Source organism: Chanos chanos, chromosome 7, assembly GCF_902362185.1.
Source record: "Chanos chanos chromosome 7, fChaCha1.1, whole genome shotgun sequence".
Classification (NCBI taxonomy): domain Eukaryota; kingdom Metazoa; phylum Chordata; class Actinopteri; order Gonorynchiformes; family Chanidae; genus Chanos; species Chanos chanos.
In genome coordinates, this window is record NC_044501.1 from 38,799,105 (window position 1) to 38,871,193 (window position 72,089).

At 40.8% G+C, this 72,089-nt stretch overlaps 2 protein-coding genes and 7 non-coding genes across 10 annotated transcripts in view; 5 read left to right on the forward strand and 4 right to left on the reverse strand.

Moving 5' to 3' along the window:
- The first annotated feature begins 5,920 nt into the window (after positions 1-5,920).
- trnan-guu (transfer RNA asparagine (anticodon GUU)) lies at positions 5,921-5,994 on the forward strand. Its single transcript has one exon. It is a non-coding gene; the product is annotated as a tRNA-Asn (tRNA).
- Positions 5,995-13,191: 7,197 nt separating this feature from the next.
- On the forward strand, positions 13,192-13,265 carry trnan-guu (transfer RNA asparagine (anticodon GUU)). The gene has a single exon. It is a non-coding gene; the product is annotated as a tRNA-Asn (tRNA).
- A 664-nt stretch (positions 13,266-13,929) lies between these two features.
- Positions 13,930-14,003, reverse strand: trnan-guu (transfer RNA asparagine (anticodon GUU)). Its single transcript has one exon. It is a non-coding gene; the product is annotated as a tRNA-Asn (tRNA).
- Positions 14,004-14,136: 133 nt separating this feature from the next.
- On the forward strand, positions 14,137-14,209 carry trnak-cuu (transfer RNA lysine (anticodon CUU)). Its single transcript has one exon. It is a non-coding gene; the product is annotated as a tRNA-Lys (tRNA).
- Positions 14,210-20,368: 6,159 nt separating this feature from the next.
- trnan-guu (transfer RNA asparagine (anticodon GUU)) lies at positions 20,369-20,442 on the reverse strand. Its single transcript has one exon. It is a non-coding gene; the product is annotated as a tRNA-Asn (tRNA).
- Positions 20,443-21,321: 879 nt separating this feature from the next.
- trnak-cuu (transfer RNA lysine (anticodon CUU)) lies at positions 21,322-21,394 on the reverse strand. The gene has a single exon. It is a non-coding gene; the product is annotated as a tRNA-Lys (tRNA).
- A 9,818-nt stretch (positions 21,395-31,212) lies between these two features.
- Positions 31,213-31,285, reverse strand: trnak-cuu (transfer RNA lysine (anticodon CUU)). The gene has a single exon. It is a non-coding gene; the product is annotated as a tRNA-Lys (tRNA).
- Positions 31,286-31,743: 458 nt separating this feature from the next.
- adisspb (adipose secreted signaling protein b) lies at positions 31,744-49,048 on the forward strand. 2 transcript variants are annotated; one of them, XM_030780746.1, is made up of 6 exons: positions 31,744-31,885; positions 37,819-37,921; positions 44,376-44,506; positions 46,530-46,668; positions 47,784-47,909; positions 48,742-49,048. In XM_030780746.1, exons 2-6 carry the CDS (start codon positions 37,903-37,905, stop codon positions 48,840-48,842), a joined length of 516 nt encoding a protein of 171 aa, XP_030636606.1. In that variant the 5' UTR covers positions 31,744-31,885; positions 37,819-37,902; the 3' UTR covers positions 48,843-49,048. The 2 variants fall into 2 exon arrangements, with proteins under 2 accessions (XP_030636606.1, XP_030636607.1); XM_030780747.1 differs by lacking the exon at positions 31,744-31,885 and adding an exon at positions 41,643-41,647 and having other exon boundaries at positions 37,903-37,925.
- Positions 49,049-57,129: 8,081 nt separating this feature from the next.
- Positions 57,130-72,089, forward strand: part of vax2 (ventral anterior homeobox 2) — a 22,682-nt gene continuing 7,722 nt past the window's right edge. Inside the window, exons 1-2 of the mRNA XM_030780911.1 lie at positions 57,130-57,379; positions 61,530-61,717. Of these exons, the coding sequence (XP_030636771.1) occupies positions 57,130-57,379; positions 61,530-61,717 (438 nt within the window). The remainder of the gene's footprint in view (positions 57,380-61,529; positions 61,718-72,089) is intronic.

A 72,089-nucleotide genomic window follows, 5' to 3' on the forward strand; every position in this document is an offset into this window, starting at 1 on the left:
GTTAAATTGAAAATCGTTTTTGTAAATTGTAAATGAGTGACAATTTTACTCTTACTTAGGTTCAGGAAGGATATTTTAACTCTACTCCGAGTAATTTTTTTAGCAAGAGTACTTCTACTTTTACTGTATACACCCCTGGTTAGGCCTATTTAAGATTTTAGTTCTACCTTCTCGTTAGTTCACTTAACCAGCGCACAAGTTTAGAATTTACAGTGACACATTACAAATTCAGCACAAAATAAATGGAAAATAAAATACAATTGAATATGGAGTCATGACAAAACTCAAAATCAATACTCTGGTACCTTAGCTACTAGAATCTAACTTGTTTGATACCTGTTGTTTATGAATACTTCCAGTAGAGGGCACTCCAGCACAGTGTAGGGCAGAGTGCAGGTGCTGTAGAGGAAGAGAGAGCTTTAGTGTTACTGTACGTTCACACTGACTGTACGTTCACACTGAGAGCGGCGAGAGTGTCAAGAGTCGCCCAAACCTCCCTGCCAACGACGCTGTTGAACACTGTGGACGCTCTGCCGTTGATGAAATAGGCGGGTACAAGGTCCTTCGGAAAGCTTGGTTATGCAAATGTTTTTAAAGGGGCTATAAAGCAAACAAACAGGTCGAGCGGTATCTTTGTGCTGAATGACCACCAGTAGGCTATAAGTTAACCTTATGAGATATTTTAAATGTGAAGGTGCGAAATCGACCGATGGCAGAAATAAATAAACAATGCTAATTACATATTTCGTAACAAAATTAACTAATGAAAAACACTACTTAAAAGCTTTTTGTTGTTGTGTGTCTTTTGTGTTAATGATAGGCTAGGTCAAATTCCAGCATGGAGTTTATAGGACACGTTTACTAGCCTTGGTCTTTAATTAACACTAACGTTTGTGCATAACCTACATTACAGTACAACATGGGGAAACCCACCACCGATATAATCAGTTTCTCCTCCATTTTGCTTAGGACCAAAAGTTTTGTGGGAACAATAGTTTATACTGTTGTGTTCTCTACAATTCTCTAGAGCGGAGCACTTCCAAGTTTCTATTGGTTGCCGCCCAACCGCGTCATATCTCATTACCATAAAGTTAACCGAACTTCAACTGTATTTTGACGCCCAAACCACCCTCGCCACGACGCCCTTTGCCGCGACGCTCTTCGCCGCTTAAAGACGCTGGCTCTCATAGAAAATGAATGACTTCCGGTCACTTTGACGCTCTCGCCGCGCTCAGTGTGAACGTACAGTGAGAGCGGCGAGAGCGTCAAAGTGACCGGAAGTCATTCATTTTCTATGAGAGCCAGCGTCTTTAAGCGGCGAAGAGCGTCGCGGCGAGGGTGGTTTGAGCGTCAAAATACAGTTGAAGTTCGGTGAACTTTATGGTAATGAGATATGACGCGGTTTGGCGGCAACCAATAGGAATTTGGAAGTGCTCCGCTCTAGAGAATTGTAGAGAACACAACAGTATAAACTATTGTTCCCATAAAACTTTTGGTCGTAGTAGTGTTTTTCGTTAGTTTATTTTGTTATGAAATATGTAATTAGCATTGTTTATTTATTTCTGTCATCGGTCGATTTTGCACCTTCACTTATAAATTTATTTCATAAGGTTAACTTATAGCCTACTGGTGGTCAGTCAGCACAAAGATACCACTCGACCTGTTTGTTTGCTTTATGGCCCCTTTAAAAAACATTTGCATAACCAAGCTTTCCGAAGGAACTTGTACCCGCCTATTTCATCAACGTCAGAGCGTCCACAGTGTTCAACAGCGTTGTTACCAGGGAGGCTTTGGCGAATTTTGACGCTCTAGCCGCTCTCAGTGTGAACGTACAGTTAGACCAGTAGTGGTTGCTGGTGACAGAACAGCGAAATGAACGTGTTTATGCTGCAGTCTTGAAGTTCAGTAAAAGTTCCAAAATGGTGTGGACCTTCCGTTCTTTTAAAGATACAATAAATACGATCGATAAACTCAATTTTCTCAACTGGGTGTGTAATCAGCACATTTGTTAAGTCCTTTTTGAGTCTTGTTAAGTTCTACCATTATTCAGGTGTATGAATCGGTGTCCTTATCCTTGGAGTGTAGGTTGGTCTTACAGAAATAGATGCCTTATCAGTGTAGACAGATGTACGATAATTATCGTATTTGTACGATAATTTTGCCCTTGGTATGATCAATAATGCTAAAAGTCCCACAATGTACTTGAATTTGATCATTTTGTGACACCATGTAGATTACAAATAGGCTTCTTTCATTTTAATTCATTTCCCGACACGATCGGGATTGTAAAATATGGATCCTACGTCTGTGTTTACGCATCTCTTCTCATGTGACATCTTCCCAGCCAATCATGCTTGTTGTGATGATGAGCGTTACTCATGATTCACATTCATGATCACGATGTTGTTAACAAATTAGCAATCAAAAACTTTACAAATCAGAAATTGTATGTATTTTACATTAAATGTAGTACCTTAAGGGCCAGCACTATATTTACCCTGTGCAATCCAGTTATCATTGTAATATAAATTACATGTTAAATGATCAACGAGCGACAGGAGAACAACGCTGAAGAAAATTTGCAGAAGAGATAGCTGACTGCTAAATTTGTTCTCTTGGTTATGACTTGCGTACGATAATTCTCCTCAAAATACCACAATTTTAAGCCCAGTCTGGTACAATACTTCAACATTTCCCATCGCTGTGCCTAATCAATGCGATTTCTCATATGGGCTCACCATCTTGATTCTCCAGCTTCATGTGTGCAAACACCAAGCGATCCTCACAACTAAAAACCTGGCCACTTGTTCAACGGTACAACATGCAGCACACATACAAATATTTTAGTCTTATATATCTTGTAACAAAACGAAGTACTTAAGGACTAGCACCTAAATACAGGTTAATTGTTAATTCAGTCTGAACCGCACCCTAAAATGGCATTGTCCACCTCACTTTGCTAACAAGGCTAAACTTGACTGTGCCTGTTGCATGTAGCTTCTCAACTTGCTCAAACCCACAAAACATACATGCTTACAGGTAAATTTAATTTCCTTCTCAGTTAGCCTAGCATAGCTATCGTCAACCAGCTAATGTTAGCCAGCTAACGTTGCAGAAAAATATGGGATGGGTTTAGCTTGGGTATAGAAATTTGTTTCAACCATTTTCACCACAGTGCTCATAAGCTCATTTGTGTCTGCCACAGAAGTATGGTTGATAATGGTAACGATGGCTTAACTCATAAGTTAACATACAATACAAATTATGGATACTGGATCTTGAAAATATGGATCTTGCCATTTATAATGTTATGCGATACGATTGTATGGAGTCAGATCACTCCTGTTGCTATCTGCAGTCTGCTGTACTGTGTGCAATTTTCAGTCATTTTCCTTGTTTTTCATGACAGTGTGAACAGCACAAATCATATGGAATCTGATTGAAAATCGCCCTGATCTCTCTGATAGACTCTCATGTTAGAGCAATTTTTTCAAACTGCAGGCACTGCAATGCAATCTGTATGGGTTCCGGGAGGGCTTGCGTTAACGTGCTTTTGTCATACGTAACCTGATCGCCGGGGCAGCCAGCAAACTTCTCATATTCAAAGTCAACATGGCTAATGTTAGCTCAACTTAGAGCAACTCAGTCATATCATTAAGAGAAGTACGGTTTATTTTTTTATTTATGTGTGTAGAGCACGTTAGCAGTGTTGCTAGTTCACCGATGACGGAAAGCATTTCGCATGCTTAGTTAAAAACGAATTCTTTTAATTGTGGTGTTATGTTAATTTGGGGAGCAAAATTTATGTTCAAGCAGTACTACTTGCCAGTGTTGAAGCAACATTACAGTGTGTTGTGTTGTTTTTAGATTGGACCTCCTCAAAAAACAACTATGCCCCCCCCCCCCAAATTTTTTAGCACCAGCCACCACTGTTCGTATGAGGTTTGAAATCCGATTCAAATCGCATTTTTGCTAATCCGTATAGGTCTGACTGCTCTGATCTACTTTCAGGTGTTTTCTTTTAATGTTTGTGACTTTTGACACCACGTAAAGTTCACGTGTACAGGAAACATGCTAGTTTGGTGGTTGAGGGAGCCAATGAGTGGTTGTAGGTCATTGGACAGTGATACCGGCAGTGACAACTGCACGAAATAAAGCAGCAAGCCTCCTCCGTCTCTGATGCGGTCTCATTATTTTTATAAAACTTGCGCTGCGGCTCCACATTGTCATGTTGTAAATAAGCGAGCCCATTTCATTACCCTCCACTTTAGTTTGTTTACATCAACTACTTCTACTTTCGGGAGCAATGTCATTACTATAGCAACAAATGTGGATAAGACCGAATGTGAGGATATCCACCCGGACACACAGAGCAGATCTGATCACTTGCAATATATAATGCAAACAGTCAATCAGGAAGTTTGGATTCTGATCGAATATGCAAAAAAAACGGATTTGGACTGACAGTGTGAACCTAGCCTATGATATTCAGAGGCAGGACAAACTGTCTAGAACAGTCACAGCTAGCATAACACTGTGGTAGAATGTAACAGAAAAATGCCCTCTCTTTCCCACTTTTAAGCGGTGTGTCGCCCAATTGCCCAAAGGATCAAACTGCCCCTGCATACAAATGTGGTTTGAAACGGATTTGTAAAAATCAGATCTCATGTGATTTTTGGCTATTCAGACTTGCTATATATGAGTGGACTCCAATTGGATATGCACATAAATAGGATTTGGACTGACAGTGTGAACATAGCCAAAGTGGCCCAAATCAGAATCAGATTCCATGTGATTTGTGCTGTGCAATGTCATTACTATAGCAACCAATGTGGATAAGACTGAACATGAGGCCTGGACACACAGATCGGGTCTGATTACTTGCAATAGATAATGCAAAAAGTCAATCAGGAAGATCAGATTCTGACTGACAGTGTGAACCTAGCCTTTCATATGTGGTCCTAAATCGGATACAAGTGTGATTTTTTGCAATGCGACCACAGTCTGAACAGTCATATTGGATTCATGCGACTTTTACGTCACTCTAGATTGACATTCGTCACAATTCTGTGCTAGCAGGAGTCACTCAGTGAATACAAACACGGAGAACAGCTGCGATGGAGGTAGTCAGTGAGGTGTTAGACCTCATAAGTATTTGGGATGGCACTCGACAAAACTTGAGGGGTCGTATCATAACCGGTCTGTGTTTGAAAGCATATCAAAACAAATGGCCGAACACACACATCTCCATACAGAAGTAGGAGCCATTTCTCCACAAAAAGCAATAATTGAAAATTTGGTTGATGGTTTGACTCAGCAGTTAGTCTGAACGTCACTCACAACGTAATCTGATATGACCAACCGTAAATGCTGAATATCCAAATTCACTTCATTTGCATTGAAAAATGTTTTGAGATGTTTAAAGAGAAAAAAGAATGTTTGTGGAACTCGTGTCCATTTTTTAGTATAAGGTGCAATATTTTCAGGGTAATCCAGAAGTATTCAGATTAGGTTACTATTTTTGTAAGACAATGGATTACGTTACTAATTACAAAAGTTGCCATGTAATTTGTATTCAGTAACTGACTACATTTCAAAGTCATCTGACCCAGCCCTGGCAGTGCATCGCCTTCTTTTGCTGCTGTTGTTCCTCCGTGCATTTGTTATTTATAGCACATGGAACCACAACGTGGAAATAATGTCTACGTAATGCAGTCACATAGAATGGGTCCAAAAGCCACACCCAGATTAAGAGTCTCATGCTCTACCGACTGAGCTAGCCGGGCTGTGCAACACCTTAAAAGGCCCTCTATTGCAGCCACTGACAACTGAAAGGCATCTTCTGAAAGCCCTTGGATCACGGCATGTGGACAAGGGGTGGTAATTCGTGCTTTTCATCATTGCATGCCACTCAAGGGGTGTCTCTGTGGCGCAATCGGTTAGCGCGTTCGGCTGTTAACCGAAAGGTTGGTGGTTCAAGCCCACCCAGGGACGTCACTTTGTTTATGCTGAGCTATGTTAAGCACTAACAGATTTGGGAAAGACCACTGCAAGAACTCATATATGTCACTATTTACTAGCTAATTAGTTCACAAGTTGTACTGGAGGGGAAAAAAGACTACACTCAACAAGAAGTGTACACTTCTGTTCTCTTGGATTTACTGCTAAATTCTGCCGCTAAACTGGAGGCGGCTTATAGTAGCGAACAATTGTCCTGGGGGGGGTTTAAGGCATAATCCTTCATCACTAAAGTTTTCAAATGTTGATCTATATAATAAATCATTTTAAAAACCTTTAACCTGTTTTTATGTAGATTTATATGAGAGAACAGTTGATCCCATGGTTTCCAAGTCCCACTATTGCCAGAAAATGAGGTGTTCAGTATATACTGGAAAGTATTGATAATAAGGATATTCTGATTCTGAAGGTTTTTTGCCCCCGATCCCAGTCATTTAACATTGAGTATCTGCCGATACCGAGTCCTGACCCAATACTTATATTTTCCTAGATAATACAGTTGCACAGTGCACATTTCAAGTACATTAAAGGTATTAAAATCAATTCAGTGTGCATGCCTGACAACTGAATAGCAATGCGTTAAGAAAAAAAATGCCTGTATCCAAGCTGTTCCTTTTTTTTTTTTTTTTTTTACAAAATAACAAAGTAAACCTTGTTGTAAAGCTCTGGTAGGGCAGTGAACGCGTCTCCAAAAGCTCCAAAAAAAAAGACAGCGAAAACCTGAGGTCAGTTTGATTAGCAAAGAAAGGCAAACATTCGCGAACTATTTCAAACGGTTTTTCGTTTGGGAACACACACAAACGGTCTCAGGAGGTAGTTCTCGGCAGATAAACATGGATGCTGGACAAAGGGAGATGTGTGCCCAGATGGGAGTTATACCAGAAAATACACGTAGGTGTTCGATTTTATTTAGTCTTCTTACAGTAATCCAAGTGGTTAATTTGTCTAACTGTTAGTTTCGTTGATACTTTTCCTGAAAGCCTCTTTTTTGTATGCTATCGTTATCAATCCTTAGCGTTAGTTAAGCGACTTTATTGGTCTCTGTGGTTAGCTCAGGCTAAGTCGCATACATGACATAAAGCTAACACGTTAGGTGTTTCAATTCTGAAATGATACTGTTGGAAAATTATTACTCTCCTTTAAGCTAACCGTAGTAACCATGATAAACAATGTAACCACAATGTATTCATTATTATAGGGGTGAATCAATGTAATCATTTATATTAAAAGTTATAACTATACAATCTTTGGTATTACAAGAAATATCAAGTTCTCTGTGCTCAAAAAGAAGAGGTCAGTGAGGCCCTTAAGGACTGCCTGTGAGATAAGGAAGGAGCCTCTGCCAGAGTGGTGTTGTCATTAGCAACGCATGCAGATGGCTAAACGTTCAAGGTCTCATGGTACGTCATATACCACTAATGAACAGGGCAGCAACTATTGGTGACCACTTGTTTTAGGAGCAAAAGGAAAATAAGAAATAATGATGTGATGTCATACAGAGTTGAGAGGGAATCTGTGAGGCTGGGCCGGCAGAGGCGCCCCCCTACAAAGAGATGAGGTAATGTGTATCTTTTTTGGGGAATTGATATGAACAGGTATAAGAATCGGTGCTTTGTGAGAATACGTCAGTCACTCCCCGGGACCTGACTCAGTTTGTTGTATGCCTTTTGAACTATACAATAAACTTACACTGCATCTGACTCATTGTTAGACTCCTGTTGTTTTGTCACAGAACAGGTATCGTGTGGCGTTGGGTCTCAGTCTCATTTGGCCCAGGCTGAGAATTTCACCCACAATACCTTGGTTGTTGTTATTAGTCTTGATGATTAATGTCGTCGGAGTATGCTCACCAAAAAACATTCAAATTTAAAGTTTAAAGAAAACCCATTCGCCTGGAACGCTTGCCTCAGTTTGCCGAATTTGAAAACGCCTCTGTGAAATTTAGCTCCTTCCTTCTTGACAAAGGTTCACAGTCCCAGAGTGCAGAACAAAGTGGTATAAAAATAGCTTTGTTCCAACAGCCCTCACTCAAATTAACAAGTCATAACAACATCGCACAGATTATATGATATAGGCTAGAAGCCAGGTTTATTCATTTATTATTTTATTTTTCATTTTAGTGGTTTAGTAAGGATTGGACCTTGAGTACTTTTATGTTTGTAAATTGTCTGTGTTGTTTGTAAAGTGTGTCACAATGACTCATCTACTGCAAACCAAATCTACTTACTGGTACAAATAAAGTAAGCTGAACCTGAACCTATATTATGGATGTATTAAGAATTCTATAGTGAATATTTAAATTTAAGTTTATGTATTTTGCAGACACTTTTATCTACAACACACAAAAAACAACAGAGAGAAGCATACATTTTTGTTGTGACGAACTTTTATTTTCAATCAGCTATTATAGTAAGTGACTCCCCCCACTCATTCGTTCAACAGTAACTATAGACAATAATAAAAACATGTGCAGAACTATATACAGAAATAAAAGTGTCCAGTTTCCATGCCTCTGGGGGTAAAAGGGATATAGGGGCACTAGGCTAGTGTCCATGCCTCTGGGAGGGGGGGGTAAACAATCATTTTTTTTCTTAATCTCCTCCAACCACTGCTCCTTAGGAACAGTCTCTACAGAGAGGCAGTATGCAATGCCCTTGTAATGGCTGTGCCCTGTCTCTGCTGTTCTAAACTCCCCGCATTACTTGCATGTCTTGTGCAGTACTGTGCGGGTCGGTTTTTCGGACTGGAGCAGGAGCAGGAGGAGCAGAGGGGAGGCTGACACCCAGGGCCTGTGGGGCGGCAACCAGCACAGGCACCTGTGAGGCCAGTGGAGCCAGAAGCACCAGCCAAGGGCCCGAGGGTGGAGCAGGGAAGAGCTGTCACTGGGGACGCTGCTTCACAGCCACTGGTGTCGCAACCGTGGGCAAGGCCTTCCTCTTCACCTGTGCCTGTCCCACGGTGCTGCCGAGCAGGTGGTACTGGTGAGTTGGGCCTGGCTGGGGGGGGGGGGGGCACATTAGCAGGGGGGAGAGGGTCAGCTGCCACAGACAAGTGGCTGGACAGGTCCGGCCCCTGCATCACCACCGAGCTGTCTTGCCTCTTCACCCTTTTGTTATGCCACTGAACCAGGGTGGTGTGGCTCACATCCACCAGCGGCAGGGTGGTCAGCTGCATAACTGTCCCATTGGCCAGAATGCGCTGCCTGATCTTCCTGTAGTCCTCCAGGATGAGATCCCATCTGGACACTGTGCCAGTCCCTCTCTTCTTAGGACAGTGGTAGATGACCCAGAGCCTGACAAAGATGGTCTCAATCAGGCAGCAGCAATCTGGCCACTGGGCAAGTGGGGCAGCGGTCGTGAGTGTATGCCCCTTCACACTCTCCACCCCTGAAGTGAACTCCTGCCTCTTCTTAGGAGACCTGAACCTCCCTGTGTCCAGCCTTCTCTGGTGTCTGACAATAAACACCACCCTCTGCTTGTCGTAGTCCAGCAGGTTCTGCCACAGAGCAAGAATATTTCTCACCTAAGCAGAGAGAGAACACAACAAAACATGAGAAAACAGAAACATGTGCAAGTGTGAACATCTGTGACAGGGCACAGAGGGAAAATAGTAAGATCATAAATGTTCCTGACCTGCTGGTTGGTGAGGACCAGAGAGGGTTGGTGCCTCAGCTCCACCAGATGTTCTGCCAAGCTGTCAACTCTGTCCATCCCTGACATGCAGATACAGTGATTTTATTTCTTTACACGTGATTATGTATTTACATACCCTGAACTCGTCAGGGGATGATGAATCAAGCGCTGAGGAAACACCTGGCTGCGGCATGGCAGCAGCAGCCAAGGAGGAGGCAGGAGGTTGAGAGGGAGCAGCCTGGGAGGAGGGACAAGGCCGGGAGGAGACAGTGAAACTCAGGTCATCGAGGAGACTTGACACAACAAGATCAGTTGTTTGGTCTTCCTCGAAGCCCTCGTCCTCTCCTTCCTCCTACCCCCATCCACATCCCCCAGCATGTCCTCTGTCTCCTCTGAGTCAGGGTTCATGTTCAGGGGCTGTCCAGTCTGACTTAGCAGGTAGTCAACACCAAGCAGCTCTCCTATGAAAAAGAACAGAGAGACAGACAGACAGACACACACACACACACACATTATTAGTTGTATTCAAAGCATTGTATATAGATAATGTTTTATTTTTATATCAGAGTTCTGTATCTAAGCCATGTCATGAGTAATTCAGTGTATAGTTTGCTTAAGCAAGGGGAATAGTAAAAAAAAAAAAAGCCTTGTTGAAGTTAGGCTTTATTTTTTTAAAGCCTCGTTAGAGCTAAGTTAGAACACTGAAAACCCACAAAGCAAAAGTATTATATGGCCAGGTATCAGTTAGACATACCAGTGTATCTGGCAGGTGGTCTGAAGGTTGGCACAAACGCCCAGCCAAACAGGCTGTTCAGGCTGTTGGTGTTGACACAGCGGGCCACATCCCCGGCATAGGTGAGGAGAGATGACAACTTGCTGGTCACCACCACAGTCCCCTGGTCGTGGTTCCACCTGTACAGGCCTTCCAAGAGGTACAACTGGAAATTCAGTGTATTTGCACTGGTTCCTGGAAAAACAACAAAATATTTATGCCACGGAAAAAGGTCTTGCTTTTCAATCTGAATAATGCTTTCATCAAAAAAAACCCCCAAAATTATTTGAAATATCATACATGAGAGACACCAACCTGGAATGAACCTGTTCAGGTGGCAGTGAAAAGACTCCAGGGATGCAGACCCTCTGGCGCAGCGGTACTTGGTCGGGACGATGCCCCCCTTGATGGTGGTGCCTGCCTCTGTGTACAGCCTCACACCTGGCATGTCCTTGATGCCCCTGACATGGCATTTCTGCACGTGCCAGATGTGCTCCATGTGCACCTGGTCCAGCAGCGGCACCCCCATGAGGTCTCTCCCGTTTGGCCCCCCCAGTTCCTGCAGCAGCCGCTCAGTCAGGCTGATGATGGTCTGCTCGCTGCGCGTCCTCCTGCGGCAGAACTGGCTCAGCTCCTTCTTACTGATCCTTCTGTCCACCAGCCCGTGAAGGTGGGATAGAGGGGGTGAGCGTCGGTGGTGCAGCCGACGGCCAGCCTCCTCATGAAATGCCAGATATCCAGCCGTACGTGGAGATCTGGCCACCCAGCAAACCTGGCCTGTAGCTTGCTTGCCCCCTCATTCACGCAACAGCCACAGTCCACGTACAGAAGCACTGGGGATGGAACAGCTGCCTGGCGGTACCGCTCCACCACACCTGACACCATCCTGTCAAGTCCCGGCCCCTCTTGCACTGACAGGACGCTGGTCTGGATCTGGCCGACCTCATTACCAATGGAAGTCACCCAGAGAGCTGTCCCCCTGCCATGGCCAGCCAGCTTCTTTGTGATCTGGAATTTGACAAGTGATGTGTTAGATTACACATTTTTTATACATGATCTATGGCAGCAAGTGTATGTAGATTTATTACACGGCACACATTTATAATACCTGCGTATGTAATAGCACTATCTACAACGTCAGTGTGTACAGGAGAGTTTATATAACGAACGTGGAAATCTGTTACACAGTCATATTTCTTATTACCTTTTTGGTTGAATCTATCTGTCGAAGTGATGCTAGCCTTGATATGGTCCATGCGGGAGAGGATGTCCCTGCCGTACACGGGCTCATACCACGGCTTCAAATCTGGCCGCAGTCTGCTTGAGTGAAAGAGGGTGTTGGCGATCCACCTCTGGTCCTGCACAGGGATGGTCTTGCTCATCTCACCGCCAACCTGAATGAAGCTGCCTCCCCAGCAGTGGCTGACTGAGCTCCCTCAGGCTCATCCTGTTTGGAAGACACAACAAATAAGAGCCAGACCAATAAATAGATTTTGCTGTACTCACAGAGGCTACTGCCATGCTGGTGGTCACAGCAGGGCTAGGGGTCCTCACAGAGGATGGTGCAGGGCTGGGGGTCCTCACAGAGGATGGTGCAGGGCTGGGGCTCCTCACAGAGGATGGCGCAGGGCTAGGGCTCTTCACAGAGGATGGCGCAGGGCTGGGGCTCCTCACAGAGGATGGCGCAGGGCTGGGGCTCCTCACAGAGGATGGCGCAGGGCTGGGGGTCCTCACAGAGGATGGCGCAGGGCTGGGGGTCCTCACAGAGGATGGTGCAGGGCTGGGGCTCCTCACAGAGGATGGAGGAGGAGAAGGGCTGGGGGTCCTCCTAGCCACTAAACTGGGCTTCAGTGAGGCAGACTATGACCCACTAAAGCACGATTTCATGAACTGAAAGGAGAAACAAAGTTCATTTTTTGTTGCAACAAACACAAAATGATATATGCAAAACCTTAATTAATAAGAAAATATTCACCGTTGACAAACTGGGAGGGAGCCGCAGGAACGACTGCGGGGGCTGCAGCAGTCACACCAGGGGCCGAGTCTGAGGCCACAGACTGCAGGACTGCAGCAGGAGACTGAGTGGCAGGCTGCAAAAACAACAGCGTTGCGACATGTGTTGTAACAGCAACAGCATAACGGCACTGTAATGTAATCATAATGAGATGTCATTTTTAAACGCCACCTTAACAGCATGGAAACCACAGTTACAGGCCACGGACCCTCCAAAGAGTGTGGTCTGTCAACGGGCCTGCATGGGGCATTTCTCAATCTGAAACGATCAGAATTGTTAGTTAGCCTGGAGTGAGTTATGCAGTGTACAGTCCTTCATCTGACTGATATTATCTGCACCATTGCACCGCCCATTTTTCATCGAAGGACCTGTGTACTAATGATTGTAATAAGTAACAGATACTAATTTTGCTATACTTTACCTTCTGAAAGAGGTCATACCACTTCCGCTGCCTTGGGGCTGGTCTATCACCTGCTCCAGAGGGCCAAACCCCAGAAGTGGCAAATGCCCTCAGCCTCGCCATCCACTCACAGTCACCCATGGTCTTGTGACTCTTAGGCTTTGTGCTCATCTAAAGATAAATTCCATTATTGCCTGGAGGTACTTTACATCAGTGTCATTAACTAACCAATGGCGAGATTCTGGAGGTCTCCAGGCAGGCAAAGAAGCCCATCATCTGAAAGCCCTTGGGTCACAGCATGTTGACAACAGGGTGGTAATTCGGCCTCTTCATCATTGCATGGCATGCGAGGGGTGTCTCTGTGGTGCAATCGGTTAGCGCGTTCGGCTGTTAACCGAAAGGTTGGTGGTTCGAGCCCACCCAGGGACGTCAGTTTGTTTATGGTGAGCTATGTTAAGCACTAACAGATTTGCAAAAGACCACTGTGAGAATTCATGTATGTCAGTATTAACTAGCTAATTAGTTTACAAGTTGTGCTAGAGTGGAAAAAAAACTACACACAACAAAAATATAAACGCAACACTTTTGTTCACCGGCAACAGCTATGGTTGACATTCCTGCAGTTAGTGTGCTAATTGCACGCTCCCTCAAAACTGGTGACATCTGTGGGATTGTGTTGTATGATAAAACTGCACATTTTAGAGTGGCATGTTATTGTGACCAGTCCAGGCACACCTGTGCAATAATCATGCTGTTTAATCAGCATCTTGATATGCCACACCTGTTAGGTGGATGGATTATCTTAGCAGTGAAGTGCTCACTAACACGAATTTTAACAAATTTGAGAACAGAATCTGAGAGAGAGAAATAAGCCTTTTGTTTGCATGGAAGAAATCTTACATCTTTTACTTCAACTCATGAAAAATGGGAGCGAGAACAAAATTGCATTTATATTTTTGTTGTGTGTTGTTTTTTTTCCACTCTAGCACAACTTGTAAACTAATTAGCTAGTTAATACTGACATACATGAATTCTCACAGTGGTCTTTTGCAAATTTGTTAGTGCTTAACATAGCTCAGCATAAACAAACTGACGTCCCTGGGTGGGCTCGAACCACCAACCTTTCGGTTAACAGCCGAACGCGCTAACCGATTGCGCCACAGAGACACCCCTTGATGGGATGTAATGACTAAGAGCACGAATTACCACCCATTGTCATCATGCTGTGATCCAAGGGCTTTCAGACCATGGCTTTCAGTTGTCAGTGGCTGGAAAACAGGGCCTTTTCATGACTTACACAGCCCGGCTAGCTCAGTCGGTAGAGCATGAGACTCTTAATCTCAGGGTCGTGGGTTCGAGCCCCACGTTGGGCGTAGCTTTTGGACCCATTCTATGTGACTGCATTACATAGACATTATTTCCACATTGTGGTTCCATGTGTTATAAATAACCAACACACAGAAGTACAACAGCAGCAAAAGAAGGCAATGCACTGCCAGGGCTGGGTCAGATGACTTTGAAATGTAGTCAGTTACTGAATACAAATTACATGGCAACTTTTGTAATTAGTAACGTAATCCATTGTCTTACAAAAATAGTAATCTAATCTAAATACTTCTGGATTACTTCAAAATCAATCTCTGAAAAACTGCATCTTATACTAAAAAATGGACACAGCCACAAAGCTTGGAGTCCCACAAATATTCTTTTTTCTCTCTAAACATCTCAAAACATTTTCAATGCAAATTAAGTGCATCTTGCATATTCAGCATTTACAGTTGGTCATATCAAATTATGTTGTGAGTGACGTTCAGACTAACTGTTGAATCAAACCACCAGATGGTGTTAATATTGATAATGATACTGATAATGTTGTAGGGCTGTCAACAGTAGTATAAAATTGATTTTAAACTTATCTTTCTAAAAATTATATGAATGTGAATATACTCAAATATGCCGGATTTACCTAAATATGTACTATGCTGCACAAGGGGGTGAATTAAGCTATGTTCACACTGCAAGCCTTAGTGCTCAATTCGGATTTATCGCTAAGATCTGATTTTTTTGCTTGGCTGTTCACATTTTTTTTTTTAAATGTGGCCAGTATCAGATTCTAGTGTGAACTGGTCACTGTCCCGAACTGACCCGCACGTGCAAAAGAACAATAACAAAGATGGCACACGCAGCGCGCCGTCGTATAGAAGTAAACGTGGAGGCCACTGAAGTCAGCATTTACAGTTTCATTTATAAGCTGATGTGCAGTGGAAGCCAGTGAATTAGTGAGCAGATGATGACGAGGATCAGGAGAAAGGGAGCCAAATTTTTTTGTGGAGAAATGGCTGCTACCTCTGTACGGAGGTGTGTGTGTTCGGCCATTTGTTTTGATATGACCCCTCAAGTTTTGTCCAGTGTCATCCCAAATACTTATGAGGTCTAACACCTCACTGTCCCCCCACTGAATACCTCCATCGCAGCTGTTCTCCGTGTTTGTATTCACCGAGTGACTCCTGCTAGTGCAGAATTGTGACGAATGTCAATCTAGAATAACGTAAAAATCACATGAATTCCGATATGATTGTGGATTGCCGTCGCATTGCAAAAAAAAATCGGACAGATATATACCCAACAAACATAGTTCTTTCTGGATTTTTTTCTCCGAGTTTTTCCCACGGGACCTTTTGGCCGTTGATATTTTCATCTGCCTGAGAACTACACGCGATACCTGCTAAACGCTGGTAACGTAAACCTTTGAGGAGGTGGGGGGAGGGGCGGTGTTGAAGAGAGGCAGATCAGCCAATCTCCGGGTGACCAGAGACGCGGTTTATAACATGTAGACCCAGAGGAGTGTGGGGGAAAGTCGAATGAATATCGTCCCAACATCCACAACATATCACCTGTGTATTCTCTCGCATAAAAATACCCAACAAACATGTCTTTAGTTTGTCACAAACTGTATATGCTGTAACCACAGATTGTCGCACATCTTCTATTCTCTAGCTTGTTCAGCTTCAAACTGCCTGTAGGGTGAGTCAATCACAGTCCCAAGAAAGTACTATAACTGTAATTATACAGTTACTATAACTGTAAGTATTATATTCATTATCTTGTGAAAACAACATTGTAATCGTAACGAGATAATTAAGTTAAGATCTTGAGACAACAATTAATTGTCATGTCGTGATAACAAGACAATTAAGCTGAGATCGCGAGAAAACAACTGGTTGTTATGTTGTGATTACGTGAAATAATAAAAAAAAAGTTTTATGGTCACGTCCTCTCTCGGCTTTCATACCAGTCAACCAATTTGTTCATCATATGTTAAACTTTATACTTTAGTGTTCGCTTCCTAATAAATGCTGATTTCACTTTACAGTCTGACAATGTACAAATCATAAACATCAACTGAAACTGAAATGTGTGCTACTGTAACTAAACAACAGAAAAAAAATGAATCATAGTTTTATTTCATCATTAGAGGTTCAAAGATAGGAGATGGGGAGGAGGGTCAAAATTAAAATGATAGGGATGTCAGCCATTTTCATCATCTCATCCTGGGTAAACATCCAGGTAGTCTGGAAATGGCCCCCGAACGGGACTGATGCAAAGATGATGCGGAGTGCATGCAGCAGCTTTTATCTTCATATCTGGTGTTCTGTGTGTCTTGCTCACATTCTGGGTGTCTAAAAGATTGCTTAACAATTACTCTGTTGCTACTGATAATGGTGTTTTGATCTTTAGTTATAGTCATGGAATAGACACTGATGTACTGTCACCTCAAGATACAAAGGCCCAGACTGAGTGGAGGAGACCATATGAACAAGAGGACAATATGAGTCCATTACACTTCATATGGTCTCCAATATGAAATTTGATTGCACTGACCCTTTTTTAACAATCTGTGAACCCTGACAGTGGCTACTAACTAACCTCATACCATTTTCAGGTCTTCCATTGTTACACCATCACATAAAATCACACCTGGCCTTGTGGGATATAGAAGCTATCAACAGTCTCTCTAAGGCCCTGTTTACACTTTGCATTAAGATCGCAAGTGGACAGCTCTAAGTACGGCCGTTTACACCTGGCTTTAGAATCCGTGTCTCGAGCGATCACTTGAGATCGGTTCTCACTTCCCCACTATAAATGCAAATAAGCACGTAATCATTTCCGGCAATGCGTTACCTCTTTCACTGAATTTAAGTTTTGCTTTTTGATAGGAGATAGTGCTTATGACATTTGAGATGTCAGACAAATTTGGTGATCGCTGATCACTGTTTTGGGACGTTAAGACACGTTAAGCTGTTTCCTTATAATGGGCGTCAGTGGAGATGAAAACGCTTAACATGAGATAATGACCATATTCCTAGGATTTTGATTTAGATCTTTTGACAGGAGGAGGTGTTTCTGACAAGAGATGTCCGAGAGAAATCTGGTGATCGCATTGATCGCAGTTTTGGAACATTAAGCCAGGTTACGCTTTTTCACGTTAAACGTTGTTGTTTTGAATCAGCGGGAGGGATCAATGCAGTTCCGTGCCTAGTCTTTCGGAAATTGAAAGAAGAAGAAGAAAAAATAAAAACAATATCCATTTTGCCTGTTGTTGATGTTGTTGCCTGTTGTCGCAATTTAATATGACGCCGTTGGCGAGCGAATGTGTACACGCGTGAATGAGTTCATACTTCCGCGTAAGCAGAGGACATCAGTGGAGTAGGCGGTTGTTCAGTGTGGTCGAGTTCGCATCCACGTTTACACTGCTATAAGAATGTGGTCATACGCAGCCCACACCACCTCCAAATGTGGTCTGAGTGATCAGATCTCGATGCGACCTCAAAGCACATTGGATGCGTTTACACCTGTACTTTTGAGCTGTCCACTTGTGATCAGATCACCAAAATTGGATCTTAATGCAAGGTGTAAGCAGGGCCTAAATGAGGTTAGTTTGTCCATATAATGAAGAAACATAACAGTTTTCTCGATCATGGGACTCAGGCTGGCAGTTTCACGAACTCTGAGGAAAGTAGTGTGAGTCATCATTATTAAGTGAAGTAGTGTTCCATGTTTTTCAACAAGCACGGATTAGGTTGACGGTGTTGTTCTTTCTTAGCTGATTGTAGTCATTCAATGTTTTGTTCACATCCAGTATGTCCCCTGAAAAATATGCACAATGTTGGCATTACATTACTAAGAAGAATTTGAAGAAATGTACAAGCTACCACACTAGAATTTTTCATTTTATTTCTAGAATATTTTAGCATTGCGTATTGGTGTATTGAATTAATCTTAGGATTGCATGCTTTAAGACAAGGAAAAACATCTTACCATTGTAAATGAGATTCATCTGGTGGGGTTTCTTCTGGGCCCAATCACATGCTGCCTGCTTCAGAACATCAATCTTCTCCATTGGGAACATTGCCACCTCCAAAGACTTCCCATTATATTTAACGATAATGTAGGACCTCTCAACCTCCTCTAGTAGGTCAGCATGAGAATATGGCTGAGTTTCTTCAAGACTTGTTTCATTCTCCGGTGGTTCTGTAGTAGTGGAACACACCATGCAGAACATTGTGAAAACACTCTACGCAAGGCCAACATCTCATGCATTACATTAAAAACATTCTTCTGTTTTGTTAGTATCATCTTATACAATCCTCATGTTTCTACAGGCACAACTCCTACTCCAACTAATCCTACATTAACACTTAAATACGTCCTTCTACCACTGCTAGCAGTATTACTCAGGGAAGTAGGTTTTTACCATTAATATTAATTGTTGTAGCTGTAATTACTTTTCATTAAGAGCTTGGCATCCCTGAGAGCAACATACAATTGTGAGGAAAGAACAGTTATAAGAAGCTGGTGGTAAACCTCCCTGACCGAATGAGCATATTGTGAGGATTGTATGGGTTGATACGAAACGGAAAGTTGGGAGTTTAAAAGTGCATGTGCAGCCTGTTAACATGAACTCCGGTAGAACCTGGTTTGTTTGATAATTAATGTAGACCATTCCCTCAGAGAAAAAAACTCTTAAGATGAATTGTATGTTGCCCAAAAATTGTAACATGCCATACTGTTACATACTGTCATAGTGGGCATACTTAGCAAGCAAATGAGCACTGTTTCTGCATTGTGTTCTACTCATCATACCTTGCTCCAGTGGTGCTGTATCAGGGTCAGATGGGGTAGCAATTGAATCCACCTCATCTGGTTTCATAGGCTCTTCTGTTTGCTGATCGCCATGTGTGGATGAAGCCGCAGTGTCCTGTTGATGGAAAGCATCTCTAACTATAGTGTTCAGTGTATTAGGCAAAAAGCCGTGACCAATGGGGCTGGTAATTAATGACAGTCATTGCAGCGTGAGAATGACTTTTATATTAATAGGATATATGTAAACCCATGTCACATTTAGAATGTGTGTTACGTTATTATTCAGTGTCCTATTTCCTTGTATTCACTCTGTATCACTGCAAAAGCCTTTATGGGCTTCCCACATCACACAGACTGACATCTTGTTTATATTTCTCTTATCAGTCCCCATATATGTCCTTATCTGTTTAAAGGTTGTTCTTCCTTGATCTTGTGATCACGCAATGAACTTATACTTTCACTTGTTTTGATTGTAATGAAGATTGTCATACCCACTTTGTATGTCAGAAACTCTCATGATTCAGTTGCTAACAAAAAACTTCTTTTCCTAGTCGGCATGCTAGACACGAAACACACCCAGTTATTTGAGATTTAGTTTGTCAACAAGGTGTCTGCAGCACTGTTTGGTTAATATCTCATTGGAAAACGTAGCCTAAGGACAAGGATTGGCTCGTATTAGTATGCAGTCCAGAAGCCAACATACCAAAACGCAGCACACGATTAATGAGGAAATTAATGTTGAATGTAAGTGTCTAAAACTTCACAGGCTTTTTTGACTTTTGTTGGATTTTTTATTCTTAGTCCTTAATCCCTGTTAGCACTGCGTAAGATCAACATGTCTGTAAAATGTTGCTGTTATGCAGAGCATAAATATCACTTGTTCTTGTTTTACTATGTTGGAATTGGACTTCTTGTGAAAACCCGTACAAATGTATAGGAGGATCCAGGACAGTTGAAATAAACCAATCCTTTGAATCATGTTAACATTTTACTGAGATTTTACTGTCCCCACAAAATGTGACCTAATTATCCATTTTCATACACCTGATTATTGCCCTGCAACACTGTCATTGGTTATGAGATGAAAAGGGTCTTACCTCAGACTTGAAGAGACTGTAAATTGCTCCCATGTTTCAAAGCTATCTGAATCGTTCTGTTTGCTTCTTTTAGGTGTCCCTTGATTTTTATGAGCCAAATTTGATTTCACTTCCTCTTTTAACCGGATTTCCAAAGTGACTTTCCCCTTTGGAATGTACAGGTAGCATTTTTGCTACACAGATTGGTTTCTGTGGACACCAGTATGTCATTCCTTGATTTATAATATCAAATAAGAAATGGCGTGTTTATTCACTTGAATACATAAGCAACACTTAGAAAAAGAGGAACAGCGTCCCTGGGTGGGCTCGAACCACCAACCTTTCGGTTAACAGCCGAACGCGCTAACCGATTGCGCCACAGAGACTTAGCGACGCCAGGGGCTAAACAGGGGTTAAAACCAGAAGTCTGCGACAGGATATAAGCGCATGATATAACCACATCCAATTCGGTTGAATTTTTCACAAACGTAAATAAACTGTATATATCAAACATTATACAGTATAGGCAGTTCGAGAGAGTACAGTCTTTTGGTTTTAAAAAGTGTTTTCTTGAACAAGGAACAGCAAGGGATCATTTTCAAATAACGGAATTCTGCATCCTTACAGAAATTCCAAAACGACCTGCAGCTTGTTGACAGCATGTTCAATGTTTAGTTATGTCTTTATCTTATCTTTCAAACTCTCCCCGTCAATCTTTGATCTCACCCTACATTCGAGTGAGATTCCCGGCATTCCCCCGTTACTGTATTAGAGTCACAACCAAAAGATCTGCTGTCATTCGAGGGATGGTTATTTTTTCGATTCCTCACGTTTCTCTTCACTGATCTGTCCTCGCGTTTAACTGAAGTGACTTTCACTGCTGTATAGTAACGAAATAGAAATACCGTATAGTACTTAGGTATGTTTCGGGAACATTTCTACTTTACTCGACTCTGAATGTTTATGTTAGTCTTCACTTTTACTTCACTTTTCCAAAGCAAATGGCGAATTTTACTCTCATGTATTTCCCCAGATACTTCGTCGTTTACTGCAATGTTAAATCCGCTCAAAACAACGAATGCTAAAAAAACACCATTATCCCTATGTAGCTGGTCAGCAAACTCGAAGCACTGCGTCTGCATAACCTTTTATGCAGAGCACAGTCTATCACTCCTGTCCCATTACACTGTTAGGTACATCGTATAACACTGATGAATTTAGAAACAAGAAGTGAGGAAACAGATAAAGTAAACAAAAATTCCGATCGCCCAACGTGGGGCTCGAACCCACGACCCTGAGATTAAGAGTCTCATGCTCTACCGACTGAGCTAGCCGGGCTCGCGCAAATTCTTGAGTCACAGCCCATTAAGACCTTCGGCCTTTTCCAGGAACCAACCTCTCCAGCAGGCACAGAGCTTTCAACTACAGGCTGTCACATGCAAGGCTGATTGTTGAGAATAACTTTGGTATTCCTGCAGCTCAATGGCGTATGTACAGACGAGTCATTGGCATCAGCCCTGCCAACGTGGACACCTGTGTGAAGGCTACCTGTGTCCTGCATAACTTCCGGAGGAGGACCGCAAGCACCACCAGGACGCCCATACCATCAGCTGGAGACAGAGAAGCTGCTGGCCCACAGGAGGTCACCCGAGTGGGCAGCAACAACTCCACACGGGAGGCCATCCGTGTCAGGGAGACATTTGTTTCCTATTTTTCTGCAGAGGGAGCTGTCCCCTGCCAACAAGTGGCACAATTCATGTCTACAAACGGCTCTTCTAAGAGCCACCAATAACTCAGAAAAAAAGCATTATTTCCATTTTCAACACAATATGTTTATGTGATTAATAATGTAATTACATAACTTACTAATTGTTGCTGAAGATTTTCCCCCTTATGGAGCAGGTTATCAGAGGTACACTCTTGGCTAATAATTTTGCGCTGAAATATCATGTGACAATGTAATGAATGTGATATATGTGTCCAAGATTAAGTGGTTCCGTTTAGTACAATATTTTCTACATTGACGTATTGTTAGGAAGTGACAACACCCGCTCATCCTCCACCTTTTAAATTAGAATATGATAGATTTGAAAATAAAACACATATAACCAGAAATGTTTTCAAAAAATGTATTATAATAACCACAAAATGGAGACAGAAGAACAGTGAGGGAGAGCACAAGGTGCAGCTGACCAGACTGCGAGGGAAATAAGCTTACTAACACCCCTCACAGCCTTACCAGCTGCACCCTGTTTCTCTCTCCTCACTGTTCAGTGTCTCCAGCCTCCAGACATTTTGCTTGATAAATTAATGTATATATTTGATACTTTAAGTCCTGGCGCCTCCTCAAGGACAAGGTCCTCAAGTCCTCCAGCACACTCCTAAAGAATAAACAGTCGCTGTCCTCTGGAGCAGGGCTGGGAGGGTGAGCTTTGCTGCTAACAGCCTCAAGAGCTGTTAGCAGCCTCTCCTCAAACTCAGCACTGTTTGACCTCTTCCTGCGTTTCTGGCTCTGGCAACGGCTCTCTCTGTCTCTATCTCTCTCTTCCTCTCTCTCTTCCTCTCTCTCTTGCCTCCCACTGATCTTCAGTCTGATTGTTTCTGGCCATGACATCCTCTCTTTTGTGTTTTTGTGTCTTTTGTGTTAATGCTAGGCTAGGTCAAATTCATAGAAAATGAATGACTTCCGGTCACTTTGACGCTCTCGCCGCTCTAACTGTACGTTCACACTGAGAGCGGCGAGAGCGTCAAGAGTCGCCCAAACCTCCCTGCCAACGACGCTGTTGAACACTGTGGACGCTCTGCCGTTGATGAAATAGGCGGGTACAAGTTCCTTTGGAAAGCTTGGTTATGCAAATGTTTTTAAAGGGGCTATAAAGCAAACAAACAGGTCGAGCGGTATCTTTGTGCTGACTGACCACCAGTAGGCTATAAGTTAACCTTATGAGATATTTTAAATGAGAAGGTGCGAAATCGACCGATGACAGAAATAAATTAACAATGCTAATTACATATTTCGTAACAAAATAAACTAATGAAAAACACTACTTAAAAGCTTTTTTTTGTTGTGTGTCTTTTGTGTTAATGATAGGCTAGGTCAAATTCCAGCATGGAGTTTATAGGACACGTTTACTAGCCTTGGTCTTTAATTAACACTAACGTTTGTGCATAACCTACATTACAGTACAACATGTGGAAACCCACCACCGATATAATCAGTTTCTCCTCCATTTTGCTTAGGAACAAAAGTTTTGTGGGAACAATAGTTTATACTGTTGTGTTCTCTACAATTCTCTAGAGCGGAGCACTTCCAAGTTTCTATTGGTTGCCGCCCAGCCGCGTCATATCTCATTACCATAAAGTTCACCGAACTTCAACTGTATTTTGACGCCCAAACACCCCTCGCCGCGACGCCCTTTGCCGCGACGCTCTTCGCCGCTTAAAGACGCTGGCTCTCATTGAAAATGAATGACTTCCGGTCACTTTGACGCTCTCGCCGCGCTCAGTGTGAACGTACAGTCAGAAGGCGTTTCAGCGCTCAGGCATGGTGGAACATTTGAAATATGAGAACATTTGGAAAACGGTGCAAAAACGATTTTATGTACGGAGAAACGTTTTTTTATATAAAATCTGCATTTTCAGATTTAACTGGCTTAGTGTGAGCATTCCGAGTACCTATATGGAGTTGGGTGTTTGCAGAGTTTGTCTTTAAGATGTAATATCAATTAACATTTTAAAATAAAAGTTGAGTCTTCTTACAACAGCATCTGAAACTTTGATTATTATGGTTCCCTTTAAATAGGTCAGTCGATAAGGAATTAGTAATTACATCGTTTTTAATTACACCATATCTTATTCAGTTCAATGGCCGGTTGAAAATATTTTGGCGGGTAATTTTTTTTCAGTTTACCAGGCATTGGCAGATAGACCAAGAAGTTAATTTCGGACCCTGCTTAGTGATGAACAACTTTCATGGAAATATGAACAAAGGCGAGTTTCACAGTCATCAAATTTCAAGTTGAAAAAAGATCATTTAGGGTGTTTTCTCTGCTGTTAAACATAGTGGCAGGTCAGTTTTGACCCCTAAATCAACACGAGTTAAACGCGAGGACAGATCAGTGAAGAGAAACGAGAGGAATATAACCATCCCTCGAATGACAACAGATCTACTGGGTGTAACTCTACTATAGTAACGGGGAAATGCCGGGGATTTCACTCGAGTGTAGGGGAAAGTCCAAAGCTGAAGGGGGAAAGTTTTAAAGATAAGATAGACATAACTTAAGTAAACATTGAACACGCAGGTTGTCTTCAAATTTCTGTCAGAATGTAGAATTACGTTATTTGAAAAAGATCCCTTGCTGGTTTTAGTATTAAATAGCAATGCTTGTTCAAGAAAGCAGTTTTTTTTTTAAACCAACAGACTGTATTCTGTCGAACTGATTGTAATGTATAATGCTTGACGTTTTACAGTTAGCATATTAACTTTACTGACTTTATAAACATATCGTTTTTATGCAGATCTGTTGCTTAGCTGCAGTTTTGACCCCGAAAAGACATTTCCATGTTAACAGTTTTTAATTGTTTTTAGCTGTCCCACGCTACCGTCTTCCCTCACTGTTCCACACAAGGCTACGTCGTCCCTCTCTGGTCCCCCGCCCGTCTCTGTAGCGCAAGTGAATAAACAGGCCATCAATCATTCAGTATTCAAAATAAAGGAATGACATATTGGTGTCGGCAGAAACCAATGTGTGTGTATAGCAAAGACGCTATGTGGACAGACTTAATGGGGAAGCCACTTGGACAACCCCTTTAAAAGCAAAAGTGAAATCAAATCTGTTTCTAAAGCCTATAAAAGACAGGGACAAAAGCATCAAACAGAACGATTCAGACAGCTTTGAAACATGGGAGCGATCTACAGTCTCTTCCAATCCGAGGTAAGACCCTTTTCATCTCATAACCAATGACAGTGGTATAGTGAAATTATCAGGTGTATGAAAGTGCATACCTAGGTCACATTTTCCTGGTAATAGTAAAATATGAGTAAAGTGTTGCTATCAGTAAAAGCATTGGTGTATATCGACAGTTCTGAATCCTCCTGTACACCTGTACTGATTTTTACAAGAAGTCGTATCCCAGCATCATAAACAAACAATATTTATGCTCTGTATAACAAACCAATATCATACAAACATGTTGAGTTTATGCAGCATTAACAGGGATTAAGAATCAAAAAAACAACTACAGTCAAAAAAGTCTATGAAGTTTGAGATACACACACTCAACATTAATCTGCGATAATTATGTGCTGCGTGTTGGTATGTTGGCTTCTGGATTGCATACTAATATAAGCCAATCCCTGTCCTTAAGCTACTGCTATATTACTGCGACAGCTTGTCGACGAATTAAATCTCAAATAACTGGTTCATATATAAGAGAATAGTATTTAAATATAAAGTTATTTGTTCGCAACTGAATCATGAGTATGACAGTGTGCAAGTGAAAGTGCGAATTCATTGTGTGATCACAAGATCGAGAAAAACAATCTTTAAACTGATAAAGACATGTCTGTGGTTAAGAGAGATGAAAACAAGATGTCAATCTGTGTGACGTGGGAAAGTTATTGACTGTGCACCATCAAGGCTTCTGTAGTGATGCAGAGTGAATACATGGAAGTGTGACAGTGTGCAAGTGAAAGTACAAATTCATTGTGTGATCACATGATCAGGAAAAACAATCTTTAAACTGATAAAGACATGTCTGTGGTTAAGAGAAATGAAAACAAGATGTCAATCTGTGTGACGTGGGAAAGTTATTGACTGTGCACCATCAAGGCTTCTGTAGTGATGCAGAGTGAATACATGGAAGTGTGACATGTTCAACCATAACGCACATTCTAAATGTGACATGGGTTTACATATATCCTATAAATATAAAAGTCATTCTCACACTTCAGTGACTGTCACTGACTAGCAGCCCCATTGGTCACGGATGAGAGCTTTTTGCCTAATACACTGAACACTATAGTTAGAGATGCTTTCCATCAACAGGACACTGCGGCTTCATCCACACATGGCGATCAGCAAACAGAAGAGCCTATGAAACCAGATGAGGTGCATCCAAATGCTACCCCATCTGACCCTGATACAGCACCACTGGAGAAAGGTATTTTCAGTTCAACATAATTAAGATAATGCATTCGTTTGCTTGCTGAGTATGACCAGTTTGGCTTTGCTGTAAAACCGAAATTTCAGGGATTTTACAGCACATATCACATTTCATTACTGAGGGCCTATAACAGTTTTAGGCCATTCTTCAAGTCTCAAAGTCAACATACAATTAATCTTAAGAATAAGTGAAATATTTCTAAGCAATATCATGTGAATTATTTTCTTTGAGTGAATGTATCAAACGTCCGACAGGTCGCCACTAATTGTCAAACAAACATGTTCATCACATGAGCCGACTCATTTTCAAAGACATGGAGTAATAGTCTTTGTATTTAGATCACTTTTTCACCAGCTTAGATCTGTGACCTGCGTTTCTGAGGACTCACAGACTTTTCAAATTCCTCCTCTCCACCCAACTCCAATGTAAATACTAATTTGGAACAAAAGAAACCAGTTCCAGGCTGCTCACGCACTTTAAATCTCCCAACAACTTTCAGTTTCATATTAAGTCATACTATCCTCACATTCTGCCTATTCAGTCAGGGAGGCTTTATCACCAGTTTTTTTTATTCCTATTCTCTCTTTATAATTGTATGTTGCTCTAAGGGATTCCAAAATCATAATGAAATGTGATGACAACTACTACAATTAATATGAATAGTGAAAAAACTGCTACCCTAAGTAATACTGGGAACAGCAATAACAAGAGGTATTTTAGGAGCAATGTAGGATTAATTGTCGTGGGAGTCGTGCTTGTAGAAACATGATGATAATGACCAACGTTATCTAATTTGCCTTTTTGAAGATCAGGGCTTATAACACAAAGAGAATCATGTTTTTAATGTTTCGCGTATAGTGTTTTCATGTTGTTCTGTGTTGTTTGTTTCACTGTCACAGAGCCGCCAGTGAATGGAAAATCAAGGCTTGAAGAGACACAGCCATATTCTCATGCTGACCTACTGGAGGAGGTTGAGAGGTCCTACATTATCGTTAAATGTAATGGGAAGTCTTTAGAGGTGGAAATGTTTCCAATGGAAAAGATTGATGTTCTGAATCAGAAAGCGTGTGACTGGGCCCAGAAGAAACCCCACCAGATGAATCTCATTTGCAATGGTAAGATATCTCACTTAAAGCGAAAACAGACCCAGTGAATTCTAAGCAAATGGATGCTCATCTTAAAGCCTTCAAGTCCTGAGACTAATCCAATACACCCATATGTGATGCTAAAATATGTTAAAAATGGAATAAAAAAAAATTCTAGTGTAGTAGCTTGTACATTTCGTAGAATAGCTGTTAGTAATTTAATGCTCACACTGTGTATAATTTTCAGGGGACATACTGGATGTGAACAAAACGGTGAATGACTACAATCAGCTAAGGAGGAACGCCGTCAGCCTAATCCGTGCTTGCTGAAAAGATCTGAACACTACATTACTGTATGATAGCTCATACTGTATGCTCTTGAAACGTCTGTGCAAATCCTAACAATGGAAAAGGCTACCAGTTAGTGGGAGAATTTATGCTGCTGTCAAATTACATAGATGAAGTAATTTACCTCATCAAAACTAACACACGTGTCAGTTCTCATACACAGGTTTACATCCAGCGAGGGAAAAATCATGTTTTTGTATCATATGATGTTGTGTTCTGTAACTCCATAACCCATAACCCAAGTTTCATCTGATCTTGGGACTAAGCTCAACTCCGTACCCTTAAACTCCATGACCTGTTACTTACGACCTGTTAACTTATACTCTGTTTTACATTGCATCTCAGATTGTCAGTAGCGTTGGCAGCACTCCTGATTATTAGCATTGATTTAACTCTCGCTTTTGGCTATAGTTTCCTTTTCTTTGCCTCTCACAGCTATGTTACACTTGTTTCTGCTAAATCACTGCAAACTTTTGTATTCGAGTTGGCTCCGTTAACAGCTGTACGCTTGAGCAGTTTTGGGCATTAATTGTAAATGAATTGCTGTGAAAGAATAAATGTAAATGTGAACTCCATTCTTTGTTCATTACTCATAACTTGGTTCCCATTGTGGTACTCTGTAATGTCGCTTTTTGATATAAAAAAAAATCATTTCTCAAATACCAAATACCCTTTCATTTGTGCACTTTGAAATTCCCTTTAAGGACAGACTTGTGTGTAATCAAACAAATTTTTTTTTTTTAGCCCTTTTTAAAAACAAACTCATAGCTTAAGCAATGGAATACGCATTTGTTTTGACATGATGTTTGGTTGTTTCCTGGGTGTGCCTGATTGTTTATGAAAGGTACACACACTTGAGAAAATTCCCCTAAAACTCCAATGCTTTCACATTTGTTTTACTAAGTCTGTGTGAAAATGTGTGTAAAAGTGAAAGTATGCCTGCTCTATTGTTTAGGGACTTCCTTAAGAGATAATTCCTCTTCATTTTTAACACAAGCCAATCCCTGTCCTTAGGCTACATATGCCTACAAGTTATTGTCCTGACACAGCCATGGTATTGCAAAGAGGTTGAGAAAATCTACTTCGGAGTCAAATGCCTCCCTTTACCCTTGGAGACGGGAATCTTTCCCATGGAGGAGATTGCTGTTCTGTTCTGATGCAGAAAGCATGTGGATAAGCTCAAAAGAAACCAAATGTGATGAGCTTTGTTTTCAGTGGTTAGACTGGTTTAATGAATGCTTTGAAGACTATGGATTTTTATAAATGCAGATGTGGCCCCCCCTGTTGTTCAAATTGTGTATTACATGCATGTAGAAATAAGGATTACCATTTAATGTTTTGAGGAATTTTTTTCACCTTGAAAAAAAAAAAAAAAATATATATATATATATATATATATATATATATATTGTCACGGCCCTCTGGGCTTCGCCCCTTTTCCCCCAGGCCATGGTTTTGTTTATCTTTTTGTGTGTTCCCTGGTAGGCATGCTGGTGGTGTGGCAGGAGGCAATCAGCCCAATTGGGTACACCAGCGCGCAGTTGTACCTGAGTTTAAAAGCTCTGTCCCTCCACCTCTCCCCGCCCCTCCTCTCCTCTCTTTTTTGTTTGTCTGCTTTAGGCTGCCGGGGTGAACGATGTTTTGGAGGTGGCCGGTCGGACCGACGTGTTTTCGTTCATTGAACTTTTTTTTTGGAACCCCTGATGGCTCCCATTCGTTTTCTTTTGCGTTGATAAAATAAATTATATTTGTTCAAGCCTGATCCGCATTTTCTCCCCCCTTACTTATTGTTGCACTCACCTTGTGGGCGTAACAAAATATATGTATGTATATATACATATATATATATATATAAACCAAGATTTTGTCTATATATAAAAACCAAGATTTTGTCTTATATTAACCACACAGGCCTACTTCCAGTTTTAAGGTATGAATGCCTTGAGCCTTGACTACTACACCTATTTGAGGTTTTACGACACTAAAACTGGAAGAAAAACATAATTTTGAGGAAGCTACTGATTACCATTCCTGTGTTGTAACTAAGACATTTTTTCTGAGCATAGCGTGTCGTGTTTACCGTAGGTTGTTCAGATTTTCAAACACTATTAAGAATATTTGGATAGCGTAATCATTTACAGCTAAATGCTGAAATGTGTTCTCCTTTTCTTTAGAATGGAAGTGTCTGAATAAGAATCTGACTGTAATCCGTTTTACATGAACCGAACAGAATGCAACAGTTACCACTGATTCATCAGTAGCACAGGCATTGAAAACTAAGGTCTAATTTCCAGACAGCTGTTATCATCTTGTTAAGTGCTCCCCAGGATAGACTATAACAGTGGCACATGATTATGAAAAATTACTGTACAGTTTCAGTTAGAGGCACGTCTGAGGGTAAAACTTTATTCAGACTGTATGCTTCAAAATAGTTATTAATTTATTTCTTCTGATGTTGTGTCTTATTTCTTAGGGGACAAGCGATGTGAATAAAACAGTCGACGAATCAGGTCGGAAGAGGAGACAGGTCAAACTCATCCGTGCTTCATGAAAAACATTAAGCAGCACTATTAACCTTTTATGCATGTATATCGTTATTCAACCATGGCTGCTGTAGCAGACCACCTGAAGGCAGGCATTAAGTTGATATATTATTTACAAACACAAATTAAATGATTAAACGCCACTTAGAGGTGGTACCACCAGGCTCAGCATAGCTGTAGGATGTTTCATTGTCACCGTACATGGGCAGTCTCTCAAATTTCTAACCGGGGAGGGTTTGTCCCCATCATCACAGAGTCTCTACCATATTAGCTACCCTACTTTCAGGAGGTGCCTGAACCTTTCTTGCTCTGGTGAAAATTACAGGATGAAATACTGTCCGTCTCACCTTATGTGTTACAAGACGGTCTCTGAAATTTGGGTCTCCTCTTTTTCTTTTTTAGATAGAATAGAAAGGATAGAAAGATAAATGGATTGTCCGAGTAGGTATCTATGCTACCGCATTGCAGAAAATTAACCAGAGTGATAGACAAATCTTTGTATTTAGTATCACACAGTGTTAAAGCGTGCGTTGTTACCAACCAGCTTACGTGTGCTGGAATGACACCCCAACACTGTTCCTCTGTTATATGCCAGTTTTACCTGCAGATGCCCAAGCCACTCACAGTAAGCTTACATACAGAGGATGGCCTCAAGTGATGCTGTTACTGAATATGAATGCTGGTTATTGGTTATTGTATTTTATGTTCTGTATGGCAGTAGGAAATAAATACTCAGTTCAGATTTTATTTGTAAATATTCACTTATATCAAGGGAATACAGACTATATATGTTACAGCCGATAAACATGTCCAAGAGTGTTTTTCAAAGGTAAACTCACTATGTCTCCAACTATTTCAATGGCAAAGTCCCTTGCTGTTCCAGTGTCTCTCATAACACAGCTGATACATGAAATGAAGGTTGTACCATTAGTGGCGTCATAACGATGATCTTCCTCTGATTTTCCAATCAACGGACAGCCCTTCTCAGAAATACAATTTCCTAAAACAGTAAACCCGCCCAACGTGGGGCTCGAACCCACGACCCTGAGATTAAGAGTCTCATGCTCTACCGACTGAGCTAGCCGGGCATGTGATTATACATGAAACCACATACATACTATCTTCATAGCGTGCCCCGGTTTCACGTATTTTTCTTTTACTTTTATGACCACAAGGTCTTGAGTTTTAAATAAAGAAGACTTCCTGCATGACCCCATTTCATTGTTATATACAACTCATTAAATTCTTTCGATATGACATTCCAGGTAAACTGTTAAATATGTCTCTTTAAGTAGCCTCGGTCTCATGTTTAGTATGAGACCGTATGTATGAGAGTATGATTATTTTCAGTTGTTCTTTTCCATGGTAACATAAAATTTTGCTCTCCACCAACAGCTGTGCTATTATTTTAAAAATGAGCTGAGTGGGACTCACGTGATTCACGCGGAAGTTCCTGGGACAGATTTTGTTTTGTACTGGCCATTGCACTCCAGGCGCTCTGGCGCTGGGGCGGAGTGAAAGTCATTTATGGACTTATTACAGTAATTCATTCATTTTTCTTGGGAACTTCGGCAGGTGCACGTTTAAACCCGCACTCCTGAGGCAAGAAGCAGCACGACAAAGCCCTTCGCGCAAAAGACTTCCTACTGTAATGATCTTCAAACGGCTGATTTGAAAGCACAAAACAGGTCAGTGAAAGATCGCTGTTGCATTCAAATATACATCATTTGGTTTCTTCTGAAGTTATATAGAATAGTTTTAAGCCATGACACGTCGCGCAGCATGTCCAACATTGAGGATGACTTGCGTACAGGAAAGACTGAAAGTTTTCTTCCAAAAACTGGCGGCAAACCTCTAAACCTCTACTTAAAGTTTCCTATTAATTGTGCTTTTTGGCAGGTGCAAGCATACTAGTGTAGCCTGAAATGGACATTGACTATCTCGTTTCAGAACTGCAATATGTCATATGAGGTTTCTTACAATACTTTCATGCCTCTTTTTTCTCTGCTGAGTTTAAATTTTGAATGACAGCAGACAAGCATTACCAAGTTGATCTTCCTCATTTTCGGAGGGCTTACTGTCCGTTACGGCCAGTAGCGTATTGTGTTGTCCTCCTCGCCTCCCTAGGTTACTAGTTCGGAAATTCTCTGAATTGGTTTGTGGTCTAATTACCGATTTCTTGCGAGATCTATACCTGTTAAAACATGACTTTGAATTAATTTGTTTGGAATATTTATTCGTCTGTCTCAAATCAAACATTTACGGTCTCGTGTCATTAGCGTTTCGACTCAGCACATTAGCGGACAAACTCTTCATCAAGGACTTGGCTTGGTGGCAGTGTTTTGATTATACTACAGCTGGGCAAGTATTTTGAAAACGTCTCTTTAAAACTGTTTGCCACACTTGACACGCGCTGCACGTCCGTTTTCCTCGTGTTTTTGATTGACCTGTTTCCATATTCCGAACATACATGGACAAACTCTTTGACTAATCATAAAGATGGCGTGCGAACTGCATTCAAGCCACAGTGACATAATTTAACACGGTCCCCATGGGCTTTCATCTGAGAGCCGGGAGACCGTTAATTTCCCCTGGTCAAAAAGTAGGACAATGTCTCACTTATCCGGCACTCTCATACAATATGCATACATAATTATATAGTATATGACTGGTACATGTTTCTAATGAACCTCACGTAGATGTTATTCAGAACAAACGTTGATCGGGTTGTGAAGAGCCTACTGAGTGCCCCTTGTTTGGAAAGACTATATGTCGTCTCTCTGTTGGAAACGGATGGATATCTGTGCTGATCTGCCATAGATTCTACCCACCCAAGTGTTTATTTTCCCAAGCCCCTCAAGGGCTACTGCACCCAGATCTCCAGAGAGTCTTCAGGACGGCCTTCTCAGAAAGTGAAGACTTGGAATAGAGAGAAAAAAAGAGGAAGAGTTGGCGAGAGAGAGAGAGAGTCACGGAGAAAGGGAACAGGCAAGAGGGAACAGTTCTTTCTGGACAAGAGAGATTTTCTAGTTTGATATTGAACAGATGGCATTGTTTTTGTTTTTTATTTAGGTTAATCTTCTTTTGAGGATTGCTGGTTTTCAGACGTGCGTCTCCAGATTAATGCATCCATTATAGTGTCAACATGACAGTGAAATTGTAAGAATAAGAAAAATGGTAGTTCACTTTACGTGCAGGTTAAAACTTACTCAAATGATTAGCGTCTGTTTGCAATGAATTTTCTCCAGCTGACAATCCAGTTATGCTCCTCACATGCTCAAAATACTTAACATGATACATACAGACATATACATATATAATTTCGTCGGTATGATCATATGATAGAAACTCTACCCAGAAGTATTATGATATTAATATAAACAAAACTTGTGTTGCCTCACAGCACAAAAAAAGCGTATAGTGCCCGACTGGCTTCTGGTGTGTTAATGTTAACGCATTTAAATGTGCAGTTTTTTTTTTTTTTAAACAAGATTAGGAGAAAGCTAGACCACAGAGTTTCACATTAACCTGGCTAATGTTCAAACTCCTATTGTTTATGTTGCTGAGAATGCGTATATTGCTTTTTTGACCTTATGCGACAACTATGCCTCATGCGTTCTGTACAGTACAAAGCCACCCACGATTCTGTCATGATCTGACCTCCGTTATCTCGGCGAAGCCTCTGTGTTTTATCGCAGACTGCCCACTGTTTGTGTCTGGCACAATGACAGCTTTTCTTTTCCTTTAAGGAGATGGTCGTTGAGAATGTGGAACAGAGTGTGCAGTTTAGCCCCCCCCCCCCTTTCTTTCCCTGTGTATTCCTCCTCTGCTCCCCACGACTCTGTCTCTCGCGAACTGTATCTCTTTCTCTCTTCTTCTCACTCTCTTTCTCTGTCTCTCTTCTCTATTTCGCTCACTCCCTCGCTCTTTCTCTCCGTCTGTCTAGTGGGTTAACTCTGTTCATTAGCCTGTACTTATGATACAGGGGGATTTTGGGGGGGGGGGGGGGGGGGGGAGCGTCTCGTGCGTGAGCCTGGCGCTTTATGGTTGTGGGAAGTGTCTGTTGAGGACGTGTAGAGAATTATTAGTGAGCTTTTTTGGCAGACGTTCCACCCTCCCTCAGGTCACATCGGCGCTTTAATGAGATTCGGCTACGGTAAGATGAGGGAAAGCATCAGCTGTTATCAGAGGAGAAGATGAAGGAAAGACAGAATGAAAGAGGCTGTTCTGTGTCGGGCCTGACCGATATTCGGTTTTGACCGTCTGATCCTCCTCCTGGTCCCAGTGATTGCGGAGACGGCAAAATAAACCGATTACCGATGTATCTGCTTATATTTTACGTGCGTGTTTCGATCTGAATCAACCAAATATGGATCTCAAAACAAACAAATAAACAATAAAGAAGGAACTGTATTGCCTTTAAAATAAGTAAAAAAGAGTATAACTGAATGCAAAGAGTAAGCCTTATCTACCATGACTATTATATATGTGTGTGTGTGTGTGTGTGTGTGTGTGTGTGTGTATAAAGTGGTTTACACTATTTAATCCCATAAACGCATTAAATCCACCTCTGTCAGCATCGTCTGTGCTTTTCAGTTACATCCCTGTCATCATTGCACAGTCCTGCTTTGTCACTTTCCATTACTATTATCCAGAACTCATATTACTGTAAACTGAGGTCGCAGAACAGAGGAACCTGTATAAACAGTGAGGTAGGCCTAACATATTTACGTGGCTGGTAAGCAGGCATCTGGGCTTGAACAGAGTGATGTAAGCTAGGAAAATGTTTCAGATGTTCTGCATGAGTGGGCACAGTCTAATACTGATGTGGCAGTCTTCAGTTTCTTTAACGTGGTCTTTTAAAATTGTTTGATTTTTTTTTTTTTTTTCTCTAATGAGCTAAATACTCTCAGAATTTTGTTACTGCACCAAAACACCTGGTCAAGAAATCAGATGAGGGGCTGTGATGATCTGAGGAATACTACTCAGAGTGTGTGTGTGTGTGTGCGTGCCTGTGCGGACCAAGAAGGGAAATGTCAGTATTTTCTTGTGTTGAACACCCAAAAGTTCTTTCTGTGTTTGAAGTTGTTCAGTGGGAAATTTATCCTGGGCAGAAGTTCATTTGAACAGGAGGAAGACTACATGTCAGCCGATCATGTTAAAAGAGAGAGATGAACACTAGAGCACAGTAGCGGCTGGTGGCTAATTTCATTGAGGAGGCAGACAATGAAACATCACACACCACACAGTCTTGTTCTTCTAAGTGCATCCCACCACAGGATCAAAATGAGTGAAGGGTCCATCAGCTGACCTAAGGAAAATGACCCGCTTGTTCAAAGCAATACTTGCACAAGTCTCGCCTACAGTCTGAACACAAACATCATCTGGCATCTGCGCCCAGGATAAAGTTGTCAGTTAAAGCCAGAGATAGCCGATACACAGAAAGACAACCATTCAATTACGGATCATAACGAACGCACCGGCCATTAAACCCAGCGTTACAATCTGAGCATAATGAAAGACTTAAAAGTAATGCATCAGGCTACGGCAAGCCAACGTGATGGAGGGGAAAAAAACATTCTGACTCACCGGTTACTAGCACGAGGCTGCTTCATTAAACAAATGAACGCCCAACAGTTTTCCCAGCGCTCTCGAGCCTGGTAGCCATTCTACTCCTAAATACGTTTCACACTGAATTAGCGTGATCCTGGAGGTGCAGTCCTCTGGATTACGTTCAGTTTAAGAGTTGATCTTCCGTAATTTTTTTTATTTGTAGCCGGTGTTCAAATTTTAATTTCCAAACTTTATTGGCAAGTAGGTAGTGAAGTATTATATATATGTTTGGCGTTCCTTTGAACTAGCTTTAGCAGGCGACACAATTTATATCGCAACAGTGAAGTTCAAAAAAGGTGAATTGTGATTGGTCGAAAAGTAAGATGAGGCTAGCCCAGCCTGACCAGATGGGAAATGTTAAAGTATCATACCAGAGGCTTACAACTATCGTATTTTGAGGAAAATTATCGTATGCGAGTCATAACCAAGAGAACGAATGGGCGTAAATGTGTAATTTCAGAAAACACGTATTTATAACGACTTTCTAACACCACCTACAATCTAGCCACGTTGTTAAAAACATACGCCCTATGTCCTATTCTCACCCTCACCTCGGCACTCATTTTTTTTTTTTTTTTACTTTACTTTTCCACACGGATGTATCAGTGAGCTATATCTCTTGCAAATTCTCCTCTCAATCGAGTGACGAGCAGCGGGAGAACTCCTCTTGTCTCTCAGTTGACGAGTTCATTTAACTTCTAATACTATAACGATGACCGCATTGCACACGATAAATATAGTACTGACCCGTAAGTTACTGCATTCAGTATAAACTACCTCAAATTTCTGCTTTGTAAAGAGGATTTGATTAATGGTTATGTTTACGACAGCAGTGCTCGTACGTTCATCATCACAAAAAGCATGATTGGCTTGAAAGACGTCACGTGAGAAGACGCGAGTAAATAGCACCCATATTTTACTATCCTGATCGTGTTGGGAAATGAATTAAAACGAGAGCCTAGACTGATTACAACTATTAAAACTGTCACAAAATGAAGAAATTGTCATATATTATGGGACTTTCGGCATTATTGATCGTATATTGTATAGAGGGCGAAATTATTTTACAAACACGACAATTATCGCACATCTTGCAAAGCTCATCTTGGGCTAGCCTCCGTTTAGCTCTTTCTCACGATGTTGGAATGACAGAATTTCCCCTGACAACACAAAAGGAACTCAGTTCTGATTGGTTATTATCGTTTCGTTGTTTGTGGCCTCCCTTGATGGCCAGTTAGATCTGGCACAGTAATGTCAACAACACGGTGACACCCGGCGACAACCTGAACGAAACTGCAACATTTTTATAGAATAAATACAGAGAATCTCAAACTAAATGGTGTTTTATTGTCATGACATATAACTCTTTTTCTTGTTTTTTTCTTCTCAAATTTCAGAGGAGGCATTGCCTCCCTTGCCTCTTCTAACGAGCTGCCACTGCTAGACTAGCTGATTAAAGCATGCCCAACACCTTTGTGTCAGCGTGACAGGGTGACAGTCCGATTCTCTGGTAGATTTGTTGATGTCCTGTCGGTACATGTGAAGGTTTGACTCATTTTACATGAGTCAAACCTTCGCATGTGCTGACAAGACATAAAAAGATGTCTTTCCTTGAGTCATGAGTCTGCTTTTACGGATGTTTTTCTGAAATCTGACAAACATCCTGGGAACCAAGAAGTGACGCTTAAGTCTAATCTTGTTAGGAGAGAGTTTTATTTATTTATTTATTGTTAAAGTTATGGCACCATTGGGCATCATCACCTTTCAGCTAGGGGAGGCACACGGATCGCCATGGTTACCTGGGCTGGATTTACAATGACGGTGTGGGCTGAATATCTGCCTGGAACAATTTAAGCATCGATTCTCTGACCTTCTCAACCTTTGTCTCCCCCCCCCCCCACCCCAATGCTGACAATCCCTGTAATTTGCTTCTCATCATTATTAGTAATCTCTGTCTCTCTCTCTCTCGCTCTCTCTCTCTCTCTCTCTCTCTCTCTCGCTCTCTCAGGGCTATTTTATGGTTAGAAGACTGCTATGAGGTGCTGCTACGTGGTGCTGACTTTTTCCGTGTGTACTCTTCACTGATATCATTATGGCCACAGCCAAAAAGGGTAAGTTCCACTTTAACTTAGTAGTAATAGTAGTCAAAAAAGCGAAAAAAGGAGATGTGAAAATGGCTGTTGGTGGGTTTAGCCAGTCACCGCGGCTGTGGAGATGCACTATATCGACTGGAGCTGGTGTGTAGCTTGCTGCCTCCGTTCGAGATAGCAAAAGGAAACGTGGATGTTGCACTTATCTTTTGGAAGGGGGCTCCTGACTGTGGTAGTAAAACCTAATAGAAACAGATAGCATCTGTCTTTGGTATTATTTTATTTTGGTATTAATCATGTCTCTTCTGGGCAGTTCCCACTGACCTTCCCTTAAATCTAAAAAAAAAAAAGAAAAGAAAAGAAAAAGAAAGGCATTGACAAACTCTGGTGTTAAGTATAGAAGCAGAGGTTGTTGCCTGACGGAGCGTGAAGTGAACAGGAATACTTGAACCCGTAGAAAAATGCAACTTAAAATCTTTAACCACGCTTTCAAATCTCAGCTTTCTCAGATTTTAAATTTATTTATTTATTTATTTATTTTGGGGTGGGTGGGAGGTGGAAATGTTTACTTTTTAATTCAATGTACTGCAAATCCTAAATGATTCAAAGCAGAGCGTGAAAACAGCATGTTTTAGTTACGGATTCGCCATCGGTTGACTTAACCCTTATCACTCATGAGCGACGGAGAGAAAAGGACTTAACCAAAAGGGTCAAAAAAAAAAATTCAAAACTGCTATTGCTCACCATCTGGGGCCTCCACGACCTCCTGCCGCGTGCCGTCCTGGAGCAGAGACTTAAACAACTTTTAATATGGCTTAACTCACTAATTGAATTTGTTCTGTTTGTACTAGTGGGATGTCTGCCCCCCCCCTTCCCATGGCACCCGCATATTAACTCACACACACGCCCTCTTCCTCCCCGATGACTGATTCCTTTTTGTATTTTGATGAACAGAAAAGATAAGTGGGAACTTCCTCGGGGAAAACAATTACAGGGACAAAACATTAGTCACATAAAAACAAAGAGGTTGTTGTCTATATCTTGACAAGGCACATTACAGATATCACTAAGTCTCCCTGCCCCTTGTCAGAGATTAGTGAGAGTAGAGAGTTGAATCTGATTGGCTACAGGATGTCATCCTGACCAATCCATTACGTTTATCGTATAATCTCAAATTTTGTGGGTTTATCTCCTCTGCCTCTTTGTCAGAGATTAGCGAGATGGGAAAATAGAATCTTATTGGCTGTAGAATGTCAAATCAAACTTCTTTTCTGACATCAGCAGCTTCCATAAACATATTCCGCTTTTGAGATCACAGCTGTGGTGTTGGGTGGTTTGTTGGGAGAGAAAAAAAGCAGCTACGTTGTTCAACTCTTCTTTTGCAGGTTGGCTGGTGTAGCTGTTTAGACCTACGTTATGCTAAGTAATATAGATTGCCTTGCTCCTGGAGGCCAATTAGTCCTAAAGTGTAATGTTTCTAAAGTCATAATGTCTAATATTTCTGAAATGTCTTCAGACTGGATTGGTTTGCTTGCTGGCACAGTGTCTGATAGCAGAGCCGTCCGTTTGCCTTCCTTGTCGGTTTCCATGGATACTCAGGGAAAGTTTGAGATGAAACAGTAAATTTTTCGCTCTGAAGTGGACCACTGGGGATCCTCCGGAGCCTCTCAGTCTCTGAGCCTGGATAGACCCAGCGCTCTAAGTCTCCGTCTGTCCATAACCCCCCCCCCCTCCCGCCCCCAAAATAACCGCAAACACAAATAAACAAACAACACAAAAAAAGAAACCCTTCAAAATATGCACCGCAAAGCAGCGGAAAGTTATGATTACTGCTGCATTTTTATTAGTTTAATGTAGTCTTTTTGATGTTATATCCCGCCGCATGAAGTGAGAGCGTGTCTTTTTTTTTTTTTTAAGGAATGAAAGGGAAAGGAATAATGAAGGAATAATAGAGGAGGCTGGAGAGACAGAGAGGGCGAGAGGAAGTTTATTGAGAGAAGACAAGTATTCTGTGACTGATAAGGAGACAGAAACAATAGAAAGTGCGTGTGCGTGTGAGAGAGAAGAGAGATAGTCTCGATGACAAGCATTACAAATAATAGACGGCGCAAGAGACGAGACCCACGCGGTTTTCCATCAAACGCATCTTATACGTTTAGCGGCGGTAATGAAGACAGATGTAGCAGCGCTTGTTTACGGTTTCTGTGAACAAAATGGAAGAAGTGAAAACAACAACAACAGGCAGTATTGAGAAAAAGAAAAAAGACAGGAACAAATGAAAGAGATCTCATGAGAGAGATGATGAATGTCAGAGAGATAGGAAGAGAGAGAGGGAGAGAGAGAGAGAAGAAAAAAAGCCATTGAACGGGTATAGAGAAAAAAAACCCAAAAACCCCAGATTGCCTATGCAGAAATGTCACGCACTAAAGTCGAAACACAAAGATTCCTGCATTAGCTTGACACTCAAGAGAGAGGATTACAAATGTAGGGTGTGGTTGGACAGAGATATGTGCTTGAGGTTTTTATCCCCTTGTATGTGACTGTATTAGACAGTGTCATATTAACCATGCACACGGTATGGGCGACTGCCAGAAAATGTGGTTTGTACCGGATTTGTGACCCAGCTTAAAAGGGAACAAATGACTTCTGCTCTGTTGCAATAGGCTGTCATTGAGACGCAAATGTTTGTGTCGACCATTCAGAGCACGGACGGACTTACCGCGATTCACTCGCCCATAATTCCATTGTTGACGGGCAGGGAGTGACTTTTTGCTCACCCGCAAATAGTTGTACTCATGTTCAGTGGCCACTGAGCCTGTTATTCTACCAGAGACAATGGCATGACCCAAGCGGTACGGGCCCGTGTGTGTGACCAAAAAAAAGAGGTCAAGTGAGATTATCATCTGTTCACATCGCTTAAAAAGGGAGGGAACAAGATCCTGGCCTCACTTTTTTTTTTTTGGATAATAGCAAAGTTCTTGATATGTAATAAACCACCACTACACTAGTGGTTTAATGTCTGTTTAACAGTTATTAAGTGGATCAAACGTCTTCGTTTCCGCGCACTCTCTTTTGAAATCGTAACTAGGCTTAACCAAGCACGTGTTGGCTTTTACTGTGTTCTATGAAAAGCATGAGGGTATTTTGTAAAACGTGGGTGTGTGTGAGTGTGTGGGTGTGGGTGTGGGTGTGGGAGTGTGAGTGTCAGTGTGAGTGTGAGTGTGTGGGTGTGGGTGTGTGTAAGAAAGAGGAAAAGAACAAGATATTGCACCATAACAATCTGTGTTGCGTTCTCTCTCTCTCTCTCTGGATCTGACGAGTAAGGGGAGCCTTTTTTCTACATGCACATCCTCGTTGTCACTGTGGTACAAACCATGGGAACACGCTGCTCTCATCCCAACGCCGTGTTCGCGAGCTATATTTTCCCGCCCACCCGGCATTCCGCGGGCCCTCGATCCCTCGCGTTATCGATGGAGGGAACGTCTATGTACGGAGGCTGAGAAGTCTATAAGAGCGACGCCTAATTAAGCACGAAGTGTGAGATGGTTAACTTGCATTTCATCGTGTGGTTATAACAGCAGAGCCTCTGCATGGGGCTGGTTTGCAGGTTTGCGCGCACGTCGAGCCAAACTGTTCGCCGGTCTAGACGGAACGTAGGTGCGTCCCCGGTATCTCTGCGTTTGATTGGTTCATTTTCCAGGCAGTTAAATGAGTGCATATTGAATAGAAGTTCAATTAAAAGATGTTGTGCTTCTCCTCAGATGCCCTGACCTACATAGACAGAAAGAAAAAAAAAATAATTATAGATGGATGTCTTTGAAGTGGAGTAGTTAAAAGTTAATTGAAAAAAAGAAAGGTATGGTTATGATATGAAAATGAATAAATACGGGTCATGAGTTGAGATGGTAGATATGTAGTTGGCGAAATAGCTTTAGAGAGAAAAAAAATTTACTGTAAATTCAGTTATGGAGGTATGCATAGCCTGAGAGTAAAGGATTTTGTGTTTCTTTTCTTTCTGAGGTAGGAGAAAAACAGCAAGATTAAAAACTGAAAAAGAAATCAGTTTGATCATGAAATTTGATAGCACTGTGTGAGTTCATTCAAAGACACACACACACATATTCTCTGTCACACACCTGTATATGAATGTCTCGATTTGCATATGTATGTCTCAAGAGTTTTCTGGAGAACAGACAGAAAACTTGTGTTTAAGAGTTATAAAGGATTTTGCAGTTAAGGGATACCGGTCTTACAGGTGAAGAACTGTCTTTAAATGATTATGTTTTTCTGTTGAAATACTCGACTCTGGAGGTTTTCTCAGAAATGCCATTCCCCTTTGCACGGCACTTTGACCTTCATAATCTGAAACCAAAACAAGTGTGTTGTCAGAGGTTAGAAATTGCAGCTATAATTGGAAAAGTCACTTGGAAATGACCTTAAAACTAAGTTAGATAAATGCGTAATACCGAAACAAGTGGGGGTTTTAGTGGTAAACAGATTGTTGTGACAAGGATAATTGAATTAAAATGTATGATGGATAAAATGCCTTTTTTAATCATTCAGTTGCTATTTCTGATGCTTTGTGTCTTAAAACCAAGGATCAGATTTTACTCGAGACTTTTAGAACGAAACAATATTGGAAATGCTTGATAAAAATGATTGATTCGTGCTAACGTCATTGTCATGACAGCTGTGTCCAAAACTCTTTAACGAGACCAATTAGCCTTGGACTTCAGACACTTGAAGTCGTCCCTCACCGTGGCTTAAGACTAAGAAGTGTGAAGGACATTTGCACCTCTACACAGCAGGGTGTGGTCTCCGACCCCATTCTGTCTGGGTTTTTAAAATGTATCAGTGATATGAACCCTCATCAACGTCCCTGCCGTTGACTCGTTCTCTTGTTTCCGTCTTCAGTTTCCTAAACGGTTCTTTTTTTTTTCTCTCTCTCTCTCTTCTGTATGCTTCAGCTCGTTTTTTTTTTTTGTTTAATCCTTTCATTCCTTTCATCCCTTATTCCCCACTGAGAGGACAACGGGGAACAACCAGAAACATGAAGGAGGATGAAATCACTGAGCCGTGTCATTCTGAGCAACTCTGCCAATATTAACAAACTCTGACCAGAGAGAGAGAGAGAGAGAGATACACTATGAGAAGTATAAAGACAATTATGAAAATGAGGCACAGGCAGTTTGAACATGTCCTTGTCTGTCGCATTTATCACAGAGACAGTCAGGACGTGTAAAGGTTTGGACAGCTCTAGTCTCACTGTTTGTTACAATAAATCTTAAATGAACAAAGTCTGCCGTGAATACCATGTTATCCGATGTTGAACGTAGAGTTGTTCTTCCGATTTTAGTGCACAGTTGCCTTTCAGAATTACTTCGGAATACTTTTTAATGACATATTTTACGGATCAGCGGTCTTTTGTTACGTTTTGAAAAGGTATCCAGAAACGTTGACTCACTTGTTAGTCTGGTTAGGTGAAAATGATTTCATGGTTTGGCCACTGTTTCTGAAGTAACTTTGTGCCTTTAAAGCTGTTTGATTGCAGCTATTGTTCAAGCTGACTTCAAAAACCGTGGGCTGCTTTAAAGACCTGTCTGAATCTCAAAAAAAAGAAAAAACAAAACAAAGATTACTGACTTTTCCCAGACAGGAGAAAGCAACAAACAGCTCTCTATTTCACACTTTCAGCCAACCAGCATGAGCAGAGGGAACATTGCACAGTGGTTAAATAAAGCCAAGATCTTCAAAAAAAGGCTGCAGGAAACGTTGCAAGGTTTTACATCTCTCGAAGGACGTGTTAGTCGGTTCAAACTGAGAGTGAGCTCACACTTTTCGCAAGTTTCACGTTCACGTTTTTGTTATTTTGAATATGAGAAAATAGTAATGTAGATTATGATAACCCCGACTGAGTCTATGTAGAGAGATGTCGTGTGTTGATGGTCTAACGTACAGAGGTCAGGTCGGGCTCTGTTCACTTACCTATTCACTGATCTGTCCTCTGTACAATAAGTACAATTCTGCCTATAATTAAATGTAATTTCACTTGATGTATGGAGTATATAAAATCACTTCGCTTCTCTCTCTCTCTCTTATATCTCTTTTCATATAAAAATGTATTTTTCTGAAAATTAGAGTGTTCATAAAGTGCCGTGGGGGTTTTTTCTTTTTCCCAAGACTTACTGCCTCTGCAGTGTTAAAGTGCCAGGTTGGATTAAAGTAATTACAACTTAAAACCCATGTTCTCCAGAACATTCCATTGTGCTTTTCACAGAGTGCCCTGGCTCTTTCATAATGAGAACTTCTCTTGGCATACAGGTTATTCCAGGAGCCTTGTATAAAGAAGTGTGTGTGTGTGTGTGTGTGTGTGTGTATATGCGTGTGTGTGTGTGTGTGTGTGTGTGTGTGTGCGTGTGTGTGTGTGTGTGTGTGTAAGTAAATTAGCTAGCTTTGCTTTGTCGTTTTACCATAGGCTCCGTGAAGGCAGGGGGGGTGCGTTTTTCGGAAGAGGCCACTGCCCACTCTCATGTGCACTTTGACGAAAAACTGCACGACTCCGTCGTCATGGTGATTCCGGAGTCAGATGGAAACTTTCTGGTTAAGGTGAGTTTTGGATCGCCACGCAAACATAATTCATTTACTTGATTTTACTTATTTACTTATGCATTTGTTTGTTTGTTTGTTTTTCTGGACAGGAGTCATATAGTGTATATCCCAGGACGAAAGTGATACATTATAAAATGTTGCATTTTTAGATAATAGTCATGTATTTGTTCATTTTTCAATCAATAACTCATCTGCACTAGCTAGTTTTAATAAGTCTGATGGATTTCTTAGAAACACACACCCCTACCCCCCACACACACACTCACACACATACACACGCACACATGCACCAACCTGTCTTGCCTAAACGTGTCATTTCTCAACTCCTCTCAAATCTCCATGAATCTTCTCTATTCACTTTGAGTGCTGACAGTGAAGTTGCCAGATCACTGTGTTGACACCCTGGCCAATAAGGCCTTTTAGACAATATAATCTGGCATCCGCAATTTGCTCGGTTCTGATTTCCGGTGAATAAACGCAAACAGGGTGTGTTGGAGTTCTTCTCAGTTCTATATCGGTTTGAATAGCCGCTTTCAGGCCTTTGGGGAATGTCTTATTTAGTCTGCACATGAACAGACCACACTGTTGGCTGACTTTTCTCACTCAATATTGTTTCTTTAGGCGCACACACACACACACACACCCTGTTGTGAGGGTGATATTTTCTATGGCTCCTTTGATTATGGTCGCCCCTGCGTGGGGACAGACCCTCATAAAACCACATGATAAAGTGAATGCAGGGTGCGACTAACTGTCCCTGTAGTGTAAGCCCCCTCCTTTCTCTTTCTGTTGCCATAGAAACAAACAGGGGGGGGGGGGATACATCGTTCAGTTTGTGTAGTTAAGTAGGAGGTGGTGTGCAGGCAGTATCGAATCACCCATAGCTCAGTGCCCGTGGCTCTCTGTCCTACACCGCTGTTCCCTCTGATAGCCGTGTTTTGATTGGAGGTCTAGTCGGCTCAGAGCAGCGACTTTGATGTGAAGGCCTGGCAGAGGTGAACTCTGATAGTGATGGACTGGCAGGGGAGCTTTGATAATGCTTTCGAGAGTCGTTTCTGGATCTTTCTTTGAACGCTTGCGTCTGTTTCACTCTTGCTCTCTCTGTCTGTCTTGTCTTCCCCCCCCCCCCCCCCCCACACTCACACTCACACTCACACTCACACTCACACTCATACACACGCACTCTCTCTATCTCTCTCTCTCTCTTTCTCTCTCTCTCTCTGCTTACTATTTTTTTTGGAATTCAAAGAATTTCTCCATTTAGAATTTTATTGTGAGCCAGCCCAACAATCTAGAACTCAACCTAGAGTTTGAAATGGATTTTTTTTTTTAATTAGCCTTGTGTATAACGATTTTCAATGAAAATGTGTGAGGAAAACATCCCTTTGGGTTATTCTCTCTCTTTCTCTCTCTGTTTATCTCTCTCTCTCTTTGTCTCACTCTCTCTCTCTCTCTCCTTCTCTCTCATATTCAGTCTCTCTCACTCGCTCTGTCGGTATCTCTCTTTTTCTTCTTTTATGTCTTTCTCCCTTTCTCCTGATTGCCTCGTTTTTCTTTCCTCTTCTCTTCTCACTGCGGTCTCTTTTTCTCCTTTTCGATCTGACCTCATCCCTCTACACCCTATACTCAGACGAACGATCGTTTTAATCAGACCAAAGTCAGCCTCCCGCGCTTACGTCAGAGGAAGAGCGCGGCCGTGATGTTGGTGTTTGGTTAGATCAGGGCGTGTTTCAGCAGGGCCAGCTCCGGCTGCACACTCTTTCTCTCAGGGGCTCTGAGGATCCCACAATTTAATGTTGTTTTTAATCCCGGCTCTGATTTCGGTCGTTGTCTGGGACCGGTCCCATAGCTTTGTCACAGTTGCTTTATGACATCATGTTTTTTTGTTTTTTGGTTGTTTTTTTTTTACACATTTAATATGACATGGAAACAGTGACGTCGCTGGCGCTCAAAACTGCTCAGGCGGGGGAGAAAAAAAAAATTAACCCCGTTTTTTTTCCTCCTGCGTCTTAATTCAAAGGTCGGCTTCTTGAAAACCCAGCACAAGTACGAGATCGTTTTCACCTTGCCCGAGGTCCCGGCCCTGGGGGCGGACGTGTGTCCCGCTCCTGTCCCGAACCCCCACCTTCGAGTCACAAACATCGCCCCCGATCCCGAAGGTACTAGCACCTCACTCTCCATCACGTCCTTTAGTCTGAGCAGCTCCGTGTGTAAATCTGTGTGACACAAACAGGCCTCTTCCATTCAGCTCTGCTAAACTCTCTTGTATAATCGCACCCCTCTCTGACTTTGAGTCACTCAAACGCTTATCCCAGCACAAACAGTACTGCATTAAGTCCCGAGCTTTTAAAAGCTTTTTGTGAAGTATTGAAGGGTATGAAATACTAGAGTCAACACTCAAGTGACCTCTAACCTATCAAAGGTTCACCTTGTACTCTTTTGCTCTTGGTTAGCGTAACTGTGTAATCCAATCTCTCTGCCCTGGAATTCAATGCTGACCGGATCAGCTTGCCAACCTCCGTCTATGCCAGCAGTTTTAAATAAAGACCAATAAGGAATTAGGAATTATCGGGCAGCACGGGCAGTAACTCCGTGGCGTGTAAATGTGTAAGTTGGGATTTTATGATCTAAGGTTTTACGATCTGATAAGCAGTTTACGTGGTCGCTACGATGTGGCTAAGCTCGATCTGAATGTGAACTTTAGGAACATCAGGGAGGGAACTGGCAAGCTGAAGACAATTTTCCATCAAGCTGTGTGGGACAGGCTTTATGTGTGTGTGTCTGTGTGTGTGTCCGTGTGTGTGTGTTTGTGTGTGTGTGTCTGTGTCTGTGTTTGTGTGTGTGTGTGTGTGTGTGTGTGTGTGTGTGTGCGTGCTAGTTTATTATTTATGACAGTTCAGTTGTGCTTTTGGACGGCCTGCGTTATGTGTTTGACCTCTGAGAGTTCATTCCACTCTGTGTGACATCCGAACTTTCGAGTTCTGACCTTTCTGTGTCCCTCACAGTGCACACAGCTAAATAAACTGAAAAGAAAAATATCAAAAGAACTATAGATGAAAAATAATCTCACAAAAGAGAGAATGTATAAACGATACTATATACTGATTTAAAAATAGGGCTAGTAAAAATATGTAATATGTCAGATCAAGTGCAGTAAAACCATTTGACACACATCTTAAATGTATAGATTGTAGATGTGTGTACTCAAGTCCACAAGTAACTGTAACTTTGAAATGACCTTGATCTTTTTATCCGACTCTTTCTCTCTTCTCAGGTGGTCTGAAGGTGACGTGCGAGTACATGGCCCACCAGGAGGGGGTGCTGTGTGAGGAGACCCTGTTGGTCAGTGAAAGCAAAGAAGATGCCTCTGTTAAAGTCAAAGTACATGCTCGAGTTATGGGTGAGTGGCATGTGTGTGACAATGGAGCCACTCAAATACAACACACATCTCATAGTCAGAACAAGGGCACTTTCACTCATGTAAAAAAAAAAAAAAAAAACAAGACTTTAAACAGAATTTTGAATATTTTAACCTACACTGATGCCTTCAAAGATAAAAATTCTGGAAGAATTAACCTGTGTTCAACACCTCTCAGAGGAACAGAGGATTTTCAGGGGAATAGCGGTGTGTTGTTATCTACTGCCCCCTGCTGGCAAACCTTAATGAGCCACTCATTTAGGAAAGTGGAGGAGACTCCAGAGTAAATATTAATCAATATTTTAATCAATACATGGTAAATACTTTCAGTGGTATATTAGTATGCATTGCTGTGAATATTTGTCTGTTTATGCTGTGCCCACCTGCCATAAAAGTATAGCAACAGAGCAACAGTGTTGGTGATGTTGACGTGAATATCACAGTTTTTTTTCTGAACAGTATTTTATATCATGTTATACGAAGGCTTCAGCATGGCTCAGTGAAAAACAAATGACTAAACAAAGGAATAGTCAAATAAATGACTTCAGTGAAGGAGTCGATACACAAATACACGAATGAATGAATGAATGAATAAATATGGTCGTTGCTGCTTTTTTTTATTCCATCATTTTTCATTTTCTTTTTTTTTTGTTGTTGTTCATTAATTCTTTTATTTTATTTAATGAACCACATTATACATTGGAGAACAGAAAAAGAAATTCCTTTTCCTTCCCCTGTCTCTCTCTCTCTCTCTCTCTCTTTTCTCTCTCTCTCTCTCTCTCTCTCTCTCTGTTTCTCCCTCTCTTCCTACTAGATCGTCACCATGGAACGCCCATGCTGTTGGAGGGAGTCCGATGCATTGGGGCAGAACATGAGTACGACTCGGAGCAGAGTGATTGGCAGGGATTTGACTAGGCTAACGATGTGGTCCACCATCTAAGAGAGAGAGAGAGAGAGAGCGAGCGAGAGAGAGAGAGACACTCCGGACAGTGCTACTGCCACAAAGCCTTGTCTGGAGATTGTACGGATTACCTTCTCTGGAATTCTGCTGATTATTCCACTTTGAATTCCGTTGACTATTTCTTTTGGAATTCCGGGGATTTCTCCATTTGGAATTTTATTGTGAGCCAGCCCAACAATCTAGAACTCAACCAAGAGTTTGAAATGGATTTTTTTTTTTTGTTAGCCTTGCGTACAACGATTTTCAATGAAAATGTGTGAGAAATACATCATTTTCGAGAATGTTACTGGTAGTTGTTTTTTGTTTGTTTGTTTTTTTTTGTGCCATTGTGCTTCATTTGCATAAAAATATATAAACTGAAATATAATTCACAGAGAGACTAATCAAATTTACCGCTGTTTTTCCTGCTACATTTGCCTCTAGCTCATTGCTGTACGTCTAGTATCTGCTCTGTTAGCTTCTGTATAACCACCAGGGGGCGCTTGAATTCACTGTGAAGTTTATCATTGCACAATTGACCAAATTTACTAGTAGGCCTCACAATTCTCACCAACTAATAGTATTGCATGTCACACAGCATTACTGGATGAATATTGATCTGTCATGTGTTTTAATTACAATAACGACCAAAAGCCAAAAATGATTCTTTGGGTTTTTCTTTTTTAATCTAAGTGTTTGTCACTATATTGTTTCTCAGTCAATTAATAGATGATCTGGTTTTTCAACTCAGTCTCTTCCTCTAAAGGTATTCGCAGCTGTGTAAACCAGTTATGTAAAGACATTTCATTATGACCTCTTAGGTTCATACTTTCCACGAAGCGACTGTGGATACCTTCACAATCATTCTTCCTTATATCAACAAAATGGAACTTTTTCCCTGAGTTACCCGAACACAAACGCTGCCAATCGTTGGTCGTGTTTCATTATTATTATTGTTATTTTATAATTATGAAGCACTTCTGTGAGGAGATCTTTTTAAGTACAGAGCTGCATTGTGTCACAAGTGCCTAGCTGACATTTATTGTATTTTCTCTCTTCTCTCTCTGGCAAGTTTACTGTCTCTCGCCCCCACCCCCCCCCCCCTTCTTAAGACTTACAACGCTGGTGGATTTATTGCCATTTAATGTAAGATGTTTGAAGCCTTACTTAAAGAATTTCGTACTTCATACGTATTTTTAAAAATGTCTCGTCGACCATTGTGGGTGTGTGTGTGTGTGTGTGTGTGTGTGTATGTGTGTGTGGCCTTGCTGTTAATGAGAATACAATTCAAAATATTCGGTTAAATTGTAAAAGTCTGTGTGTGTGTGTCCAGGAAGTTACTCTGTCAAAGATGTTACTTTTGTCTGAATACACCACTTCTTCTTCTTCCTCTTCTTCTAATTTTTTTTTTTTTTTTGATCTGCTCTGTTCTGTGTTTTGTGTACGTTTGTGTATCCTAAAGTCTGCTTTGCCCAAGCACGTTTTGTTACTTGTTAAATTAATAAAAATGACTCTTGTCTAACTTTTGTTCCGTCTTTCTCTTCGGGACTGTGATGGCCACTAAGGGGCAGTGTTTACTTTCAAACAGGTTCGCTACAGGAACGACTACACTTTACTAGAATACGAAAATTATCACCTCTAGATGGCCTTGGATTTGTTTAACCTAAAATAAAATGAAGGAGAAAAGTTTTTCTAAAACGAAGCAAGATTTCCGGAGAGTGAATAGCTATTGTCTTTGAGTTTTGCCTTTACATCACGTTCTATAGTGGAGAGAGCAAGAAACATGACGCAACAGTTCAATATACCTATAAGTCCCTTTGCCATTACTTCAATGTTCAGACTATAATTGCATTTAGAATAAATATGCAGAGTAAGAGGGAACATGGGCCAGTGATTGGTTATATGATAATCTCGTATGATGTCAAGCAATAAGACCAAGACCCGTATGACCTTTAGATTTATCCTTTGATCTGTTTAGAGTTGACAGATGGACCCTTCCAGCACTCGGTGAAGAACTGCCTCATGACTGGAACACAGTGATCTAAATGTGGGCCCCAGATACCTGCTATCTGTAGAATAAATCGCTGTTTTGAATGACAGGTCAAACGATTTGAAAACCGGCATTGGCATTTTTAGCGCGCCGTTCGAAGAAAACTATCATCGGCCACAAGTTTGAAATCATCTGAAATGCTCTTTCTTTCACGTAACACACACACACACACACGTATGTATGTATGTATGTATGTGTGTGTGTGTGTGTACGCCATTTCCCCTCCTCATTCTCTGTCAGTCTTCTTTTCGCCTCCTCTTGTCGTCTCATTCTCTTTTACTGTGAGATTCTTGGCCTGTATCCAACCATAACATGACTTGTCCTCCTGCATGAGCGCATTAAAAGCCCTGGAAGCATGATGATATAAAGTTGTGTTTATCTGAGGCACGTTTCTTTTTGCCCAATCAGCATCTGAGCTTTGGCGGTCTGCGCCATGGAGATTTCTAATTAAAAAGTGATGACAACACAAGAGGATTCGAGTCTGTGTCTCACCCCACTTTGATGACATAGTTGTAGCAAGTTAATAATTTTTTTTCCCTTTACAGAAGGGATATTTCATTGTAATTCCCGTTGGTGAAATTATTATTACATGAAACACAGGCTGGAAGAGGGGCGGTGATGATACAGTTGTGATAATGTAGGCAGTGGGGGTTCTGGCGACAATTCCTTTGAAATTTTAACAACTTTTCCTTCACTTCCTTTGCTTCTGTACCGACAATTTGGAAAGCAAATAGAGGGTTTTGGTTAAAATCGTCGAATCCTGGTTGTGCCATAGCCTACTTACCGACTGGCAAGGGGTGCAGGTACATGGAACAGACTGTGTTCCCTCGACGAGTGTGTCGGTCAGGGTCTATCCCTCTCACTGCTCTTCGGTGGTGACTAACGGTCAGGCACTTTGTGTAGCTAAGGGCATAGCCGCCCCACGAGCGCTGTCCTCTGGGCGTATCACGTTGCGCGGCGACACTAAACGGCTCGCCCAGCTCCACAAGTATAGAAGAAACCGTGTATCGCTCTCAGTAAGCAAAATGGACCCATGAGAATTCATGGGTAATTGGGCTTTCTAAATTAGTGGGAAAATGTGGGACAAAATGCTTTTTTTTTCTGTGAAGAGGTGGTGATTGGAACCTACCCGCCTCATCTTGAGGGAATCACACAGGGCTCTATGCTATCATAATGTTATTCTCCTCGGGGTTACTTTAAACATATAAAACCACGCTGTAAATTTTAGACAAATAAATATGATTAAAAAACTTGATGTTTATCAACAGTTACCCTTGCTTAGTTTTAGCAAGAAGGAAAACTCCCCATGCTGTTTTTGGTGTCAGCGTTCAGTGAGTACAAGCCCAAACGCTACAGTATAGTCCTCTATTCTCTGGGTTAAACATGTAGTTTTGTTTTTGTATGAAAATTTGAAAGCGAACAAACAGTCTGTCTAAAGCAAACATCTCATGTTTACAGCACTTCACAGGAAACGTGAAGAGCCAATTACCTGAGCTCTTTGTGAGCAAGAAATAATGTTACTGCTATCATTCAAAACACAATAACCGTATTGCACTGTTATAACTACCACTACTACTTCTGTTTAGTGAAACTGAGAGTAAGACTCCCAAGGGGGTTGATTTTTAAATTAATGTTGAAAGTATTCAATAAATTCTCGTAGACAATGTAAGACTTAACTTTCATTATACGTAACGAAAACATTTACTTTGAATGCTTTATATCTGTTGTCGTTTTTGCTATTGATCTTGACATTAATGCTCTTGATAAAGTTGTCAATTTTCCATGCAACAGTCTTTGTAAATTTTGCTCCTTGTGTTCCATGTATGCGCCTTTGATGATGAGTAAACCAAAGTAAATCAAATTTTTGGTTTACTCTGACCATCTCGCTGTGTTTGAGCAAGAAGTAATAGCGCTTTTCATTGGATAATGCAACTCCAGCAGGTAGATCATCGTGGTAATTTTATTCGATTTTACAAGTGTTTTTTTTTTTTTTTGGCATAAATTCTGCGCTCCGCATAGTGTAAATTGGCGCTGCACTGGGACCGGACAACGGAATACAAATGACCCAAACATTTTGAAATTGTCGATTCTTGTGATTTGAACAGACATTGAAGGTGGTATGTTTTTATGTCTGTGATGTTTGCAGTAGGGTACAATACTTCTGATCGCTTTTTCGCCCAATAATTCACAGTATTTTCAAGGGAATTCATAGTGTGAAAATTACAGGGGGTAAAATTTTGTCAGAGTGATGTGAAGTCCGATCTGTATTACCATTTCTATTACACCCCCGAAAAAACTTATCTTCGGTTAAAAGTTTTGAGGAAGCCCTTTTGTATAGTCCGGTCAGCGGAACTATACAAAGCCGGCAATGGTACCCATGAAATATTTTACGCTGGCTTCAATAACATATTGAAACTGATCGATAATATCATCAGGGGACATATTTGGAGTAACTACTGAGATATGTAATTTAAAAATTCTCTTTATTCTCTTTTTTTTTTTTTTCCAAAAGATCCAATAAGTAGCCTGTAGGCTATACTTGTAAACAAAACCGGCGCTCTGAATATTTTGTCTGAGAAAAATCCCGTCGGCAAAGAACATTAATGGAGCCAAAAAGTAACGTATCGTTTTATATCATATCATAACATATCATTTTCAGGAAGATTGTTCCCTGCCACAATATGCTATATGTCGTTTTTACTGTTATACAGACAAACGGAAATCTGGAATTTCGTTGCCTTATACGTTATGAGATCCATCAAATCAAGATTTGACGTTTGTATCCGGTGACTGCTCAGAATCACCGTTTGAAATCCACGAAACAAGAGCGAAACATTTTGGGATTTTTTTTAACCAAAATCTGTGTCTTCGTAACCTCTAACGATTACCAAAAACAAGTCTGCGCCGATTTCTAAATATTTGAAATTATTCATTTGAATATGTAAAAAAGTAAAAGGAGCAGACGACTCTTTTGTGGGATTTTTGCTTTTGTGGTCTCGCTTTTGGGCGTCCAAAAGAATATTATTACTGAAACGTTTCAGTCTTAGTCTCTTGTACACACTCTCTCCCATTCTCTCACTAACTAGCGTACACACACAGGCACTCACTCGCACACACACACACACACACACACACACACACACACACACACACACACACACACACACACACACACAAAGTTGAAATAAACAAAATTGTTCCAAATTTCCAAGGTCAGCTATATTTAGCGAGATCATTATCCTCTGAAAAAACTATTTATAACCTGCTTCTGTAATCTCAGCTCTTGGACCTCCGTTCTCAGAGCTGAATTTTAAATGTGCTTAATAGTTAAAAAAAAAAAAGTTTTTCTGTCACTCTGAGACTAGTGGTGGAACAACCCAAAGTAAAATCTTTGAACCAAAAAAAAAAAAAGAACCAAAAACAAAACAAAACCAAACAAGCCACTGCTTGTTGCTGCTGACACTTGTTAAAGGTAATGTGGGAACCACGGACTGACAAACGTGTTGAACTCATTTAGAGGCCTGAGATTGAATCTACCAGTTCAGTTAGGACATACTCAGCCATACAGGTTATCTCCCTTCTGAACTGACTGTAAATTAGTTGTAGGCCATTAGCTGTCAAAGTGCAGACACGCGGCATCGATGTAACCAACAGAGAAACCTTATTTTTCTGTTGAAACACGTCTGATGTGTATATTTCTCTCTGTGGAAAATAGTGAGAGAGGGAAAGTGAGTGAGTGAGAGAGAGAGAGAGATAGAGAGAGAGAGAGAGAGAAAGTTTGTGAGGGAGAGAGTGAGTGCATAGTGCCTACCCACTTGTTCAGGCAATTAGACCTCTCTTGACTGTATATTGTCAGTTTGTGGAAGTGCTCTAGGGATGTTTGATTGACAGGACTATTCATTACCGTCACAGTTTAATCTGTAAGTAGCAGCTGAATTGAATTATGGGCAATTTTAGCCTTGAATGATAAACACTACTAAAAGTAGCAAAACTATAATTATGTCATTGCTCACTCAGTAATGGGACTGAACTCACAGATAAAGAATTCTAATTTGTGGTAGTGCATGTGTTTACATTTAATTGTGGATGCAATGTCTCTTTCTGTAAACAACGCCTTTCAAATGACAATAACAGAAATAACAATATCGGTTTACAAAATATGTTTTCAACCAATAGCAAGAAACGACTGATGCAAAAGATTCATACAGCGCGCACGCACACACACACACACACACACACAAAAGGAAAACAGAAAAAATATAACTTGTTTGAAACCGAACCCTGTTATGAACAGGTGTTACTGGTTTTGAAGAACACAGAACACTGATCTTTTTTTTTCTCCCCATAAAGACATTGTTTTGTAAAAGCATAGGATATGCATAAAAGCCAACATGAACTACTATTACTTGTTGCTCGTCTATGTTCTGGGGATGCATACACTTAACATTCTAGTTTTTGTCTCTGTGTCCTCCCACCTCTGACAAATCAAAGGCTTGGTGATGAATAGAAAAGTTGAATCAGCTGTCCAAGTGCTAGGGGGTTGAAGGGAAAATTCTGACAAGCGGTTTTATGAAGCTACGGTTCAGCAATGTCGATGCTGTCCTAGCTGATGAGAGCCTGCATGAATGACTACTTCTCAGCCTAAATATCACTTTTGAATAGCTGGAAAATGCATGGAAGTTTGATCATCAAAGTGATAATGAGTTATTTTTAAAGTTTGACAAAATCCATTAATCGAAAATGGCATTCAGTGACGGCACTAGTCCCTTGATTTCCTGACCAGTGTCATTGCTCTTAAACTGAACAATGCCTCATTAAAACCCATCAAGTCTCAGCGTTTTCTTTGGGACTTCTTTTAAATGTATTGAGAAAGCAGCTGTTTGCTGTCTAGTCCACTGAGAGCTTAAATGAATTGGACATGTGTCAAATCATTTTCAAGGTAAACTGTCATGCTGTCAAAAGGCAAGTCTGTAGGCTATATTATCTATTTAACGCGGAGGCCTACACTGTAGAGGAGGACATTACCACAACTGCAGGTAGCACTGAAACCGCGATTCTTTATCTGATGTAATATCTCCATAGTATCATTTGTCAAAGTCTAAGACAAAAGTATAAACATCTGTCCTTAATTTAGGTTGTGCGGGTGTGTTATGCCCGTGAACCATAACCGGAGTTTTCCCTTCCTAGAGAAGTCCGCTGTCAACATAAAACAATATATTTTATGGTAAGAAACACTTCATTCAAGTTCCCCATCTGCTTACTCTGGTCGTCGCCTCCATCCCCTTCCCGGGCTCCTCCTACTAATATGCACCTCTACGCGTATCTATGCCAATCAAATGACGAGCCCTGAAACAGGAAGTTGCGTCAGCGCTTATGGTCAATTTAAAAATGTAGCCTATCTTGTCTCCAAAATTTATTCGTTTGATGGTCCTTGAGAGTGACAGGGACGACAGAGACCTAACAAATGAATCTAAGAAATAGCACATTTGTGCACACGTTGTAACTTGGCCTTTGTGACCTCATTCAGGCCATTTTCAAAATTATTTCCCCCTTCCACTTCCCCCAGAACGTTTTTTTTTCCGTGTCTCTGAAATCAGAAAGCGCTTTTCTCAAAACGAAGATCCTCTGTACTGCAACCCGACAGCCGTGATCATGCTAGCAGAACATCCATTCAAGAGCAGCACCGTGAAAGGGTAAACTCACTGGGGTACAGAACCTCCTGGGAAAACACGGGAAAAACTTTCTCTGTGGATGCAGTTGGTTGTGTGAAATTTTCACCGCTGCTTGGCGCCGTCTTTCAATTTACTCATTCGTGGTTAAGCAAAGTAGCACCTCCCCGTGCCACGGTCACAGACCTTGAAGCCCCCTGCATATATACAATATGCATTTTTCGTTGTGCACGGTGCTATAGCCAAAGAGGGTCCTTCGGTTTCCCCACCGGGCCCCATCCATCTCGGTATCCTCTCTTTCATAGCACCTTTTCGGACGTCGGATTGCAGAACATGCCGAGATACTTGGGGGAGAAGTCGACTCGGTCGCTGGTCATTGTGGCTGGCTTGTAACTGGATGTATTTCGGGGAACGTAATCCCCCTTTTGAGGAGATATTGAAGAAGAAGACAAGAGTCCAGGCAAATTTTTATAAGTGCGACTTTTTTTATCAAATAAAAAAAAAAGACTAAGGAATAGTACCATAAAAAGACACAAGTATTCAATGTTTGATCAAGCTACGAGTATGGGCGATGGGATCGCCGAGGAAAGGAACCACTGTGGATCCAACTCACTGTGCCGCGACCGTGCAAGAGACTCCAAGAGTCGAACCGAACTGGGAAGCCGATCCCCTATTCAAAGCTCCACTGACACTCCGGGAACATCCGCGTCCACACCGACGTCGTCAAGTGAGGACGGACATGATAAACTTTTAGGAGTGGATCCAGAGTACTGCAGAAGAATTTTAGTCAGAGGTAAGTGAAAGACGCATTCTAGTTTAAAGTACACGAAAATTGACAAGGAAACGAAAATACAAAACGAACAAAGGTTTATTTACGAACTCCAGGCCAAATGTTGCACCAAATGTTGAGCTTTCGTGAAAAATCGCACTTTATTTAGTGCTTTCTTTTAAAAAAATAAAAGTTTGCAGACTCCAATAAAGGTGTCCGCTTGTGTCTTTAAGGAAAGTGATAGCCTTGGTCCAGCCTCAGTTTGAACCATAGCTACAAGTAACTTCTAATATTAATCACAGTAATAATACACTAACGCAAAATTGAAAATTAGATCACTTGGTTATCACACAATAGCAGTACAGATGTAACAATTATTACAAGTACATTTCCCTCTGGACAATCAGTAGTAATGTATTATAATGCGAGAGACAGCTGAGGGCCACGTTGGCACATGAAAAGGCTGTAAAATAATAAAGGAACATGTGTCTTTTGCAAATGTTGTATTGATTATAGAAAATGCGTAATGCAGGAAACCCGAACAGACGAGCAAACTCATTTTAAATAAGCTATTAACACAGGTAATAACTGACCTAGTAGCTACTCTTAATGAAATAAATATAGTATTTCCACCCGTCATAAAGACGATTAATAAAGGATTCTATAGAATGGAGACAGAAATAACAGATTACCTTATGCATAAAATCGGTAAAAAAAAACTCCGGCCATGAAGCTATATGCACTTATTAGTGTATAAATCAATGTATGTATGTGGGTATGTGTGTATGTGTGTGTGTGTGTGTGTGTGTGTGTGTGTTTTGAATATAACAAAAGATAATAAAAACTGTGTATGTAACCAAGAGATCAAGTAAAAAAATGTGAATGTTGCAGGGTCATTTTTATTTGTTTGAAAGCCTAATGCTGGTTATTCTTAGTTTATTATCATTATTATTATTATTGTGTAGCTTTTTTCATGATTTATTTTATTTTATTTTTTCTACCAGTTCATGATGAAATTTGAGACCTCTGTACAAATATATTAACAAAGTCTAACGTACACATTCAGAGCTCTAGAAATATATATTTTTTTTTTAAAAAAAGATGTGTTTTGAAATATCTTTTTAACATCTATCTTTAAAATATGTTTTAAAAAGAGAGTGGGAAAGAGAGAGAGACAGAGAGAGAGAGAGAGAGAGAGAGAGAGAGACAGAGAGAGATAAAGAGAAATAGAAAGAGAGTGAAAGAAGAATTGCACATAATTTTTTGCATAGATAAATGTTTCGGAATCCACATAACTGCGTTTTACTTAGAACCAACATATAGTAACAGTCAGAATTTGGCAGGATGATAGAAATATTGTAGATATATACTACACAGTAAAAACACAGAAATTTAGTCTCGGTTTGATGTAATTTCTCCACTTAGAAAAAGAATCAAATTGGACCATTAAATAGGGCCTATGCTGTATTTTCAGTTTTTTTTTTTAAATTAATGATAATACGTTCATATAACTACAAATTGATATGACAGAGAATATTTGAGCAGAGGATAAGCTGCTAAATTCCAAAGTCAGGGCAGAAGTATTTCCGCTATGCATCCCAACCAGTCTCGGTCCATTAGCCTATATTTTATTTGACTTGAAACTGCATTATCACTTTTTTTTTTTTTTCAAACGGGTAGTAAATATTTGAGTAAATTCCAATAAATATTTATGCAGCATCTGCCTGTCTAAATATCTTTTCGTGCCCGATGTTTGCGTGGATATTTTGGTGATTCACAACGTTACCCACAGGGCATTTTATTTCTTGAAATCGTTCCAATGTTATTTTGTTGCACGGTAATTTAGAGGACCCCAAACTGTTCTAGTCTTTAGCTTCAAAATCATGCTAAAGCCTGGAACAGGTCATAGCAAGTCATTTATATTACAGTTTTCCAGGCCACATTGTAAACAGATAGGTTACGACCTCTGGTTCGGTCAGACCAATCCAAGCCTCGGTTTCTTTTCTTTTTTTTCTGTAGACCAAAACTGTATACACAGCAATGATCACTACGTTTAACAGATAACTGTAAGGTCCCGCAAATGACTTTTAAGCACCCGTGCGTAGTTCGGGCTTAAGGCTTGGTAACGGTAGCAGTGAATGGAAACACAGGCAGACCGAGGCTGATTGGACGTGCCGAGGGGGATCTGAGCGGTTTTGGCAGCGTTGCTTGGGACTCGAAGCTAAGCCTGCAATCCCCAGTGTCACTATTTGTTTTTAAAGCTGACAATTGAATGCGCTGGATACCTCGTGAGAACCCTGGGTCAACGAAAGGTCAACAAGTCTGTGTCATGGGCCGATAGACTTACAGCCCGTTTAAACGTTTAAAATTGCGAGTTAAGAAACTGTTCCTGTATAAATGAAAAACGGCGATATAATTATGTTTGGCAGATAAAGATTTATTTTGCATGTTTGACGTTGGCGACATTTGCACATATTCATGTGAAATACTGCTACACACCTAAACACTTAGGGATACATTTATCCTGTTGGCTTCACACACACATACACACACACACACACGCACACGCACACGCACACACATACATATCATTCGCGTGAACCTGTACTCTGTTGAACACACGCACACAAGTAAAAAAGATTTTACATATCTCATAGACTCGCGAATACCAGTGCATAAATACGAACCACTCAGTTACATGCGTAATATTGAGTACTCCCACACACGTACCTAGAATGCTAATAAATATACGAATATAACACTCAGATAAGCACACATACTATGCTACTGCACAGGTGCATACGTTCATTTCAGAAATATTTATATATAAGGCCGAAAGATATTTCAGTTATGAGTGTGCGAGACATCTGGTACATAGACACGCAAAAAACGATCTTTAGTGGCTCTAGAAGGCATTTCAGTCTATTGAGAAAGCTTTTCAGTACAAACGGAAGGCATTTGCCTATACCCGGAAATGATCGTTATTGAGGACCACCGTGGTAACCGAAGAAATGATCAGTAGTTGGTGAAAACTGTGCTGCTGTGGGCGATGTTAAAGGTCTTAGCTTGGTTTTTAGAGCTTCCCCCCACCCCTCGCCAACAAAACCGTCCAGAAGATTTAAGTATCTCCTTAGATTTGACCGAATGTACCTGAATTCAGTCGTTTGTGTATCCCATTTTAGTTCCATCATTTACAATGCATTCAAATGATGGTCTTCATTTCACTTATCAGTCTGAAGGTGTGTGTGTGTGTGTGTGTGTGTGTGCGTGTGCCCGTGTGAGTGTTTATGAATGCTTGCATGTGTGGTGGGTATATATGGGTGAATATCTGTGTGTCTTTTGTCTGTGTGTCTTTTTTTTTTTTGCATGAGGGGAACACTCACCTGCGTTTCATTTGGGAGTCAGCTTAATACATTTTAGATATGTTAATTTATACGCTGATGTCATAGCCTAGAGCGTGCCAACCTACTATAGGAAAATATGGATTACAAACCGTTGAAAAAAAAAATTATTTATTTTTATTTCTTCTCTTACTTTTTGTGCGACTGTAGACCTTCATTGCAACTTCACTCAGTTCAGCTGTATTAATTACATGAGTCGCCTACGATTTTCTAAAATGTAACAACACCAGTGCGTTATATGTCCGCTCTGGTATTAAAGTGAATAGAGCTGTTAAAAAAAAAAAAAAAAACTCTTACTGAAATTTACAAAAACGTCATTCATCGGCTGTAACACAATTTGATGTCTCGTTTTGAATTATACAATATTTAATTTCATGGTGTTACAGTAACCATTCATAGCCAAACAGAGACCCTAATTTGTTGAGATTTCGGCAAAGGAATTGAAAGAAAGGTTCACCTATTAATTATTTTCTGTCCTGACAAATTACCGAACACCTCGCTGTAAGCGTGACCTGAGACATTCTGTGCATTAAGGCATAGAAGAGAAAAATGCGGCCTTTCATGTCAATATTCAACACATTTTTCAGCGTAACGTTAGAATAAGCAATGCACAGCGGGGTACTGGGTTGTATTTTCGATTAAATTAATTTACCCCAGCATAATAATGGTGGATCGTAAACGTCCAGAGTTATTTACATTGCGGTTTTGCATGCCTGTAAAAATTGCAATCACATGAAAGGCCTACTCATTCAAAGAAATTCTATTTTCCATAGACGCTAAGGGCACGATTCGCGAGATTGTTCTGCCGAAGGGCCTCGACCTAGACCGGCCGAAGCGTACGAGGACCTCCTTCACCGCGGAGCAGCTCTACCGGCTCGAATTGGAGTTCCAACGCTGTCAGTATGTGGTTGGCCGAGAGCGCACCGAGCTGGCAAGGCAGCTGAACCTCTCAGAAACTCAGGTAAGAGACGCGCTGAGAGAAAAAAAGGAATAATTATGAACAGCCATTCATTTTACCTGAAAAAAAAAACCCGCTGTACCAAGCTTTGGTGATAGCAATAATAATGATAGTAATGCTACCAAGGACTGTGTTGGCTAACCCATCATGAAATGCAATGAAAGAGAAAGAGAGAGAGAGAGAGAGAGAGAGAGAGAGAGGGAGAGAGAGGGAGAGAGAGGCACATGACCTACACATTAACAAACATACACTTTTACTTAAAAAGAAGAAGTAAATGTATGAAATCATTTCATATATTGCTGTAGAGTTGTATTTTAGTATTTGCGTACAGCAGCTATTGCTCGCGGCTATTGTATAACTTATACTATTTTATACTTATGATTGAACTAGAAGTAGCTCTTTTATGGTTTTGACTGGAAAATCATATAATTATGGGTCATTTTATTTCGACGCTGTTCCAATTCCAATGAACGCACATTTACTATTCCCAAATATTCACAAGCGCGCCTTATCAACATTTGTAACAAACCTCTCATTACCGGGACGAAGAAAACTCCACAGTCTCAAGAGTAAAATCTTAAACTGAAATTCTACAACTATTCCGAATGTGTAATTAACAAATAAGACGTGATGGTGATGATAATAATAAGAGGAAGAAGAAGGAGAAGAAAGAAGAACGAGACGATTGTGACATTCACTGTCCGCTAAATCACTGCCAGTTAATTGCGCATTTATTGCGGTCTGATCCAGAAAACTATACACATTGCGTCTTAATCATACCAGTAATGCAGTAACAAAACAAACGTTGACGGGCCGATGAAAGACAAAGCTGTGGAAATCATTTGAAAAGTTGAGCATCACTCTCGACCAGTAAGCAATTAAATTATTAAATAGCTAAATAAATTAATATTTATCGGCATTATGGACCCTTTCGCTGCCATTCCGTGTGAAGGACTACATTTTATGCTCAACCACCAAAACGGTGTGACACTCTGGGCCTAGTGGGGCAGCCTTAACAATGACAAAGGGACACCCCAAAGAAATCACAACATACCTAATTAGCAAAACGTCTGTGAAATAATGATGTTTTCATTTCCTCTTGCGAGAGGTGAGATGTGGCGGTGATAGAATAATTTGCAGCAATAACAAGCGTAAGAGAGGTAACGGTTGGGGTCGTGTGACTAGTCGAGAGTTGTTTAATCTTCAGGTTACTTTTAGTCTGATATGGTTTGTTTGGTAAAGTTATAAACCTGTTACGATTATATGAACGTCAAATTGTGCGTGAGAGGTACTGCTAGCCTGTCTAGAGACCCTGCCTGTCGACATGCTTTGTCACTGGCACAATACGCATAATTAGTATTCGCACAGTGGGCGTTAGTGGGCGGGACCTGCCTTTGTCAAGAAATGAGGGGAAAAACGGAAGGCTTCTGTTTATTGGGCATCGTTTAAGTCCTCTCTGTATTGCGTCGCTCTGTACCAGTTTCATCGCTGTCTTGTCATTTTTGATTTGGTTTCTTTCAAATGACCTTGTAGAAAAGTTGCCATCTAAAAAGGCGCTGAGAATAACTTGACCCAAATTTCAGCTAACAGGTACAGGTACCCGGCCAAACTTTCAATTTCTAAGGGGTTGCAGAAGAAATACATCGTCTCGAACCTGACATACAAACACTTTCACATGTGAATGAGTAAATTCTTCAAAACCCGTTATAATTTACATACATTCATAAATCCGCGAGTAGTTTCTAAAATCAATGCCCGAGTGCGTAGGGGCATGGTGCTGAACCGAAATATATTTGTGAGGGAATGGGGCCTTATACCAACCATTTCTCAATGTATGTATGCATCTTTCTTTTTTTCTTTCTTTCTTTCTTTCTTTCTTTCTTTCTTTCTTTCTTTCTTTCTTTCTTTCTTTGTCTAGTTTTAAGAGCGAGATGTCAAGGTATTGCCAGAGCTTAAGGGTGCATGTATGACTGACTTCTATTTGTGAAAGAAAAGAGTGAAGGAGTGAAAGAAAACTCTTGCTCAACTGTATCCATGGCGCTTATTTCGTTTTTTTTTTTTTTATCGCATGTAACCTCAGCATTTCAAGTGAAAAGAGCTTCAACATAGCCTCGGTAATTTGCCCTGTAGAAATGTTAATCAGTAAATGCTGTTCTGAATATTGATTCTGCCTCATTCCAGTTTGAACAGTAGTTCTTGCTATATAACCTAACAAGACAATAGTTAGTAGGTTATTAGCGTGTGTATCACACTTGTGTATACAGACTTGCCATGTGAATAAATGTACTGTAACGCTGCTCTCAAATGTTACGTTTAATAACGGATCATTTAGAGTACACGTGCAAAATACGTAAGTACAATCTGTAAACACGTGCACAATAGTTTCAGTGCTTCATTGTCGTTAGTATGCACATCCACCTTCTAAAAGAGACACTCAGAATTAGTCTGAACCTTTATCTCTTTAACGTTTTCATGGTTTGGTCTATGTCTTGGGTTTTGCTGAATTACTCTTCAGTTCTTCATTTTCTTTAATAAATATATGCTAAGCTACTTAACGGGGAAGCATCAAATGATAAAAGAGGCTGATTGTGTTCAGTTGAGAGGACACTAGGACCATGTGACTGCAACTCCCACAGTTTGTTCACACACTGGCAAAATTCAGGTGCAAGACAAACCCTGTGTTAAACGGGAGATTTGAGAGGACTTGACTTTCAGATCTGAGGAGCTACTTTGTCACAGTTCTCTGTTATTGGAGTTGCTATTTCGATCATGTTCTCCTCCCAGGGCATTCTCTGTCTCTCTTCACAATTATTTGCTACATTTATCATTGTAGGGAAGTCCACCGCTATAGTAAATTTACCATCAGTTAACCACAATACCAGCTGCTGAGAAAAAAAAAGGAGTCTGTTTTGTGGACTAGAACATTGCAGCAACCCACCTATCATCTGAGGTACACTGGAAGATAACCTCACCAAAATGAAACTTTAGACACACATGGACAAATGCTGTAATAATCATCTAAGCAGACAACATTAAAATGGCAATGTTTTTGTTTTTTCCCTTTTGATATTTTAGAACTCGCTTCACGCTGTCGGTTTTTCTGCTCATCAGAACATTTTAATATTTTGCATGCGTTCCTTGTTCGCAAGGAATACGTTGACCCTTAACATTATTTTTCCATAGAGTCTGCTTATTCTCTGCAGAAAAAAGTGCTGGAAAATAATTAGTAATGAAATTGACATAACTGTATCCATTTAGAGAGTCCACTAGAGATAAAAATGCCAAATATAGCATATAGATTGCTCAAAATGTTCACAACAGCCCATCAAACTTGAACGTTGGCTTAATATGTAGATGGGTTGTTTTTTTTCCACTCAGGCAGAGCAGATTTGTACAGATTAAAACTCATTGATGACAGGGCACACAATTATTCGACTTCAAAAAATTCCAGGCACTGCTCATTATTCGTTCCCATCCAAATGAATAAAACAAGAGTACTTAAGTTTGACTGTGTCTTAGCTATTGCAAACAGTTTGTCTATGGTGGATTGCTGTCATAGCATCTGTGTTTGGCAGTGTTTTCGCCTGTCTGCTTTCACTGAAATGACGGGTGTTTACCTCATTGTAACTTATGAATTGCACTTATTATCATGAAAATTGTACAACATTGATGATGATCCTAAGGGAGTTGAAAGAATCTTACACAAGTTACAGGGCGTTTTCAGAAAGCGACTCTTAGAGGAATCATTAAAGGGAACCTCAAGGGATGCAGTGACAACAACTTTGTGTTGACAAATATTGCAACTGTTGAAAAAGAAAAACTTTTGAGAACAGTTTGTTTCCTTCATATTGTATAACCTGTGTACATATTATGTATTGTTATACACATATAACCTATTATACATGTTTAACTGGTAAAACTCCTACCAATTCTGGTGTGCAGACATATATTTTGTATTTTCACCATGACTAATGATAAAAAACAAAACAAAACAAAACAAACAAACAAACAAAAAAAAACCCCATTATGCTAGTTTAAATTATGGTGACTTCACATTTTGAAAAAACAAAATGGAAATGTATTTCAAGAGAAGTACTCAACCTAAATAGCTAAAAAGCTTATAGGCACCCATCATTCTTGGCCCCCTGTGATTGTTGATTGTTGTTGGGTGGTATTTTAACTTCTCAAAAGTGTGTTGGCGGGTGTGTAATGTGTTCTTGTTTTACAAACTTTTAGGAAGACGATCACTGCTGTTAGACGTTATGAGATTCCAATGTCAAGCAAGCCCCTTCATTGTTTGCCATTTATTTTACTATTAGTTGTTCAGTGCAATTAGATTTAACGCTTTACTGAGGCAGTCCGGCTCACGTAGTAAACGGACAACGCAAGGAAGTAAAAAATTCTACCGATGCATTCTAAAAGCATTTTCATTTTAACACGCACATTTGTTCACTAATATCACTAATACACTGAACTGAGGAGTTGGAGTGGAAAAATGATAGCTTTTTGGGGCGTCCTTGACAATTCATTGCAGCAAGCTTCCAGTGGTTGCACCTTCAATAAAACATGAAATCATTTGCATTTTCAATTCGATGAAAAGGGTTTTAGAGAGGTACGCTTGTCATATGTAACTTTGAAGTGCTGCTGATATATCTCATTCAAATTCATTGGTCGTCCCCTCGACATTCTTACTTTATTTTAGTAGACTAAAATTTAAAGCGTCGTGGATAAATCCGAGAGATGCAACTAATTGGGGGAGTATTTGTTATAAAAAAAATGGCTTCTTCCCACATACTCGGAGAAATTTGATGGTCACGTCCGCTTGCATACTCCACAAATCAAATATAGCAAGTATATTTACCTTATAAAACACACATGGAATTATACTTTTGCAGAGAATAGCACACAAACTATGGTTTTGCGTTTTCCCATAGCCTAGCTCAATAGCTATTCAATTAAAAGGAAACTTAACCCCTCCAAAAAGGATTTTGTGGGTGATATCTTTGAAAAGTAAACGCTGAATCGTAAGGAAACAGTGAAGACTGTTTATATGTCGCAGCACACTTGAGGTGATCTAAAGAACGCCTTGAAAAACACCTGAAAACTGCCTCCAAACGATTATGGAGTTGGATAATCTGAGGAACGAATCTGAATTTAGAACAGGATAGCCTAATGAAATAGCAATGACTGGTGGTCAACTCGAAATAAATATTTGAATTAATGTCTGACGCAATTAACTGCATTAGCTATGCGTCCATCATACCAAAACTATTCCAAATTCAGTGTGCTAAATTCGTTTCAGTTTATAGATTTCCTAAGTAATGTATGTATATGCTTAGACCTGACAGGTTTTATAAAAATAAAACAAAACGCAAAAATATTGTTTGTGACAAAGCTCTCTTAACGAATGTCCTTAGGCTTAAATTTGCGATTCAGTGGGCTGATTCGGATTTTTTTTTTTTTTGCATCGAAAATCTACTTCATCTGTCACACAGAGATGGAAGAAAAGAATTGAAATAAATGAAATATTTTTCATTTAGCTGTATCAAATGACTCTGACTGAACTCCGCACAAAAAGCAACTTTGGTGAGTCGAAATTCCGACTCTGCCCATTTGTTTAGAGAAAGTACCTAAGGCTGTTTAAAGTCACTTACGTTTGTTTTACATAGAATTTTTTTTTTGAGATAAATAAGCTTAAAAGTGTTCTTAACGCTTCAAAACAGAGCACACATGAAAACTCATTTAAATAAAATTCAGTGATTTGCCTGATATGACACTAGTAGCTATGTTTTAATTGGGCTTACTTGCAAAGCCTGTTGAATATTTTGAGGGCGTGGGCCTTGCTTTTGGCTGTCCCTAACTAATAAATTATATATTTTATATATATTTATATTATATATAATGATTTCGAATTTTAATACATTGGCCCTGTTTCAGCTTATGCAATGTAAAGAAGCCAATAGGTTCGATCACTTAAACGGAGACCCCCTCTTTGAAACCACAGGATAACAGGCGATTTCTGTTTGGTCGCAACGTAAAGATGATTCAGGAAACACTTCAATATTTGACTAGTTCGCAGGGAAAGACTGAAGATACTAATGGACTCTGTCAGTTGCGCAGGCGCGGCCCAGACCTGTTGCAGTAGTTCTCTGCCACTCCAAAACCAAGGGATAGGGAGGACCATTCACAATCTTCCACAAAAGACTAAATGATGTCGTACAGATCCTTCACACACACACACACACACACACACGCACACACACACACACACATATATATATATATATATATATATATATATATATATATATATATATATATATATAAAAATAAAACATTGTAGAACATTGCTTCCATTAACAGTTGTTAGATGGAAAATGTCAACAGTCAACATTCAGAAGTAGCCTAGTCTTAATTTAAAGTAGGTTTTAAACATACTGAAGTGATTGAAGTTACTGTCCTGACTATGCTCATGCATTTTAGAGTAACTCCGTTTTTTTGCGCTTTGTAACACTAATACTTTATGGTGACAAATGCATGTGTGAATGTTTTAACCATTTTTCCCCCCTTTTTTTTAAAAGGCTATTCCATCCGGTTTAATCCAATGGTATTTTATTTGGTAATCATGACCACGCTTTTGGAACGGTTTTCGTCCGATGCCCAGCAGGGATTTTGGCACATGTGTGATTCGGATTACTGAGGCTGGACATGTATTCATATTGTAACAGCTCGTAAAACCGAGATTAGCCAAGAAACAAAATAGCCCGATAGGCAAAAACCCCCAAAGTCCTCTGCTCTGACTCAACTAAGTTTGGACAGTGCCCTCTGCATGACCTAGTGCGACAAACATTTCATAATCCGCCAAACACTTCGTGACAGTTGTAGAAATGTTATACGTATGCCAAACAAATACAGTTTAAATAGATTACTCCCGAAATGAAAGTAGTACTTCACAAAATGCATAACAGTTCCTTGCCCCTTTTCGTTTCATAAAATTGCATGGAATTAAGTGGGTCAGGCGCGCAGGGAACAGCTGTGTGCAAACATACACTCGATGAACGTAAGAAAATATTTTCAGTTGGCAATAAGGCAATAGCCTAAACCTTAATATTAGAAGCTTGGTTCTCCCCCCAGTCCCAGCAGGTGTCTCCCCGCTCCAATGTAACGCGGCGGGGTACCTTGGACACACGCAATCGATGTACTCTGGGAATGAACGGTGCATTTACCGTTTATGTGCAATTGCACACGTTCCACTAGTAGGCGAGGGCGGTTTTTTAAGTATCGAAGGTTTTACTGTACTTCAAAAAATATGCGTTATTATTCTTGGCTCACGGCAGTGTGACTTTTCTACTATATAGAAATGACTGTGACAAGATAATTCCCACTATTTCACATGCAGATTTATAGAACAGACCCCTGGAAACATTTACATAACTCAGACCTGTGCTGTCGCTTGTGTTTTCTGTGGCGGCAGTGTCTGGGTTTCTATGCCGTGGCACTTTGGAATTGACTTAGTAATGGTTTAATGCTTTAGTTAAACCACACGGGAAGAGGAAACTCTCTGGGACTTTAAACTCACACTTTTAGAAATACCTCCCAAATTGCTGCTGCAGGGGTGATGTGTTCATTTCGTTAGATGCCCTTAGCACAAATTTAGCGCAAGCTTTGAACAATTTAAAATACTACTCATTAATACAGTAGCCTCTCATTTAATGTAAAAGCTTTTCCAACCAAAGGAAACTGATTTTGTCTTATTGTTTCTCAGAGGTAAATATACAAACAGTGACTCTGTTTCACCTGAACTCTCACGTCCGTGGACAAAGCACACAAGTGAATCCCAAAGTCAAATTTGGATGCAACAGATTGCATGTATATGTGGAGTAACTCAAAGTCCATAGGTCTCTTGGGTGTTACCAAAAGTCCTTGCCATGTAATCCAATGGTAAACTAATCAGGGTTAAGGCGATAAATGCATAATTGAAGTTATATCAGATATCGACAGGTTTTACTCTACTGTGGTTGTTTTTGACTCAACAGATCCACATTCTCACTCTCACTCTCTTTGTGCACCGTTTTCGTCTTACAGTGCCAAAAACGCACTGAAAACAGTCGTAATGTTCTCTGTTGTTCTCTGCTTGAGTTCCAGCAATGTTCTTTTTTTATTAAATATAATGGTGATGCATATTTTGGATTCAGGGTGGCTTGTAAAACATATTGTTCATGGTTGTTCCTTATTCCTTCACATAAGAGCTTAAGAGTAATATTTGGTAACACTCTTTTCATTCCTGTTTTGAACACAAACATAAAATCCTTTTGTAAGCTTTTCCTACATCACAGAAATATGTTCAGTTCACATACTCTGCTTATACGCTTTCACACAGAGCTGTCACCTAAGAATAGAGAATTTCACAAGCTTGTTTCTTTGACTGGGTGTTTGAAATCCTTCATTCAGACTGTACCATTAGAAAAGGGGGGATGGGGCATTCCCAACAGACTGTACCATTAGAAGGGGGGGGGGGCATTCCCCATAGACAGAACTATTAGAATTTTCAAATTCAGTATTCATACAACACAATACAAGCATGAGAAGATAACACTCTTCTTCCCAAGTCACTTACGGAGAGAGAGACTGAGCTCACCTTTTATCACGTGTTTCCAATATGTCAATATATCACTTTCACAGATGTCACAAAGTCGCTTTAAGTTGCCTTTATTTTTCACATAGAGGTACACGGCTTATTTTCATGACTGATGGGTTACTCCCCAGTGTAGCGGGAGCACAGATTTACCATAGACACGCGCATAAACATTTCAGTGCTTTTCTCTGTGATCATTTAGCATTTAGCTTGAAAGTAGAGACACTAGGTAAGAAGTCATAACAAATTCTGTTGATTGTTCATGACCAAGTCAGTTCTGGTACTGAACCCAGATGATCAACCTCTAAAGCAAGAGCCTAATACTTCACATCCGTGGTCTGTTTCCTGTTACCATGATGTGTGGTCCTAATTTGAAAAAGACACAAGGCTGATTTCATACATCATTGTATCATTCCATTGTTTTCTCCTTCTTCCATGAAAAAGCCATGGATTTAATGGTCGAGGGGCTGCTTAGAGGGGGATTAATCTCGGAACAAACGGTTGGAAATTGAAAGAGGGAAATAATGGAAGAACATTTGTTTAAGAGGAGCTTTGAATAAAGCTTGCTAGCAGCTGTGATCAAATATTTTCAAAACGTTTTTGCGCGTTTTCATAGCGTCGACACACATAAAGTATTGTGACACAACGAGATCATCTGGCCTGTTTTTTTTTTTCCTAGACTCAAATGACTTAAATCCATCAGATCATGTCTTATGTTTTAAATACACTCTGGCTCGATGTCTGTCTGCGTGTGAGTGGTAACACGCGGCATATCCGGGTGCGCGCATGCACGCTTAATGTCAGATCCTAACCCTTGGACGTTGAGAGAGGTTTTATTCCATATGCTGAAACCTATTGCACGTTTCACATTTAAAATGTCCTCACGTCCCGACTCCGGGCAGCCGTGTTTATGCGTGTTTGCGGGAGTCGTCTGAGCGGGTGTTGAACCCGGCTTTACGCACACGTCACGCATGATGAACACGTGGAAGAGCAGTGGAAGAAGAAGGGCTGAGTCTACGCAAGGAAACACTCAGCATATGCTTACACACAAGAACACTTCCAATGCAGTGTATAAAGAGTTCTGCTGTCTGCTTCAGAGAGATAGTTATTCAAATCTAAATGGAGTTAGAGCAAAATAGTGAACAGATTAGTCTCTCCACCCATGCATTCTACCCCTCCACCTCACCCCTACCCCCTACCCCCACCCCCACCTGCACCCCATCCCTTCACCCCACCCAGATAGACAAACCACTGCTGTGGAGAGAAGGGGCGTCCGTGTAAGGGCCCAACAAAACAAAACAAAAAAAAGCCTCTTAATGCAGTGAGCCACTGGGGTTTTAAACACAGGCTGCCCCAGTTGCACGGGGGTCAGGCCAGCGTCCGTGTCCCCTGTCCCAAATGTTGTCCCATGATCATCCTTAATCTCGCTAAACCCTGAGCGGAATCAGTATTAAAAAGATGGTTAACACCTTTGTTATAAAACATCAGCTAATACAAGCTCTGCTGACCTCCCTTTTCCTTCCTGCTACGGTCAGGACTCAAATGATACAGACGCTGAGGAGGGTTTTTTTTTTTGTCAGTCTCTTACAAGGCTCTGTCGTCACCCCTACCGTTTTAAAAGACAGACTGAGGCCCCAAGAGGGAAGGACCGAATCCGCTAATGTTTATTCAGATGCTTGTAAATAGAAGGCGCCAAATCTTCCTCCACGTCCCGCGCGGCCTAAAGTTTGACCGCTGATT

Bases quoted from the DNA above. Each gene is read 5' to 3' on its own strand.
- adisspb (XM_030780747.1), top strand. From the start codon at position 37,903: ATGGCCACAGCCAAAAAGGGTAA. The intron at 44,507-46,529 runs GTGAGTTTTGGA...CTTAATTCAAAG, and splicing joins ATGGAAACTTTCTGGTTAAG to GTCGGCTTCTTGAAAACCCA. The intron at 46,669-47,783 runs GTACTAGCACCT...CTCTCTTCTCAG, and splicing joins CATCGCCCCCGATCCCGAAG to GTGGTCTGAAGGTGACGTGC.